General features: G+C 43.1%; 3 protein-coding genes across 4 annotated transcripts in view; all 3 read right to left on the bottom strand.

Moving 5' to 3' along the window:
- Positions 1–11510, bottom strand: part of AP1S3 (adaptor related protein complex 1 subunit sigma 3) — a 16711-nt gene extending 5201 nt beyond the window's left edge. The window contains exon 1 of the mRNA XM_041414429.1: positions 11453–11510. Within this exon, the coding sequence (XP_041270363.1) occupies positions 11453–11455 (3 nt within the window). The 5' untranslated portion in view covers positions 11456–11510. The remainder of the gene's footprint in view (positions 1–11452) is intronic.
- A 9476-nt stretch (positions 11511–20986) lies between these two features.
- WDFY1 (WD repeat and FYVE domain containing 1) lies at positions 20987–42287 on the bottom strand. Its single transcript, XM_041414333.1, has 12 exons — positions 42073–42287; positions 35777–35844; positions 34972–35045; positions 33730–33784; positions 32256–32406; positions 29507–29619; positions 27034–27160; positions 25369–25474; positions 23967–24068; positions 23179–23309; positions 22099–22207; positions 20987–21400 (listed from the first exon to the last, which is right to left on the bottom strand). Exons 1-12 carry the CDS (start codon positions 42207–42209, stop codon positions 21341–21343), a joined length of 1233 nt encoding a protein of 410 aa, XP_041270267.1. The 5' UTR covers positions 42210–42287; the 3' UTR covers positions 20987–21340.
- A 7061-nt stretch (positions 42288–49348) lies between these two features.
- Positions 49349–59565, bottom strand: SERPINE2 (serpin family E member 2). 2 transcript variants are annotated; one of them, XM_041414477.1, is made up of 9 exons: positions 59293–59563; positions 57977–58096; positions 56596–56823; positions 55334–55531; positions 52732–52930; positions 52505–52605; positions 51421–51507; positions 50803–50886; positions 49349–50015 (listed from the first exon to the last, which is right to left on the bottom strand). In XM_041414477.1, exons 1-9 carry the CDS (start codon positions 59546–59548, stop codon positions 49978–49980), a joined length of 1311 nt encoding a protein of 436 aa, XP_041270411.1. In that variant the 5' UTR covers positions 59549–59563; the 3' UTR covers positions 49349–49977. The 2 variants fall into 2 exon arrangements, with proteins under 2 accessions (XP_041270411.1, XP_041270414.1); XM_041414480.1 differs by lacking the exon at positions 57977–58096 and having other exon boundaries at positions 59293–59565.
- Between the last annotated feature and the right edge of the window lie 12354 nt (positions 59566–71919).

The following is a 71919-nucleotide window of genomic DNA, read 5'->3' as shown; positions in this document are numbered from 1 at the left end:
AGTTCTGATTTTACTGAGAAAGACTTCAAATGTGGGATCATTTTAGGGAAAGGAGGAAGTTTTAGTCATGTGTGTCTTTGGCAGGATTTACTGCTGGATATAAGGCTCTTGCCATTGTTAGTCTAATATGCTTGATAAAATTACAAGGATTTTGTAGCTGCATTCTGTTGAGTCCTATAATACTCTCCAGACAAGCTTGCTAAATAAAAACAAGTATGCTGCTGGCAGGACACATGGTCTGATTACAGTGAAGAAGAGCAAAGCACCATGGTTCTGCCTTTCTCTGTTCATATTACCAGCTGGGTTTTAACATGGGAATCTTCCAGCTGCCAGGGTTACCCCTTCCCAGGTGATGCAGGGACAGCACTCACTGTCCACACACTTGCCACTGAGAGGAGCTGGCTGAATGAAAGGCTATTTTGCCTGCTGCACAGCACATTAACTCCAAAGCCCTTGTAAAGATGAGGGTGTTTTGAAAACAGAGCATAAGTTCCACAGATAAGAACAGCAGGTCAGCAGAAGTCCATCTATAAGCCATTGGGTAGAGGTAGCAGCTATCTGATAAACAAATTCCTATATGGTGAATCATCAGATAGGAGAGGATGATCAGATTTGACTGAAAATGCAGGGAATGAGTCAATGAATCTCTATCAAAAGCTGACAGCATGTTCAGCATAAGACTGTGAGCTTTGTGGCATCCTTTGCCTGAAGTGTTTCAATAGGAAAAGAAAATTAAAAGGTATTCTGGTTTAGGGTCAGCTGTTGGACCCAAGAGACCTTAAACTGGAGTGCCTGCATGTAATACACACATATATCTGCAGAACTGCAACCTTATGCCTCTAAAAGGTTAAATACCAACAAACCAGGGAATCACTGTGACTATTACCACCACTTTCTGCCAATTAGTTAACTGCAGGATGTTATGCTTCACCCATGGGAAAGTGAGCTGCTCTCCAATTAAAACTGCTTTGAGAACTCCACTGTTTCTTCTACACATGCAGGTGATGTCTCACCACCACTTTTAAGAGCTGAGGCAATGTTCTTTGCAATCAGAAAATATCCATTAATGCTCTTAAAATGCATAAATGTTCATATACAAGCTCCAAAAATCTCACTGTTTGGGTCTCCTGTTTTATATGCAGACTATAACTGTGTACCTCACATGGCAATTTTATTATTACAGTAATATATGCAGCTAGAAAATAGAGCCTTTACTGTAGCACAATTCTAAATTTTATAGTCTGCAGCAAAATAGTGCACCCTCAAGCCTAGGTACATATCACTGGCCACCTAAGAGTTACTGTAACAAAACAACTTATTAGAAAGCTGCAGGTACTTAGAAGCAAAAATATAGTGTGTGGGGTTTCTTCTCTTTTGGTTCTTCTTCCTTTTCCTAATTTCTGACACCACTTCAATTTGGGGAACTCTGTAGGAAGTAAATAATACAGTCTTAAAAGGTTAAATGGCTTTCAGCACTTTCAATTTCAATGTCCAGTGCTGTTCCATTCAGTTCAGCTTTGCTCTGCCCAACCCCACTGCTGTGTCATGTTGCCACGACACAACACATTCCTCACTCTCATTGCTCAGTTCATTACATCCCACTGGAAAGACTCTGATGCATCAATAAACCTAATAATATTGAAGTACTGCACAAACACAAATCTAGCAGCTCATCTGTTCCTTGCTCCTTGACTGTGAAAACATATTTGCTTTCCTGTAGTGCTGATGACAAGACAGATATTGATTAAGAAATTTTTCGTTTGTTTTCAGCAGCCAAACTGCAAAGAGGAGTAGATGATCCTGCAATGCTTTACTCATCTTTAAAAGTTCTAATTCCAGTGGAAAACAAAGGTAAATGACTTGCTAGAAGCAGAACACCTTAGAAAGCAGGGTGCTTGGTTCCCTTTCTTACCATCCCAGGGCATGCTGGCTGTGACTAACAATCACCAGACCCAGGGCTGATGCCAGAGGGAATTTTTAGGTCCAAGACTGAGTGGGTTGTTATAAAGAGTACAGTTCCTAAGAGAGCACTGGCTTCCTTCACATGTGGAGTCTGTGGAGACAAGCTTTGGTCTGGGAGCTGAGACTAATTTCATTAGCTTATTTTACTGAATCAGACCCAACCACCCACAGCACTGTGCAAAATGATCTCCATAAACGTCAGCAAGTAATCCAAATGACTGCATTTTTTATTTCTAGGCTATTGGAAAAATAGTTTATTGGGGTATTTTTTTTATATCAAACATTTAAACCATGGAACTCTACCCCCTTCTCATCTATGAATAAATTGCAGCAGTAAGTCACTTAACAGACTGGAAAGTTATGGCCCTCTGTTCTATCAAGACTTACACAACTGTACTAGGATAAAAACCAACACCCTTAGTTTCAAGGCTACAAAAAGTAAATCAAATGCTAGACTTTGACATTAAATAATTTACCAATAAACAGAATAGACATCCAAATAGCAAAATACAGAAAGTTTGCATATTCATGAACAACAAATACAAGAGAGACAAATGAAACTAACACACACTGTGATTTCTTTCAACCTTCCTTGGGAGACCTTTCCCTCCTTTAACTAATGGGCTATGATAATCTGATAAGCAGCTCACCCAAGCTTGTCTTCTGGACTGCTCCCTGCCAGGACTGCAGGTCCCTTCTGGAGCAGCCTTTCCCACTGTTAGGCCATTACACACTTCAGACTTATCAAACACATTACAACTGGCTCAGTAGGCTCAAACTTGGATCATTTTTGCCTTTACAGAGGGTTTAAAATTTAACCTAATCTGAAATAATTAGTACAACTGTCTAAAGGGCTGCATTTCATAACATACACAGCAAACCACCAGCAGGGGTAGCAGACAAAACTGAATACATGGGAAAGGGGCTCTCCTAGCTTTCCTTTCCTACAGTAATTTCTCCAGTTCACTGTTTAATAGCACAGACATGTAAAAGATGCCCCATTTCTTCCTGCAACGTGATCTCCATGGGGTGTGCAAGAGGCTCTAATTCATCACACTGTGAGAAAGAAGAATGTGCACTAGAACTGCTTCTCCTCTTCCTGTAATTCAACCTGCCCAACACTTGCTGACTGGTTCCAAACCTGTTCTGTGGCATCTGGCTTCTCCATGTCCCTGGGGGAGGAGAGGAGGATAGACATGGGAACTCATCAAGCAGCCTCAGGGGAGGGGAGGCAGAAGAAGAAGACTGCAAAAAAAGGACAAGAATCCTCTTTCCTGTCTGGGTGTCTGGTTGGGCAAGGATTTGCTTGGTGAGGCAGCTCTGTCACTTCAAAAGCTCTGGGCTTCCACTCTGCTTCAGCTGTAAGCTTTTCAAATTCGATTAAGAGGCCTCCAAAATCAAAGCCACCTTTATGAAACAGACACCTGAAATTCACATGTAAGTGAAATCTGCAAATTAGGAATTGCTATCCTTAAACAGAGACCTTGGAAAAGTGAGGAAACTTTCAGCTTTCCTTAAAAACTTTCTGTACGGCAACAGACCATACAAGACATGCTAATCAATGAAAACTCCCAGACCACATAAATGGGAAGTGGGATGAAAACCCAGAATTTAGCTGCCAGCAGAAGCCCAGGGAAAACCAGCCTGACTGGCTGTACCTGGTGGAGAGGAAGTGACTTGCGATGTGAAAGTTCTTTTTTAACTTATTCTGATTCCCCTGAAGTCTGCTTGAGCTACTGCCACTGTTCTAGTCTAACAGAGCTCATATTCTGCTTCTCTTTTACTATTTTTCATTCTTTCATCTGATATGAAAGAACCTATTTCCCAACACAGACAACTGTCCAGATGTTTTTATCAGTATTTACTTTTACATCACAACTGAAAATGAACAAAACTTATTTTCATTAAATTTTCTCTTTTAAAAAAATGTGAACATTCACAAGTCATTAACTTTTTTTCTTTTTTTTAATCTCCAAAACATTTCAAGAATAAAATATTCCTTTTAGTTTCTGCTTTGTTTAGTGATGGTTTTTTTGTTTTGTTTTGGAGGGGGGGAAGTAAATACTGAAATTTAAAAAAAAAAAAAAGTGAACATACAGTTGGTTTGGAATGCCAGGTGTTTAGGGTGGAATGAGAAACACACACTGAACTGACTTACTGACCTATTAACAATCTACCCACATCAGGACAAGACAGAATACCAACACACTGGAGTACAGGTATTTTGGTATTCTGCTGTAATATGAAATCCCATCTGGCTACTGACCTTTAATACACACTCTGGGGTTTCAGACACTTCTAAAACAAATATGTAAAATTCAAAACAGACTGCTTTATTAAAAATATTAATTTCCTTACTTGTTTGCTCTGTCACTAAAACATTCACAGCAGCACGCAGAGGAGCTGACAGAGGTTTGTTAAATACTGTTGGATCACAGCTTTAAAATTTCAAACACAGACTTAGTCTGCATGATGTAAGCAAATAAGAAAAAAGAAAATATGCACAAATCCAGCAACACAGAAATCCTGAAGCAGTGTATTGCTGCCTACCTGGCACAGGATTCTTCCTCACTTAATCTCCATTAGGAACATTTCTGAGCAATTTCCCCTGAACAATACATCCAAAGTCCATGCAATAAAAGCTGTGCCAGATCATTACAAGCACACGTGACCATAGTTACACATTGATTTTATGCTTTTCATGATGCAGCAGTCACCCTTATCTTATTACTGAAGACTTTAAATGGACCAGCACACCAGCATTTTAAGGATATTTATAACATATGGTATCGATCCAGACAGCAACAATCTTCTTGATAGCCTCACTTGAGTTAAATAAAACTATAATCAAAACAGTATAGCTGAGCTCAAGCTGCTCCCTCCTGATCCCTAACGAAGGACCAGAAAACGAAGCTCAAGGAGCTTTCTAAGTGCCCAAGCTCCCTCTAGCTCTGCTCCAGCTTATCTCTACATCCAGCAGGCAGAGTCCTCCCCACCTTGGCTCATCCCTCATCAACTGGTGGCATTCCTTCACGAGTGTCCTCCTACAGCACAGGCATGGACTGGTGGCATTCCTGCCCAGTGTCCTCCTACAGCACAGGCATGCCTGTGCCTCCTCCTCACAGGCTGGGCTGTGCCACCAACAGCACGGATTTCCTGCACTGCTCTGGAGAGCAGAGGCAGGACAGCTTTCCAAAACAGCTCCAAAAGGGTGGATGCAGGCAACAGCATCTAGTTTTTATAGAGGATAATTACTCTCAATTTTCTTAAATGTTTATTCCTGCAAGTGGAATTACTCCAGTTTTCAGGTAATAAGCAAGCAGAGACCCAGACCGGAGTTTGCCTCAGGGTCTGGCACAGGAGAGCAGGCCAGGGAATCAGCCACACCACTGTCCCATCAGTGCCACCACTCTGAAGACACCGCAGGGATGAAGCTGGCCGAGCCCACAGAAAGCAGCAGTGTGAAGAGATTTGAAACAATTATTAACTAGGTAATCACATCCCTTCTGCCTCCTAGGCTGGGCTCTTAGAGGTGTTTTTATTTGCTTACATGTTTTTGGGAGGCAGAGGACCCCTTCATTAGGCTACTACAAGGAGGAAGGGACCAGGGGAGAGGCTGAACAAGCTGCCGAGAGCCACCTCTAATTCACTACAACCCCAGTGCAATTTATAGGCACAAGAAGCTATTTTTCCAACCTGTTCCTTGAACTCCAAGTGAAGAAACAGAGCTAAAATTTCACCCAGTGGATTCCAGCAAAAGGTGCAGCCCTTTTAGTTTCATTTCCACTTTGCCTTATCAGTTATTTGCAAAGCCCTGCTACATGAAGGCACTGCAGTGCCCTTCCCTTGCCTCTGACCTCTCTAGAAGCAAAGTTAAAAACCTTTGCTCTGGGACAGGGCAGGCACACCCAGATGGTGACAGCTAACCTGGCTCCTCAGGCAGCTGACAGACACTGCTCCAGCCTGGTGATTCCCAGGTGTGGTGGAGCAGGAACAGTGCAGACTGGCAGCAGCCTCACACCCGTTCCTCCAGCTCCCAACAAAGATGCTCACAGAAAACCTGAGCTCCAAAAGGACTAAAGATACATTTGAGTTCAGATCATGTTTATAACTCTGAAAGAGCACAGAATAATCTTTTGGAAACACTGAAGCACTTAACTTAGGCATTTTCAATTGAGAAATTCTCAATTTTCCCTTTTAAAATGGCATTTGTTTCATTAAGGTAAAGAACCAACATGGATTTAACCTAAGCATAAACATAAAAGAAGCAACCACTGTTCACAGAAGGAAAGGCCAGAGCAGAGAATCCTCCAAAATGCTTTACATGTTGGCCCAATATTTAGCCGTAGAATGAGAAATGATCACAAATTCCAAGTTCTGTCATGAGACTTCAAAGAAAGGGAATGCCTGAGGTACTACTGCCTCTCCCATCCCATCCCCTGAGCCCAGAGGCTGTTGTGTTTCATGCAGCACTTCCCAGCTTCTCTAGAGCTCACAGCACACAGGCACTCACCCAACACTTCACCTGCCCTCCTTCCAGCCTTGCACGACAAAGGCACAACATGGTACATTTCTGCATTTTACTCAAACAACAGTGAGTCTGTTTCTCATCCCTTTGTAGTCTGTGCCCATCACTTACCCCAGGGGGCTAAGCAGAGGGTGGTGACCACAGAGCTCCTGTGCTGGTTAACAAGCCACTGAGAACTGCTTGAGTGTCTGCGCAAAACTATCCCCAAGCTCCAAAGGCAAGCAGCAAGGCAACAACAGGCATTTCCTGGTTAATGAAGAGGGACTTTAACGCCCCCCATAACAGAGGAGAGCAGATGGACATCCTACACAAACTCAGCAAGCTAGAGAAGAAAAAAAGACTGGTGAATGGAGTACCTGGGGTTATGTCTGTAATACTGAGAAACACACATCAGGACATTCCAGGCCAGACAGGCACGTCTGGCCAGAAAGGCACGCCAAGCTTGCCTTCAAACACACAAATGTAAATTGCACCTTCCCATCCTACCCCAATGCCTCTGCATGGGGGTAGGATGTATTCCTGCTCCCAAATGAAGTGCCATGCTTGCAGGACTGGATCTTGCAACTCCCTCTCTACATTGCAACATCTGCAGAAATGCAGAGGCCCAGGGGTGGCCACTCAAGAAAGCACAGAGCCAATGCAGCCAAGAAAATGCAGATGACAGCCTGCAGGAATAGGACAGCAGGAAATGAAAGGGCAGGGATGGAAATCAGTATCTGGGCACATGTGCTACAGACAGAATCCTTTTCACATGAGCAGTATTAATTTAAGCATCACTAGCAAGACCATGACTGCCTCACAGAAATGCCTGATGTGGATGCCAAAGCATAAATCTTGCAGGTACTTGAAGGAGGGGCAGCTTTGTCTGCCCTCCCTGACTCACCAGTTTCCTCAGTACTTTCATCACATTGTCCTTTTGCAGCTCTTACAGGTAACTGATGGCTTCAGAAGGTCCATGGGATCATTTATAAGCATGGGATTTTGAAGTAACTAACATGGAAAAGCAGCAAAACCTGTCATTTTCTTGCCTTATGACAGACCCAGCTGCCCATTATCCCTCCAGCCTTCTTCCTGCATTTGCCCACCCTAAATGCCATGGCTTTCTCTAAAGCCCTCTAGGCATTCCACATCCTAATAACTCCTGGCTCTGACATGCCTGCAGTTTCCTTATTTCTGCGCAAAAAATATATATATTTTCAAAACCAAAAGTTATTACATTGCTGATTATTAAGAAAATAATCAGCAGATGAGCTACCATGACATTTATTTTGCTTTCTAGGAATAAACTTAATATCCAGGGACAGTAAAGCATGAATGGGAATTCCTGCATGGCCTGAGTGGGCTCCAGTATTAAACAGTGACAGTCTGTAATGGTCATGGGCACTTGGAGAAGGAACATCCAAAATTGGCAAGTCAGAGATTACACACTTCCAAAGAACTGTAAAAATATTTTTCCTCACAAATCCCACAAAATGCTATTCTAAAGTCCAACTGAACGACAGGGTATAACAGAATGCCAGATTACAGATCAGTCCCTGAGCTTTACTCTGACCTAAGCAGCTTCCAGAAGGGCACAAGCATAAGGAACAGGGCATGTGTAAAATCATCTGGTAGTCCCTAGACCAGGAATCACAGGTTTAAGAATTATGGGACAGAAACTGCATGCCAACAACCCACGTGTGGCCCCACCCTCTATGAACTGCCTAACTACTGGGACATCCACAGCACACTCAGCAGTGGATTGAAAACAGTCATCTACACTGTGTGAAAAAGTATTCCCATTTATTTTTTATACATTTAGTGCCTAAAAATTGCACAGGATGTACCCTGATTATTTGTATAGCAACCAATATTTCTAGTATTCATAATTTCATGTGTTTCTATCACTTCCTCTGCAGTCACCTCTTTGCAAGGAGAAAGTCTACAAACCCAGGATCTTCTAAACAGGATGCCATTCCATTGCCATTAGGTACTACCACAGTAAAATTTCACTACAAGACAAATTAACAAAGAAATACCACATGAACTTTTTTTTGGTCATCCAGCATAAGAACTGCTGCCTTCAACAACACACTAATTTATTTGTCATTTTCTCTCATCTGTTCTAATCTGTTGCCCTCCTTGTCTTTCAGAGGTAAATGCCTAGAGGCAAAGTTCTTTGTCCTCGTGAGGCCAATACACAGGTGTATCATGAGTGGAAAATAAGCAGTCATTCTTAGAACTGTAAATAGTAAGTTCTGTGCAGCACTGAAAACGTCTTTTGCAGATCTACATCCATTTTCACAATTAAGGGCATTGAGAGTGTTGATGAGATCGATATTCAGAAGAGCTGAGAGTTCATTGCCAAACACTAGGGAGGTGTCAGCAGCTGCAGTCACAGCAACTGATATTTCCACCCCAGCTTCTAGATCAGTGACTGGTTATCAAATGTCTTGCTAAGTGGAAACAGTGCTTGCCAACTCCTTTTCTATTCAGGCCAAGTACATTTTTAGAGCAACTGTGCTCAATGGGATTCTTTTGATCTTTCTCCAGGGTTTCAGATCATGCCCACAAGTACTGATTTGTCCCTGTAGTAGCACAGGTAGGAGGGAATCAGACCCTTTACTATACAGGCACCAATTCTGCATGCAGAGCTACGCAAGCAGAGCCCTGTATTTATTCACAAAAGTAATCCTGATAACACTGAGGCAGCAGCAGGATCGAGCTGTTGCAACACTTACAGGCACAAGAGACTAACAGCAACACATGTCCTTGGGGAGATTTATCTTTTTCTCCTCCGTGCCCTCTCCCCACTCTCTGACTTTGTTGAGACAGCAATCCTTCATGACATGTATCTCTGCTGCACCCACATATGAGAGGAAGCAGAATTTAGTCTTCCTAAAAAGTAATTTAAAAAAAAAAAAACATGTCACAAAGCATGAGCAGGGCATAAAAGCTGTGTTTCTCAGCTGGATATGAAGTCAGCTTTGCTAAACAGACTCTTCCCTGAAACTTACACGGAAATCTGCAAGAGAGCAAACAATTGGCACAACACTCTTGCTAAGACATGGTACCGTCTGCACAAGCACCTTTAATTCCACCTCAAAACACAGTTGTGGCAAGCACAACTCATTCCAAAATTTCAAAACGGAGGAACCAGTCTACGGAAAGTTCATCACTCGTGTGGAAAGTTCATCACTCGCGAGCCTGGATAAGGCTTACTCTTGGTTTGTAACCCAGCAAACCCTTTCTTCTTGACTTATAACTGAGTGTCAACCACCCCTTTCCAGAGACTAGATGACAGAGAAATTTAAAGCTGACAAACAGGGCAAGGCTGACAGCACTAATATAATGCAGGAACACCAGCAAGTGTTTGCACTATGGTCTCAAAAAAAGGAAAAATAAAATTACTTGTAAGAATGCACACTCACCTTGTAAAATTCTAACCATCAGTACAGCAGCCAGACTCCAGATCGTCAAGAGCAGCACTACTGTAAAAGCAGTGCTCCCCTGGGACTACTGTGAGTGCTTTGAAAACTGGCATTTGTGAAGTACCCGCACCAAGGAGAGTTCTGAGATCAGATTCCCTGAAATCAGCTCCCATATTTACTGACCTTCAAGGGCAAAATAGGAACTCCAGTTGTTTACATAAGCTTTACCAGAGGGAACTGGGTATGTAGGGCTGTCTTGGGGTGTAACCAGAAAAGTTACATCTCTACTGGGACTTAAGGCGTGGAGACTGCACTGCCGTCTGTAAACTCATTACAGTGCATATCCTATTTGCAAATATAATGACAGGTACACCTTTCTAAATACAGGAGACTAACACATATTTAGCATTCTGGCTAAACCACTGAAGAGAAACAACATAGCGCTGCCTTTGAGGATAGAGACAAACAACAGCACTTGGCCTCCACTGAAGGAGCTGAGAGGCTTCTGTTCAGCTGCACTGCCAGTAACTGGTATTACAGGTGCACACAATGGGCAAATTGTGCAAGCAGCTCGGGGCATGCCCGTAGAACCTGCCTCAAGCCTGAGTTATCAAGCAGTGAGATGGTTTCTCTATTAAGAGGCATCACTGACCATCTCACTACTAGGGAGCCTGCAGAACCCCCTGGGGAAAATCCAGCTATTGTTGTCTGGATGCTGGCCATCATTCTTTACAAAAGAGAGCATCCAGAGCGATCTTTTCGTATCTCAGCACAAGCAAGCACAGCACTGGAGAGGCGAAGGGTCTCCCTTCCCGGATCCTGCCCGTCAGCCCTTTAACCCGAAGGGCTGCTGCCCCTTCCAAGCTCAAACACGCCCCTGCCAGCCCTGGAGCCGGCTCGCACAGTGACACTGGTGACCGACAGAAGGTTCAGAACCAGACCCTTACGCTCCAGCTGATGGAAAGGTGCAGCCAAATCCCACCAAGCCCCATCAGACGTGGCAGTGGTGCAGGCACCCGGGCTGGAGGTAATACTGCAGTGCGAGCCCTCCACTTACCTGACAACAGGGAATACACCTGGGGAAAAGCTCTTCCCAATGATCCCGTCACAAGAAAACCCACCGCCCAACACTGAGCCGCTGTGCCCCCGGTCACCTAAAGAGAGACAGATCCATACGAAACCTCACTCGATCCGTCTCCAGGCATTGGAGCCGACCTGCACCTCAGCTCCTCGAGTTACAGGAAGACTTTATAAAGCCTCTCTGCAACAGCCCTGTTTTCTTCATTGTCTGAGAAAGGCTCTCGGTGTGACCCGAGGGTCGGAAAACAAAGTGAAAAAGAAGAGAACTTTCGTTTCTCCCGAACAGGTGCAAACTTCGCTCGAGCCCGCCTGGGAATGTGGCTTTCAGCGTGCCGGTGCCGAGGGGCAGCCCCGCTCCGCCCGGCCTCGCTCCGCGCCCTGACAACGCGCCCGTCGAGGGGCTCGGCGGCTCCGGCGGGGCCCGGGCGGCTGCTCCTGCCCGGCCCGGCCCCGCTCGGCCCCGCTCACTCACCATGGTGCGGCGGCTGGCTGGGAGCCGGCCCAGCCCGGCCCGGCCGCCTCCGTCCCGCCCGCCCCGCTCAGGTGAGGCCGGGCCGCATCGCCTTCCCACAATGCCCCGAAAGGGAACTCCCGGCGCTCCTCCCGCCGCTCCGGGCAGCGCCGCGGGGCACGGCCGGGCTCCAGGGACCGCACCGCCGGGCTGGGCCGGGACAGGGACAGGGGCAGGGGCAGGGCTCCACCGAGCGACAGCCCGGCAGCGAAGGTGCTGGCAGGCCGCGTGTGCCGGGCCCCCGCCCGCACGGGGTGACCGCACCTGCTGCCCTGTGCGAGCGTGAGCCGCTCAAAGGGCGCCTTGGTCACCTCGGCATTCCCGACATCAGTAAAACACAGTTCATGCCATCCACTGGCTCGAGCTACTCCCCCGTCAAGCATTCATGCCCTAAAGACACGGTAGATCTACAGGCATGATTGCTCTGCTGCCCATCTCCATCAAAATGGAACTGTGATAGTTTAAATGCCTGCAGTTCCTGGGCTTGGCTCAGCGGTGCTTTGTGATGCTGCTGGATGAGAGGCCAAGACATCAGCAAATCCCGGTAACCTGTGGCAGGGATTTGCTGATAAGCAGCTGCTGCCAAAAGAATGTGTAACATCCACAGACTCAGCACTTGAATCAAAAGATCTAAATCCAGGCCTAAGGCTTCTCAAATTTGTACCAGGAGTCTGATCCAGATGCAAACTACCACAGGAGCATAAAGTGAGAAGACTTAGCATGCTTAAGTCCCATGTCTGTAGTCTAAAGGAGAGGCATCTCCCAGAGCACAGCATGCACAAGTTCAGGATATGGATCCCAGCTGGTCAGGCAGGGAAGAACTGCCCTGCTCCTGGGTGCAGTGGTGCATGTGAGCCATCAGTGAGAAAGGGAAAGAAATCCAAAGGGACTTGGGGACTTCAGGGGTCCCTGTGGTGTCAATGACAACCCCTCTGCAGCCTCTGGCTTCAGAGAAGGGAGACAGATCCCTGGCCATAAGGAATTGTTGCACGTACAAGCAAGAGGGCAGTTGGGTTGAAATCTGCTCCCAGCTGGAAATGCAAATTTGCAAGAGCAGAGTGCAAATGTAGGTGTATGCTTCTTCTGCTCATTCAACAACGTGGAGGTAAATTCCACATTTCCCTAACTGTGCATGACCCTCCTCCCCTCAGCCCTCCCTGAGTTTTGGGTTGGTCAATACAGACACACTGCTCCTGCTTGCTGAGCTCTGGATCACTGTGCCATGATGCTGCCAGCTGCCCAGTGCTCTGCTTTCACTTCTGGAGTGCAGCACACACAAAGTACAAGGCCCAGCTGCCCCACAGATCTCAGAGATTCTTCATTGCTCACTTGCCCCTGGCCCCTGCCCTTCCTGAGCACACATCCCGGGCCCATAAAGCAGCACTATCTCCAGAGGGCAGGCACATCTCACCCTTCATGCTGTGGGGTGCAGCACACACCGTGCTGTGATGCCAGACAGCACTGGCCTCACTGGTTTCACTGGGGCACCACCTTGCCCTCAGTGAGCCTGGCAAATACATACTTAGTACAATCAGAATATGTTAAAGCAGACCAAAACCTTTTACCACATTCTCTGAAAGACTCACACAAAGTGCCACAGCACCCCCACTGCCTCTCCCAGGAGATAAAGGTCTGCCTTCCTCACAACCATGTTCATGGCCCTTGCACCCCCCAGCTGTACCTGCTGTGGCCTGTGCAGAACAACAGAGGGCTGACTCTGCCCATAAACCCCAAACACTCCCTTGCTGAATGGGGAGTGTTCACAGATAGCACTGCAGCTCTGGAGAGCCAGGACTCAGAGAACACACAAAACTGGATTTGCCTAACGCACAAGAATGTGGACACCACAGTGCAGCTGTACTACAGATGTGAGGCATCAATACTTTCATCTCCAAAAGGAATTTAAAATTAAGGGATGAACATACCCCTCACTGCCTACCTGTCTAATTTACTCAGGTGATGGACAATAATATTTTTTTGCTTAACAACTTTCCCCAGTAATTTTACTTTTCTATGCAAAGACCTTACCTAATTAGGTCATAAACTCAAGAGAACTAGCCTGCTGCTTGTGTGTTTTTGCAAGTAATCAGAAAAAAGTGGTGCAGCAGCAAACACAACACGCATAGAGTGAACATGAAGAGCAGTGGCCAAAGTCAGCCTATTATGGCCAATCTTGGAAGCTGGCAAAGAGAAGCCCTACAGAAACAAGCCTGCAGATATAGGATCATGCCTAAATTAGATGCTTTCCAGCTCAGAAAACCAGGCTGCACTTAATGACTGCCTAACTAACCATGGTAAGGACTTGGAATTCTCCCTGCCCCTCTGCCACTAGCACTGTGTAGCTGCATAATTTTCTGCTAAAGAAGATAACCATCAGTAGTTCCTAGCTGGGAAGTTTGAGCTATTAGTGTCACTCAGCAGGGGGAGGCAGCTGGGGCACACAGTTGTGCCAGGTGAACCAATGGGGTGAACTTATATCAGTTAAATGCCACAACATGAACTCCTTCCACTGCTTCCCTTAGGCTCAGTTAGTTAACTTGAACATTAATGTTTGTAAAGTAATGCATATTTATTTCTCTAACTCAAAACTGCTGCAAAAAGCAGTTTTGAGACCCTTCTTTTTTGGCTTCCATTTCTGCATGGAAGGAGTAGAAACATTTTCTTTCTTAAGGGTTCTTTGAAACAGGCTTTCAAGAGAGGCAAGGAGCTTTTTATTACTGTGGCATATTTTATCCTCTTTGCTTATATTCCACTGTCTTAGCAGCCTGTCATATTCAGAAGTAGAAAACATTCACACCAGGTGTTGCAGGGGATTCAGTTAGCCTTGAGTTCCTACACCTGATGAAAAAACTTCCCTGGCTCATAAGTAGCAGTTTTGGTGGGTCTGAGCATTATTTATGTGGAAAGAAGTCATTGCTAAAATGTCAGATGCCTAAATCTGCAACAGGCTTTGTCTTGTCCTCCTAATCTCTGCAAACTTTGTGCACTTCAGAAGCTAATCCTGAACCATATAAGTAAAGCTATATATTCAGCAACGATTTACAATTAATTGGGAAGTTATTTTCCTGTGCATTTTAAGAGAAACAAATCCTGTCAGCTTCAATTAAGATACACAAACTACTGTCTAAAGAACAGTAGGGAATGAAAAAAATCTAACATTCTCACTTCCTTCTAAACAAAATTGCACAAGCTTTCCTTCTGAAAAAAAAACCCCAAACCATCCTTTTATTGCAGGAAGAAGCCTTTTCACTGACACTGAGTACCACAACAAATGAGACAGAGCACTGAACACTTCTGATTCTAGCCAGCAGATGCTTTGGTGTTTTTCAGTCCCTGAACTGAGCTCACAGACTCTTTAAGGTAAGTTGCCCTGTGCAAACCAAGGAGTTGAGGCTGATGAACACTCCACTTGGTGATTTTATAGACCTGCTGTGCAGGTTTTTAACCACTTGATACTAAGTCTGTGGGGGAAAAGAAAAAAAAAAACTTTAAAAGCCCAATTTAAATTCAGCTGCAGGAGGTAGCTTTTAATTGCACTTCGGATCAATAGAGAAGCAACCTAACACTTGCACTTGGTTGCTAGGCAGGGCTTGTACTTTTCCAGACTGCTTTTCCTGTGTTCCATTTCCCTTATTTGCTCACAAAATCTGGATTCTCCACAACTTAAGTGCAGAACAAAGCATTCATATCACTAGAGCACATACCAAATCATGTACCTGTGCCACAGATGTTGGTACCTTATCAGCAGCAACATGTTCAGTAAGTAGTCCCAACATTTATAAAGTATTAGAAAAGTGTTAAAAATAGAAATCCAAATAATTATAGTCTGTACTGAAGTGATAGGTGTACACAAGCACTTAAAGGGTGTCAAGTAGCATTCTATTTCATTTCCTAATTGTATAAAATTAAAAGCAGGCCAAAAGGTAAACAGGCATTACCAAAGCTCCATCAAGAAACTTTTTCAATCCAGAGAAAACTTGTTCCTGTAGCCCTCTTGTGTTCAGCTGGATTAACAGCTATTACAGCCACAGCACCCTTCCTTATCTCCCCAGAATCACAGCTCTGCATGCCTTAACCACACTGCCAGTCAGTTCTTTGTCCTGTACACCTTCATTTCTTTCATGGTTTTCCTCTTTCCATCCTGGTTTTAAAATCAAAACCCATTCAGGCTCCTATGCTCCTGAAACAGCAGAGTGCTCAGCTGGTATATTCATACCATAAAACAGGGAACCACTGCTTTGGAGTAGGAGGACCAAAACACCCCCTCATTGCCTGTGAGCATGTTGATATTCCCAGCATTTCTTCTCCATAAAAGGAGAACACAATTTACAGCCATGTTTCTCTCTTTCAGTTAATACCTGTGAGTTCAAATTTAAAATTGAGTGTCCCACAAACACCATTTAGACATGTGCAATACTCTACCCTTGCAGAAATCACCCTGACATTCTCCAAACTCTATTGACAGTTCTGTTTATTCCACACCTTCCCTACCAGTCACCAAGTTATGGCTGCACTGCTATGGGTGCCTAATGGGATGGAGCCTTGTAACTGCAGATGAGGAAGTGTGTTGTTTCCTAAACCACACTCACCTTCCATGTCTGCTGCCTCAGCCATCACTTCATCTCGCTGCAGGAGAGATCAGGAGGCTCAGGTGAGCAGGGCAGTTGTGCTTCAAGAGCTGCTATTGCCTGTCTCAGGGAGCCAAACTCCAACAAGGATGTGCTGCTGTGGAGGAAACCTGGAGAAGGAGCCGTATACTATGGAAGAAAGAAAGAAATGAGTAAGAACAGAGAAAAGACCAAGGACAGCACTAGAACTGACAGCCAGCCATGGCTTAGCAGCAATGCCAGCAAGGAGTACAGGCAAACAGTGCCCACTCTTGATCAGCTGCACAGGGGTACCTGAGCTCATGAAAACTTAAAGTTTTGACAGATATACAAATATAGATTTTGAGAGCAGCTGAAAACAGGCTTCAGAAAGAAGACTCAGTATAGGTAGTGCAAGGCATAGTATCTTGTTTACTTGAAAGACAGCTAAGAGTAGCAAAGCCAGGAGCAATTTAAACTCTAACGTGTATTTCTCTATAAACAAGGTAAAGAGGAGAAAAACATGTACCTCCACAACCCATAATATCTTTGTGATACAAAGCAATTTAGGAATGAATGTACCAAACTTTCTACAGACAAACCAGTCAATCCCACCAAAATTAATATAATTCATCAAGAGTAAGTCAAAGAATATGCTTCTACTTTTTTGTGTGATGAGATTATAAACTAAACCTTGTCAGAGACCCTGGGTACAAACATGAGTCAGACAGCAGGTAGTTACAGCAACTCAGAGCTGCTGATATGTTAGGGGGAAAAGAGTCATGCATAGAAGCAGAAAGCAAAATTTCTGATGACCCCATATATTTCACTTTATTAATTTTTTGAAAAAAATGGTATAGATTACTGATATTATTTTGATACTTCCATTGCCAGAGTAATAAAACAAGTAATGCTGTCTTTGAATCTGTTCAACAATTAGCTTTTGCATATTAAAAGTTGAGCAGACTACACAGCTGCCTAGAGCCCATGCCCTTACATCTTCCAAAGGGACAAGAAGCTTTATGGGATCACTTGATAGCAGTAACTTAAGAGATCCTTGATCCTTGCCTTTTGTGAATGAGAGGCCACATTGAAACTCTCTGTAGGATGGTTAGTTGTTGACAAAATCAGTTTTTAAACGTTAGGCTGGCAGAAATTCATCATTTTCTGTGGCATTTGATTACGGCATTTCACAGTTAATCAGGTTATTCATCACTGAGGACTTGGTCAACAGAGATAAAAAACCTTAGAGAGCTTTCCTTCTGAACTGTAGTAGTGAATCTGATCAACATCAAAATCTGTGCCTTTCCTGCATCTAATGTATTCTAAATCTCCTCAATGAGTGAAGTCAACACTACAGGTACTAAGACCTGGCACAGCTATCTGAAACTTAAACGAAATTTTCAGTATCAGGAACTTGAGAAGTGATCAACTGTGCATTCTCAGTTAGAAAACCAATACATCTATTTTTGTGCTTTCACTACAAGTACACCATTTGCAATTTTCCAGCATCAACTTTAACTAGAGTTCATATGCCTTATTCAAAACATAAGATGGTCTACACAGACATCTAAACAGGCTTTTCTGACTATAGATCAACAACAGCTTCATTTTTCCAGTTAGTTTTCACTGGAATTTGCCTTGCAAAATGTGAGAAGTTTAAGCAGTTCAAAATGGGACATATAATGTTAAAAAAAACCCCTACAAAAATTATTATATACCACACAGGCTCTTCAGCCCTCATTCAAAGGTGTCAAGTTTGTCGAACTCTTCCAGATTGCCTCTCTGGCTCCCAGATACCCCAAGGAAGCAGTGAGCCACACAACCTACTGATCAACCAACATTCAGACATTCCAAGTGTTACAAAACCAGCCAGTGCTGTATTTGAGCCTGTGAAGGCTGTGAGCAACTGTGAGGGATAAGGATGCTTTCCAGTTTATCTCCATCCTTTCCCTGTGAAAAAGTACCATGAAACAAGTGCAACCACCTTGTGTGGCTGCAGTTTGTGTCCTCTGTGTATATTATATTGTAGGCTGTGCTCACCCCATGCAGCAAAATTAGCATTTCTTTGGCACCTCAGCCAGGTCCAAGGCATCTCAAGAAAGGATCCTGTGGTACTCTGTAGATGAGAACCTTTGCAGAGCTCTGAAGGGCAGCCAGATGAACCAGAGGAAATGTCTGTATGAGCTGGCAGGCAGAACACAGGATAGGGTCACACATCCCTACCTGGGATCACACAGCAGTTGCTCATGTCTCAGCTCACTGGTTCTTTGTGGGCCTTTGACCTGCTGCAGCTCATTCAGTTCCAATACCACACACCCAACAAGCTCTCCCAGAACCTACAATTTGTACATGGGGCACGCAAAGGAAGAGCCAGAGCACAACATGCAGATTGTGCTTTCACAGGATGGAAAAAAAGATGGATCATCCAAATAGACTAAGTGAATATCAAGAAATATTTTATTGTACATGTAATCAAAATTTAAAAAACAGACAAGGGGGAGCAAAGAACAGATTTATCTAGATTCTCTTAACTATGTAGGGTACAGAAATACAACTAGGAAAGAATTAACATATATTAGTACCCTTTGCTCCCCTTCCCTGCCCCAGTGGAAGAGGTTACACAAGCGAGATCTGTAATGCTTCAAATCAAGGCTTCTCAGTAATTGCACACTTAAGCTGACATAGCTAAGTATGTTCAGTTTGATGAGAGAATGAGTGTCTTCCAAATAGTTGTTTATAAACTAAACTACTCTCTCTTTAGTGGTTTGTGAGCATTACTCATTCAACACCAAGAGTATACTTAAAAGACTAAGATTTAGTGGCCATAACTGTCATTATATCTGAACTGACACAATCTTTAAGTATATCAATTATAGAAAATAGATTCCTTAGGCAGTAGAGAATATATTATCTAGTGGCAAAAACATAATGTAAAGAAGCACAGGAAGTATTCACAGGGAGGGGAGGGGGGAGCTGTGTGCTAAGCAGGGGCACATGGAGTAATCAGAACTAAAAAAGTTGAGTTCTGGAGTGCTAACTGAAAAGGGGTCACACCTCAGTATCGTGGGTATAGGTTTCAGAATGTCTACGTTTAAAAATATGGTACTCATTGCACACCTACATCAATCTCCCACCTTAACTCACACCCTAGATCCTCCTAACCTATTACAGTGGGACATGAAACAATTCTAGCACTGTAATTCGTGTTCTGCCTTACATGCTGTGAGGAAGAAGGCATCTGTTCTCTTCCAGAACCAGACAGGAGGAAGTCTGAAAGTGAATGCAGAGACTTCCCAGAGCTTACTCACCCCACAAACTAGGAAGGAAACTTTCCTTCCTAGTTTAGAAGGGTGAGGGCCTTCAGAGCATAAAGCTGCAACTGTTCTTCCAGTGTAAACTGATTTTCTCAACATCTTGGAAACAAACCTTCCCAAAAAAACCTAAGCTATACAGCATGTAGGCAGAGTTGCATCAAATGGGTGTGACAAGTGCTAAATCCTGGATTGAAGGCAAGACAAGTTTTGGGATCCCCACAAAAGATGGTTTTGTTTATTCTTCTGTTTATTCTTCAGTGGCCCAATAAGGCCAGCAAATAAAAACTCTTCACAAAACTTCCAGAGAAGGCCCATGGAAAAGCAGACAAAGTAACAGTAACTATCATATTCTGGATTCTAATGCCCTTTGGAGACTATGAGATTTTTGGCTTAAAATGCAAGTGAATCACGATGTATTAATGATCTTAATCTATTTCAGCCTACAGCATGGTCCAATGCAGATTATTAGTGTCAAGTTACACAGCTAGGACTTGAATTCACCAACACTCATAGCACCACTTGATTGTTGCTGTAAGTAAAGACAGTCTAACCCTTAACTCTTCTGCCAGACAGAGCGTATTACCTTTCATAACTGTGTAACACCACCTATTCCAGGCCAGCTGACCTACCTTTTTTTGTCCTTGTACATATTGCATTTATTTTCAGATAAATCTTAACAGCTCCAAGCTTAAACTCTGTGACATATCACCTCAGCTTACAAAATAAATTCTTCTTTACAGTATTTAAATGTAGATTTACTCAACTGACAAACCAGTTTACTGATAGTATCTCTCACTAGTTATTTCCCTTATGTGCCAACTGCACAGTCATAAAAGCCTCACAGCTCTTCTTCATACTTCTCAGCTTTGAAACAGGAAAGGATCAATATAGATATCTCAGGATAACACTCCTAGGAGCAGGGGAAAAAGCAGCTGTTCTGTACCTCAATAATTATTGCTTAGTATTTATCTGTTTTAAGCAACATCAAGACAGTATTTGAATTTATGCTGTACTTTAGCAGAGACAGGTTCCCTGACATTAAAGAACATCAGCCTCTCCACAGAAAAAAATCTCTAAAATTTAGCTGGCCATTTCTTCTTAAACATTCCTTGTAACAAGACAGATTTGTTTAGGTTTCCATTCTAACAACATTACAGTTGTCAGAGTACATGGCTCATACCTGTGACCAATCTTTAGAGTAGGTGGGCTGCACGTTTTCATAACTACAGAAGTTTATCAGCTATGCTAAAACACTACATAAAAAGCCCAGGATTGTTTGCAGACTCACCAGCTACCTACATAGCTATACAGCTGTTCCACAAAAGTGATTTCACTAACAATTGAACTTGAAGACAAACACTACAAGAAAGCCAATAAAAGATCTTGTGTGATCAAAGGTTCTCTTACTATCTCATCTGAAAGAAGTTACCTTCCACTTTAAACTATCTCCTCCTTCTATAGGAATAACCAACATACCTTTTGGAGGCAATTTAGACAATGACTGCTCAAAAACATTTCAACAGAACTGCTTTTTGGATGAGAAAATAAGTTTTTTTACTATTTGCACAAATTGAATTTACTACATTTGTTTAACTCTGGTAATGTTTTAGCTACAAGGTATCTGTACAAGATATATCAGCAGAGATAGCACATTGTTAACACTACATATGTAAACTGAGAGACAACAGGTCCTTCCAGCCAGGTGTCATATTGCAGATAAACTGTTTATGTCAGTCCGAGAGGCTGCGGAACCGCACTTCAGCACCACGGAGATTCCCGGGGAGCCCAACACAAAAGCTGTGCTCTACAAGGGTGACTGTCCATCCTGGAACAGCAGCAAGAGGAGAATCAAGCAACCAGTGTTTGCAGTAATGTTCTTGAGGAGGGTTCCATTCATTGGGTGCGTATTGCTGTACATAAGGTGCATAAACCTGCCACAGAGGAGATCAGCGGGAAGAGAATCCAGTGGCAAGGCTGCAACCAACTACTGGTGTCATGTCCCAGATCTGGAGGAGAATTGTGGAGAATTACACAGCATTAGTGTCAGGCTCACAGGTCTTTCTGCAAGAGGCATAGAAGCAAACAAAGATATCCCACACAAGGTAGCAACTCCTTTTTAACTATGCTTGAGGAAAATCTCATAAAGAGTTACAGCAGCATTACAAACCAAAAGTCAAATTTGGGGCTCCAGAGTCTTGAACTTCTGTGTAGGTCTGTTTTAAGAAGTGCTATGCAGTGTGTCACAAACTGCAAATGCTTAGAGCCAAACAAGAACAGGATGGCACAGTCTCAGTTCTGACACGCATGGTGAACGTAGAGCCCAGGCACAGCAAGATTTTGTCTCAGTCTGAGCTCCATGTCACTGCCTCGTAACAAGGGCTTTCAGTGGCCATGCTGCAAGCCATGGAGCTCAGAGCAAAGGAACCTGCACATTTCCTCAGGTCTGTGTCTTTAAGACTGCTGGCAGATTCTCCTGCTGCCCATGCCTCTATGTTTCTTCAGAGACACAACAGCTGCACTCCATACAGTGGAGTTACAAGTCATTTCCTCATTCAGCTGCAGAAGAACAGGTTAGCAAATACAATCCCTTCCTCACACAACAGACAGCTTGTAGCAATAGCTGTCAGAAAGAAAGGAAGAACATACAGAAATGAACTCTCTATTAAATATCTCTTAGAAATGCAGGAAAGAGATGCAGCAATACCTTCACAATCCGGTCGCTCCCACAAGTCACCATGAGCCCTCTGGAGATGTCCATGGACATGTGTGAAATGTTGTGCTTGCCTTCATGAAAGGTTGCCAGGGAAGTACGGCTGCACAAAAACAATGGAAATGAAAGCCAGCCATCAGATGAAGCTTCATGGCATCATTATAGCAGTGCAAAATAAACTTAAAAGAAAATTGGGTTGCTCAAGTACTAATAAATCTATTCCACGAGCTGCAGTGCCATATTAAAGGGGACAGAATTAAATTAGCAAGTCATGCTAAGGCACTGCTTGTGGAGTTGTACAGGTGTGACATTTCCTGGCTTCTGTAGCCTGACTGTTAATAATACTAGAGCAGAAGTGGGACACTGAATTAGCAAATATTTCTACTCCTGGTTAACAGTCAAGTTCAAGTATATTTTTCTCCTGCTGGATAAATAAGCCAACTAGGGCACAGCATCCTACTTTTCAAAAAAACCCAACCCCAAGCAAACAAAAAGTCCCAACAATGAAAAACCCAATAACAAAACAAAAAATCCCAAACACTCCCAAAATTTTCATATCTGATTACTCTGTTCATACCAAGAGAAAAGGGGTTCCTTCACTTCTAAGACAAGTTTAATGAGACAGCAAATGATGTTTAACCTGATTTGCTTGCATAGGGAAAATAATGTTGAGCTCTGAAGAATATTCCCAAAGTTTTAAAAAGTGTACATGAACTAATGCATATACATCCTGGCAGCTGTAATGCATTGTCTGGCACCCACTTAGCAATGTTAAGTGCAATCAATAGCTTTTAACTAAACTGAAACGCTGAGACAAATGTATCTCAAGTCTGGATCTGGGCTCCTGGAAAAGAAGAACTAAAAAAGGATAAAAATTTTGTAATTCCATATCTGATCCAAATGCATTGCAGAGGCAGATGGGGGATCTCTGCCATCATAGTGCTTTCAGTCCCCAAGGCCTAATAGCAGAGAGCCAGCTCAGTGTGTTCTGTAGCACTGTATGGATGTGGAGCAAGCCCAAGGGTTTCTGCACAGCAGCAGTGTTACTACAGTTTGTTACTCCCTAATACTCACTCTTCATCCTTGATCGACTCAAAACAGGAATCACAGACACGGACCTGGAACTCAAATCCCATGATTGGGTAGCTCGACCGTTTGGTGCTGCACTTGCCACACACTGCTTGCCCACATTTTCTGCAATGATGCTTCAAGGAGGAAGAAGAAAATAAAAAGTCACTATACTATGACACCATACAAGTGTCCACTGCACAACAAAAACAACAACGCTTCTGTTTTGCAGCCTGTTAGAAAGCAACCTGCTAGGAAACACCCTGTTTCTTCAACCAAAGACCAATGTCTCAGGAGTTCTGAACAGTGGTTTGGGTCATTAATGGATTTATCACCACATTCTGTGTATATCCTCTTCTCTGGCAAGCTCCTTCTGGGAGAAGGGGAAAAAGAGGCTTGAACAAGCAACCCAGTTAAAAACATTCCGGTGCAGTAAGAACGGGGCCATTAGTGCTTCACTAGATGCTCACTGGAGTGAGCACCTACATTCTCTGCTATGGAGCACCATTTACCATTTTACACAACACTTGAGGATTAACTGTCCATAGTCGAAAGCATGGGAACATTCAGAGAAATCCAACAGAGCACAGCCTGCTTTGACCTGTGACAGAAGTTTGATGCAACACTTTCACAGAATTTGGAAATATCTTAGCAGCGCCTAGACGCTGTAACTTCTCAATATACCTCACTTCAAAGCAGGAAAAAACCAAGAGATTAAAAGATCTACCAGCCTTAGTAGTCTTCTTTTTACATTTTGCTGAAGTACAGCTAAGCACTGAAACCAGCCATCTCACCTGTCTCAACCCTATTGTCTTTGTGTCCCACATTTGCTTTATATTCCAGAAGAAAGGTTGCTCACACTTCTGACAGGAATCACTTTCTAGCCATTGAGGAGCCTACAAAAGAACAGGAAGTGTAAGCAATCAGAATTGTTTTCCCTCACACAACAGTCAAGGAAGCTTAAGAACCCAAAGTAAAGTCTTACTTGGAAAGATGCCCTGCTTCAACAATAAATTGCCTAGAGCATAGTACAAAGAAAGTTTAGCACAAAAACCTAAAACCCAAGCATACAGTTATTGGTTACCTACACACCTCCTACACTTTTTAAGCCTACAGGAATATGTTATATTACTGCCTTAATAAGAAAACTCATTCAAACACCTACATTACTAAGCCCGCTGCAGGCGTTCATAGACTGCTGCTCTGGTTGTCTGGATGGCTTTTAAGGACCAGTGTAGTCCAAACTGCAGAAGCTATGAGGCAGTAATTCCCTTTAAGAAAGGGGGTGTCCAGAAGTAAATTCTGTGAGTAATTATCTTTTCTACTTTCATGGGATTGCAGTTTGGAATAATTAGGCATTCATCTGCATTTTCCATCCTGCCCCCATCTTCGTTAAGCATCCTTTCTCCCACCCACACACTTTTCCTGCCATAAATGGACTGGGCCACATGAAAATAGAGCTTTTACACATTTCAGCTCTCTCAGATAGTTTAACTGAGCATCCCTGTAAGAGATAGAGAGGCACAGTATTTTTAGTACATGGACTTGAATTTGAACATTCTATACATATATATATATCTCATGAGGGAGTCTGCCTGAAACTTGACAGGAGGAAAGCTGGAACAACAAAGCATTTTTTTTTCAATTCACTTACATTGCTGACAATAAGAAAACAAGAGCATTCTCACTTGTACCACCATGGATATGAACTGATGCAGAAAGAAAGTGTATGGCTGGGTCAACTGCTGTGTACTAAGATCTTTAAAAAAAAAGTTGCCTGGGGACTGAATCTCTGCCTTCTGAACTGCATCTCAAAATCTGCCTCTCACTTCTTTACCTGCTTTGACACAAGCTGAGACTATTGAAGCACAGTCCTTTGGTTTCTTTACTGCAAGAGTTTGACTGCTTTAGATTGTTCCAGAAGCAAAGGCCACAGCCATTCCAGTGAACCTGTTGTCTCTTTGAGATAAAACTCTAAGCAGTCCCAAGCATCTCCTGCACTCTTCCTGTCCTGGGAACCCATTTACTACAGTGCAGCACGGACAGCCATTAGAACAGAACAAGCTTCAATAATATCATTCAGCTTTAAAGTGTCAGAAAACATGAGGAAAGCAGCCTGCAGAACTGACTAAGGAAAGTCACATTAGTCTCTGAAAAGGGAAAAAAAAAAATCTTTGACCTATGCCATGAAGTTACCTCTTCTCGGCTGATATCCATGTTCCAAACAGCAATTCCCCCATCAGCTGAACAAGACACCAGCTGCCGTGTCAGCTGGAGGTAGCAGATAGCCTGCACCTTGTCACTGCAGACAAAGCACACACTAGTTACCCACAAGTACTCAAACAAAGCTTTCTCAGCAAACCCTGATTTACACTTGTAAATAAAGCTACTGAGGAAGCCCCAAACTGATTTTCAGTTTGCTAAGTCCACTGAGTAGAGAGATGAGTGAACAGATGCTGTTGCTGCCACCTGAGCACTACCCTAGCATCAGGATGTTACTGAGAGAGTTCTTACAGGCCTGACCAGAATACCAGAAGTACAGTTCCATGTTAACATTTGCTGGCAGTAAGCCCTGATGGTGAACTGAGCGTCAACTGACTCAGAGTGCGTGTGCAAATACTCTTCTGTGTTGGCAAGGAGAGCCACTTGTCAAAACAGAAACAACTGGGTAAATAAAGAGAAGTATTTGTTTCAAGATGCAACTAAGCAGCAGACAGAGGTTCCACTTTTGCTAACAAATCACAGTAAGGCAGGCAGTAGCTGCAAAGCAAAGTGTGCCTTCCCCTATAAGACAATTTAATCCTAAAGAAAGTCATGTCAAAACAAAAGTCTGCCTCAAGAATTTAAACAAAGAATCTGACTAGTATCAAACTGCTTTGCAGCATCTAAATTGAATTAAAAAGTCATTCTGCTTCTCAGAAGAACTTACTTTCCCATTCAGTACAAAAAGAACCCAACTGTTACAAGTCTTCACCAGGACACATGAGGCAGCAGTAACAGCACTATAAAGTCCTCCAGCCACTGACTTCATTTACTTTTTTTTACCAAGGCTCTATTTTTAATTCTTTAGCTGTAAGACTAAACTCTCAAGATTTAACAGGAGTTCTAGAGCTAAGGCTATCTGTCTTGATCAAAGGTAGATGGAAGCATCTATGGAACTAGACAAGACGGGAACACATTATACAAATATCTTTAAATATAAACAAAATCTCTACTACCAGTGCATTTCTAAGTAGAATATATCTTCAGTGGTGAACTGCCTGTCAGATTGAATTAGAGCCCTACATTTAAAAATGACAGCTAGTGTTGCGTCTCTAAAAATTAAGAGTTGATTGTTACAACTGCCTCAACTTCAGAAGAGGGGAAACATGACACTTTCTGAAGTTGAGAGACTACCCCTGTAATTTAGCCAATCAGTTATCACTGATAGAAAGACAGAGAGAACAGGAACATATTGAAGCTTATTTTATATGCATACATGAACATGCTTATACATAAAGGTTCTAGCCCTCCTCTCACAGGTAACTCAGTGCAGTATTTACAATACAGACACATGCAATTTTTACATAAAGGCCAAACCAGATTATTTAGGATTTTTACCCACCTCTTTCTATAAACTACTTCTGTGTTACTTCTAAGCCATGGTAATACTAACTAAACATGAAAAAGAAAAAAGCTTTTATCAGTAAGGTCTTCCTAGTACTGTTTATCCTTCTTTCCCTTCAAAGTACCCAGGGTTCTGCAAAGAGTAATTTTCTCCATTATTCACAATGACTCAAATATCTTGCCATGCTATTTAGACTTCCTGGGACTGTGTGTTCATTACAGGATGTCTATGAAAAATAGGACTTCATTACATACTGATGTCCCTGGAGCAGCAGCGTTCGCCCCTTCCTTCCACCAATATCCCACATGATAATGCTGTGGTCAGAGGCACCTGAGAAGAGCAGTCGTTGGACAGGATCCCACCACAGGGAAGTAATACTCCCTAGGAAAGAACATTCTGCAGTTAGATGTAAGGGACTGGCTTCCCAACACAGTGATGCCCTCCTGGAGCATTAAAGTGAAACCTGAGGTACTGCCTTACTCCACTAACATATTGAAAGCCTTAAGGCAAAGGAAGCATCCAACAGCACAGTGCAGTCCTGACAGAGAGGCAAGGAGTACTGGACAACAGAACAGATGTCCCTAAGACAGATATAGCATAAGCCAGAAAGTCTGAGTTCTGCCCCTTGTATTTAGGTAGGTGATTTTAAGATTGCCAGGCTGCTACGTGAACTTTGGAAGACGGAAGAACCAACACTTGCCAAGCAGAAACCAGTATCTCCAACACAGTGAGGTGCTTGCTCAGTGGCTGCAGCACAGCTCGCAGTGTTCTCAGCTAAAGCAACTCCCTCACGTAACCATTTACAACCTTAAAATAGCTGGACTAAGAAACAACGTGAGAACTTCACTGCTGTTAGCAAATCTGCCACTACTCACTAAATTACAAAACTAGATTTCAGAAGGCTCAGGGCAACTGTGAATTAGGGATAGAAAGAAATGAGTCATCTGACAGTAGCAGTCTTACACTAAACCCACACCCAGGGTAACATAACCAGTACGCTGCTAAAGGAGTAATTTTGTTACTCATGCCACCTATAGTTGAAGTTGGCACATTTTATTTCCTTGCAGAAATCCTTCCCTTTAGACAATCCTTCCATTGCTCAGTTGTCATCAAAAGCCTTGTTAGTCCGAAACCAAGATGATGAATGGTAATTAGAGCCCAAATCAGTTCTTTCCAATGCTCTGAAGCAAGACTTTTTTTTTTTTTTTTGCCTCCTTTAGGGCTATGCTCTTTTCAGACTGACCCATCTGGATATAGCATGTGCACCAAAAAGGCATTAACTTTGAGTATTATCTCAGCATTACACAGAGCAGGCTGTTATACATGGTGAATTCTGGAAGCTGAGAACAAACACTGAAACCATTTAAACTGCAAAGCAACTGCTTTCTTCAAAGTGTGACTTATGAAGTCACACTTTGCAAGAGCTAGAAAGCAAACAAGATGAAATCAGACTTTTAAAGTCTGTCAAACACAACTGCACTCAAAGGAGAATTGGTGCCATTTAAGTTTCGAGTTACTAGATCTTGAGAATATTGCACAAATATGGTGGAGAACAAAAGTCACACATAATATGATTTGCTTTTAAAAAAAAACAAATAAAGGAAGGAAGTTGAAATAACTAGTACAATACCAGTTGAAGAAAAATCTGTTTCTGCCCCTGAAATAATTTTTTATGGTAGCTCAATTCTTGTTTTAAGAATCACAGTCCCCATACGGAAATATATGAGCCAAAGATGGCTGCTGTGTGAACAGCACTGCTGAAGTTGGTGCTTGGAAGCCCATCACAACTCAAGAGAAAGAACACACACAACAAGAAAGTGCAAGGACATACTGCTTTCAGACTAACTGTAAATTCTACCAAGAAGTTGCATTTGAACACAGACCAAAAGTATAGAGAAACAAAGGAGTCTCTAGGGCCAAGAGAATTATTTTATTCTAAACTGAAACAATCTGAAATTCTCCTTGAAAGCAGAAGAGAAATTTATCACTTGAAAATCTCAACTTGCCTCCTGCATTCAAAACCAGCTGTATCATTTTACAATCATCTGTAGATCAGGAGTCTACCCAGCTTTAACAAAGCCTACTCTATACTTCCAGCTGTTAAACAAGACAGCCTGTTCCAGTGGGTCAGAGACTCATGACCTAGCAGTTCATCCCTACCCACATGCAAACTGTCAGCTGATTTGAAAGTTGCAAGTACCACATGGGACAAGGCATTCTCTTGTTTATTTTTCTCAGCATATTATTAAGTTACATATTTTTTGTGATTTGCATTCTTGCCTTACTCATTGCAACAGACAGTGGCTCTGTATCATGTTAGGGACCACCTGATTCTTCATCTGATATAAGGACTTCAGCTGTATTGTAGAGGATGAGACATTTGCCTTAGACTAGGCAGTTTCTCCAATGTTGAGACTAAAGCTTTTAAAGGTGGCCATCTAGTGGATAGCTTGTGTTTAACTCAATGCATATGTTTACTTTTTTATTATAGATGAAAAATAAATACCTGTAAGTATTTATAAGGCTAAGATTTCCCTTCAGCAAGAATGTGTTTGTTCTTTATCAGGAAGTACAGCTTTCAACAGCTTATGATAACCACTACCTTGGACTGGTTTTTCATTCAGTATCTACCCCTAAGAGGCAGATATGCAACTAAACATCTCACCCCAACTTACAAAGAGATACCATGTCTGGGACAAGTGGCTTTAAGACAAAGAGTCCCTTTACCTTCATGCCCTTTAAGGGTTGTGATAACTGAGCAGGTATTCTGCTCCAGCTTCAGAAGAGTGATCTGTCCAGAATAATCACCAACAAATGCATGCTGAGTTTCATGATCATATCTGAACACCAGTCAAGGAGAAGCTTCATTTGTTCAAAGAGTATTTTACATGACTGAAACAATCAGCTATAGAGAGAGAAAAAAAAAAAAAAAACCAAAAAAAACCCACAACATTTTAATATGCCAGATAAATTTACATTAATTACTTTTAAAGTGGTTGGAGACTGTAATAAACCTTTTTGATTCCTTCCTTCTCATCACACTTCCCTACACATGCAAGTAAAACTGTATAGGAAATAAGAGAAGAGTTTTAGAAAGCCACTGGAGAAAGCCATGCCCTAGTTTAATGCAAGCCAAGTAGCTTCAGGCCATTTCTAGCAGCTATTTACAGAACACACTCATGGGTGTCTACAAGATGCCAAAACTCATCAGGCTACTTGTTGTAGTGCAGAGCTCTCTGCAACCATTAGGAACACCTCACTGGACACTGGGCTGCATTCAGTCTTACCCAGTATCTTCTCCAATAAACCCTTAGTCTTCTAGCATGTTTGTAGTTAATACCCCCAGGAGAGGGAAACCAAGATACAAGGATGCTGACCCTCCACAGCAAGTTCACCTTACAGTGGAAGTACACCCACAACATTCTAGCTACTGCCAAGGTGAGACTGTCTCATTTCCTGTCCTGTTCTCTGGACTTCCCAGTTTACCAATGCAGGTCCTTGAGTGTGGTGTTGAAACGTGACCTAATTTCAGAAAGGATTCTGTCAGTTAACTGAGATAAAAGCCACACCACATCCTAACATGGGATCCATTAACAAGGTGGCACATTGGGCAAAAGCATTACACCTCATAACAGTTCTGACACTCTTGTTGTTGCCACGATGCAACTATGAACGCCAGAAACCAAAGCATGGCAAGCCAATGGAACCAGAGAATTTGCTGCTTTTAGAAGATTTTGTTATTCACAATATAAGCAAGAGCTATGAAAGACCCACGCAGCTGACACCACATAACCCAAGAGCTGTGTATAAACTTACTTAGGTGTCCTCCTTGAACCACACAAAAGCACAAACAGCATCTAGAAAAGTAACCTCTGGTATCCAACAGAGGCTAACTTTAAGACAGTCTACCAAAAAGCCCACCACCCTAAGTGAAAATACAGAGGCTCTGCCATCTGATGACATTCCAAAATCTCTTAAGCCTTCAGGATCATGAGATAAACAATTTGCTTTCAACAAATCCTCTAACTCCCTGAACATGTGATCCTTTCTTCATCTTGAAGTTCAGGCTTGCCTTATCCCCACTAATCCAGTAAAGAATAGGCACTCTGCTGTGTTTTTCAGAAGCTTACACAAAGGGTCATTAACAAACAATGTTCTAAGGAACCTCCTGATAGGGAGGCCAAGCACCTAGTACACACACCAGCAAGCTGGCTCTTCCACACACAAATCCAAAGGCAGATAAATTAAAATGGATTTTCAAATGTCAAGTTCTTCAGTGGAAATTTATTTTTATATTGATACAAAAGGTCATATTCTTTTCTCCATTTTAATAATAAACTCTGCCATTATTTGCAATAGCATTAGCTATTGCAAATAGAAGCCACTGAATTCACTGAGGCTCAGACTGTTCACCAGTCTGCAATACACACACCGGCTTTAACCTATTCTGTGCTGCATTCAGCTGAGGTGAGCTGCACATGGAATGTTTTGTGGGACACAACTCCCCTGGACTCTAAAAAAGAGCAGCAGTACAACAGTACAAACCTGACAGTTCTTCAGTCAGTAAGGCAGGGTCTGCAGAGATGGGACACCTCAGAAGGAGAGACATCAGCTGGCAACTGAGTTTTCCTCCCAGCTTCTTACCAGGACCCAGGTAAACAGCCACTCTAGAGAGGGCTTCATGTTTTCAAGAGATGATGTTGACCTGTTTAATTTTTCAATCTTGCTACTTCTAAAATATTATTGCCATCAAACCTCATACAGCAACCAATACCTTCAATTACTGTCCGGCCACATCTAAACTGCTACCATTAACAAGTGCTAAAAAAATAGGTTTGGTTTAGTTTGCTTTCAAAAACTTTGATATGTGAACTGCCTTTCAAGCTACTGGGTTTGCAAGTCTTTTACATAGGGCAAAGAATGCCCTGAAGTACTTACAGCTGAATAGACAGAGTATCTAAGCTGCAAATGCTGCAGTTAAACACAGTTTACAGAAAACAAATTGTACACAGACAAATTACTACTGGTGAATAAAGTTTCAGTATACCCAGTAGCTTAAAGATAGAAAAGATTAACTTGAGCAAAGACAGAAAAATTAAAGCAGTCCAAAGGGGATTCATGATGTTTTATGCTCTGTAAGGACTCAAAGGCACACTGGCATCTGTTGAACAAAGTGACTTGCCCAGGAAGTCTATGGGCCAGGCTATAGATACTGTCACTGCCACAAGATGCTACAGACAGACACCTCAAAATTAGGAAGTAGTACAGACTGGGATTTCTGCAGCTCAAGGTGTCTTCTGCTATCTAATAACCACTAACAGAAATAAAGGTATTAAACTTCTAATGAGAATAAGGGTTAGCAGACTTGCAAGAGACATCACTCTAGTTTTCATACATGAAAAGTTGGGAATAAATTGAGGTAAAGGAACAAAGTACATTTCCATTTCCAGGGTAGCCATCATTTTTTAAAGGATACTGTAGACATGAGGCCCAAGAGGTGAAGTAATGTCTCCCCAGCATGCTCCCACTCCTGGTGCACATCCAGCTGATACACTTGTCATGACCTGTGCTGATAAGCCACTCTGATGCCAGGCAGAAAGTAATAGCAGACACTCGATTCTGGTGAGCTGTGAGAAGACAAAGATTCTGGCTATTTTCCCCCAAAAATCAAAGTGCTGAGTACTTCCTTTCTAATAACCAGACAGAGGTTGAAGATGATATCTAGGCAATGCCCCAGGGAGATCTTTCACCATTATATTATACTTGCATCTCAGCTGAATGAAAAGATTCCCATACTTCTGTTTAGGATTTGCTTTCTGAATAGCTCAAGTGAACCAAACCTATCGCTCAGCTGATGTAAGCCTTTCCCCAGAGAGAGAGAAGCTGAGTTCAGCCCAGATACCCAAGGTTAAGGAGCAGGAAAACCCTCAGCTTCCTCTAGCTCAGGACTTCTGGGGAGTAATGCAACACATCTAAAAACGTGAATGGCTTTTTTCCTAACCCCAGAGATCTATGCTCACATTCATAATTCTAAGCACCTGAAAGGATATCTAGTCCATGGCATTTGAACTGCTTCCTGTGACAGCAACCAAATCCCACCCAACTTTGCTGAGAATGCTGCAACTACGCAAAAAGTTACACATGCTTTAAAAAGAAGCCTCCCCTGCCCCCCAAGGTACAAGTACTTCCCTTGACTGAATTGTCAAATCATCTCCCTTAGGATAAAGGGAGGTTTTGTTGCTTTAAGAACAAGGTCTTTTTCTCCCAAGCAAGAACACTGCTTCTGTCGGTGTCAGGGAGTCACAAGACAAACTGCACTTTGTTTTGCTACATAATCTGCAGTCTTTAAGAGCTTCCTTCAGGCCTTTCACATTAATATTCCAACTTTAACTAACAACTGAGTTATGTATTTCTCTAAAGGATGTGTGTAGAAAAATGCTGAAATTAGTATCTCTATAAATATTAGAACAATCCCACAAACCCTGTTTCCCACATACTGGAAAAAATAGCTCTTTTTCATCCCTGTTGCTTTCCTAGGATGACACAGAAGGTATGGACTCTTACCCTGAGCTAGGAGTAATCAAGCACATTGATTACAAGAAGTAAGGACAGAAACTGCAAATACCAAAATCACCTTTAGGAAGTTCTTACACTAACACTCATGTAGTGCAACTACCCCAGCTGAAGAGCAAAATCCAAGCTCACTAGTTCTGGCTCATTACATTGCACGCTAATGATGGTGAACTTAATTATAATGACTACAACTTGGACTCAGCTGACAGAACATTTTTCTTATGGCAGTTATCCCCCAGCTAAGTGACAACTGTAAGGTCAGTCAGAATAAAAGCATATTTGGATTTGATTAATCTGTGATTGTGTCCAGTTTCCCAAGCATTGTAGGTACCTTCCCTTTACACAAATGTTAGTGTAGATGGTGGTTAACTGTTTACCTGGATAGGTCTTCACAAAGTTCATCTTATTAAAGTCCTCAGAAATATGAAATTCCTAAAAGCAAAGAGAAATTGTTAGAAGATACCACAGTGGCTTAAGCAACATTGATACCCAAAAAGAAGCAGCAACCTCAAAGACTAAAATTTGCATAGCAGCAGCATATCCCACAAAAAAACAGGCAGCTTCTCAAGCTGGAGAAAAGCACACTGAAATACCAACTGTGAATTAAGGTTTTAAGTGAACTGAATTTTCAACAGGGAACATCCTTTCAGAACTGAGTTTACTGAAGGGAGATTATATGAAGACATAAGATCTCATTCGTCCCAAGCAGGAGCAAACAAAACTATCTTGTAGTACTTAAGATTTGCATGTTTGTGACTTCACAATGGACAGGTTTAAGTGACAGTGTTCTGTATTTGATCCACCAGACTTAATGAAATTTTAGAAGTCTCAACTGGAAATTTCCAGTAGCTATCACTAGAATTCTATGCAGTTCTTTGTAGGCTATTCATAGCAGTTATCTGTAGAATCACTCTTTATGACACTCATGCAGTACCCTGGCTCCTTATGGGGCAGTTATTATTTTGACCTTATTTTCACAGAGAAAGGAAACCATTAAAGCATCTGAGAGTCACAAGATTTCCCTCCTTTACCAAGGGGGCAAGAATAAAACCCAGTTTCTGTTCTGCCAAGTGTATGCTCTCCAAGACAGAGACAGCAACTACAGCAAGAATATACAAAGAGAGAAGAAAGAATTCCCAGCAAGTAAAGAGATGAACCCAGCCTCTTATAATTTTAGAGCTAGTGTTGGAATTTCTACATCATCAAAAGATCTACAGCAAGCAAATCCAGAGATGTGTGCATGGCAGGATAGAGACAAATCCATACTCCTGGCCAGGGGCAAACCAACTGCAGGTTCACAACCCCTGTCAGAGCACCACCATGCCCAGCTTACTGTACTGCCCTCAAAACACCTCCTTGGCCAAGTGTAATTGTTGGGTGCACTGCTGCACTAATGGCTCCAGGGCTTCTTGAGGCTGCCTGGCTCACATCTAGCCAGAAGAACCTTTGCTTTGCAGTCCTCCCACATATATCTCAGCTGAACTGCCAAGAGCTCAGCCATTTAGCAGTAGCTGCATTCCAAAACAAATGGAAAGAAAACAGACTATCAGCTGCCAGCAACACATGGACAATCTGAGCAATTCTAACCTACATTCAGAAGAAAAGTCACAACAACTTACCATGATAGCTCCATTATCCTGGCCAACAAATATCCGTCTGCTGTCATGATGATAAGCCATGGCAGAACATGGTGCTGTCAAAAAAAAGCAAGTACATTACAGTATTTAAATAGAGGTATTAGGATACACACAACTTTAATAAAAGTAAATTCTTTCACTCAGGACAAAAGCTGTTTAAGTAGTTGGATAGAAACTGGACTGCCTAGTTAACATCCCTTGGAATGACAGTTCAATTCCCACGTGTGAAGCTGAGGACAGCAACATGACTACTGTAACTCGGATATACCAACAGGAACCATATGCAAACATGACTTCCTGCCACAAGGTGCAACTCAGCAAGAGGAATTTTACACAAGCTGAAAGCTGAGATAACAGCAACAGCTGGTTACACTTCAGAACTTGAGCTCACTAAAATTATCTCAAATGCAGCCCTGAAAGAGAAAAATGCACACCTTGGAAAGCTGAGAGTATTCTTACATCTCAACTTTCAGCTAGTGGTTAGAAAAGCTCACTTAACTGGCAGACAAGTTACCTGCCATCATCTGAGGCACCTCCAGCTGCAGATCCACAATCATTTACCTGGTGAAGGATGTGGTTCTGACACAACACTGCCACAGATCCCATCCACCATGCAGCTAGTTTCAAATCAAAGTCTGAGCTAGATTTGCTGCAAAGCTCCCAAAAATCAAGATCATTGAGGGAATCCAGCCTTGGGGAAATGAGAAGGAGGTACTCCTACACACACCACAGGTACAAAACCCATACCATGCCTGGCCACCACTTACCACATCCATATTGTACTTACATGCCATGGTGTGATAGATGCTGGGCCAGTACTGCCCACTGTCTCTCTTCAGCCATACTCGGATTGTCCTGTGTCATGGGGAGAGCAGGGAGACGCCAGCTGTAAGTGCATCATTCCCTACATCTGAATCACTTCATTACTTATGGATCAGCTCCACTGCCCTTAGCTTTTGTGCTACTCAAATACAATAGAGGAACGACATAACAGAAATAACAGCACTCAAATACTGCTCTAACATAACAAGAATACTGGCACTAAGAATAGGCACCCTTGGATTTGGAAAAGTTTTCTTTAAAACTATTTATACATGAAGTTTCAGTAGTATGAAATGGAAATACTATTTCAACTCACCTCAGAAATTGCTAAAAATTGCATCCCTTTATTCCCTTCTTGGCTCTGGCTGATATAAAGTCAAATTGCAGAAACTTTCTGTCTTTGGCAGAGCCAAACCACAGTTTGTTTATATCAGATTAAGTGTCTGGTACATAAAAAAATGCAAATCATTTCTTAGGGAAGTCCAAACTTTTACATTTTTACAGCATCTCTGTGTAACTCACCCTTCAGCAAGCCAGATACTGAATATTAATAACAGAAGCCCTTCATTTTCTAGACCAGCACATTACTGACATCTCCATCCCCAAATATGAAGAATCCATAGAGGACAGCATATCTAACTCAGTATTATTTCCTCTAAGCCATGCCTCTAATCCCTCATGTAGGAATGCAAAGGACAAGCAACATTAGTTGCTGTTGGTTTGCACTGCTTCTCTGCCCTAAATATGATCAGGATTGATGAGCCAGTCAAATGTTAACTGAAAAGCTGACAAGATTACTTGGACAGCATGCTAAGATTCTTTATAAAATTGGCTTTAGTTTGCAATCTTCCAGAATCATCTCTTGGAAGGAAAGGATAAGTGGTCTTGTGAACATTTAGCGTTATACTACTCTGATGACTGTCAAATCCTGGGAGGAGGGATGTAAGAGTATCAACAAGGAAGTGGAAAGTTATTGTCAACAGAATTTCTATGACAGACACACTGAAGAGATTACATCAGGAAGTTAAGAGCACACATGTAGACAGTGTTAAGGTTAAGTCCTCTTGAAATTTCATCTCCAAATCATTGTTTGCCTTTTTGTTACTGTTTAAATCCAACTTCCTCATTCCTAAATGATCTGTAAATACATGTACCTGGAAACACTGTCAAGAGGCTTCACTGAGAGGTGCTGTTCTATTTACTGTTAGCTAATAAAAGTTCTGGTATTTAGAATTCTCTAGAAAAATACTAGGGGACTGATTAGTCAGACATCATGTAGGATCAACAGTAAAATGTTTAACAAAAAGAGCACAGAAACAGACCAGTGTCTTGCACCACAAACAGAATTTCTCAGAAGTTTTACTGCTCAAAATACAACAGTAGCATTCTAATTTTGCAATCCATTTAAAGGCTTTTCTTTAAAAGACCATTCAAATATAAAGCAGACAATACCCACCCTTAATGTACTACTTTTTGAAAACTTGAAAGCAATACAGGTGAGCATACACTGCCCCAAAACAATGATTTTCAGCTTTTAAATCAAGTTATTTTTTTACCAGTTTAAGGCACTAATATTTTGCATTAAGACTCTCTCTCAAAAGCTATCACTTCCTCCTTACAATAATCAACAGCCTACCTTATCTCAGTGAGTCACCACTCCAGAGGAGCAGCTGCTATTTCTTGGTAACAGAGAATATGGGAAAAACAATGTTTTCAAGTCATTCTAATGATGCCAACCTAATAGCACAGGTTAGCACCTATGCACCTTTATCAGCTTTTAAACTTGCTTTTTAAAGCAGCTCCATCATACTCAAACTGTTCTGAACATCTCAGATGGTGGTTTCCACTCTTACTAATTCAACTCTTCACTTCTAGGCAAAGTTATGTAACTATCTTTTATTTTGAAGAATTACATGATAAGTTATCATGGTGATCAAAATCATGCATTGCTGATTTTTCAAAAGCAGACTTAGCTTCCTCTCAGTATTGTGGTTAATTGTACTGAACTAGAATAAAGGAAGCAAAGATTTGTTTTTTCTAAGAAATTATTTAATGGGAGCATAACTTCTGTGTTGATCATCAATGGTACAGCCCCTCAGTGAAGTTGAGAGCCTAAGCAAATAGCTGCAAGAGTTAGCAAAATTAACTTCTGAAAGCTTCTTATTTTGGTTTAAGTAAGATTTAGACTCTGCTCACCTCATGCTTGCAAAGATAAGCTGTCAGACAGCTTTATATCTAATTATATAAAGTTCTGACTGAGCAAAATTTGAAGAGATCATTTCACAGGAATCAGCAAGTAACCTCTGCCAAAATGCCACTTCTCCCTGATTCTCCCTCCTACAGACCTGTTTTTGAGATGCATCTCCTTATGTTGGGACAAATAATTTGTAAAATACTAGTTCTTAAAGCACTAGAGAAGTCCTCTGGTAATGCTGCTCCCACAAACTCCTTCAACCACTCAACGGCTTTGTTATGACAACTGCCTTAGAGTCTTTAGCACTTTCCTCAAAACTTTGTCTTTATTTAATGAAGAATCCTAGGCTCAGTACCTGAGCAGAGCTGGCTACCACTCACTTCTCCTTAAGCATTCCCTACTAAGAGCCTAGAAAGACACAGGTTTGTTTGACAGCAGTCTCAGTAAGGATATAAAAATGCTGGAATTCATTAAGAAGCACCCAGAGATAGATACAGACTTTAAAAATTCTAGGCTCATATCTCTGCACAAGGCAATGAGGTTCCTCATGTCCACATGAACCTCAGCAGGAGGTTCCTCATGTCCTCCTGTCCCTGTATCCCCCTGTTCCATGTCCTACTTCCCCATGTTTCCTTCTCCCATTGTCCCCATATCCCCCCATCCCACTGTCCCCGCCCCCCTCTTCTCCTTCCCCATATCTTCCTCTGCATCCCCATCTCCCCTGTACCCCTTTCCCCACATCCTCATGTCCCTATATCCCACTGTCCCTACATCACCTGAGATGCAGCAGGAGGAAGCAAAACATTTAAAAAAAATATTAGAAATTACCTCCAAACTTCCCCAACATTCAGTACTGAACCAGAAGCTGCTTTCAGCTGGGCAGCATACACATTTACAGAAGACAATTCAAAGGGATTTTGACGTAGGATTTTTTAATGTAATTTAAAAAAAGACACTCAAAAGCCATCTTCAAGCATCTTCAAGACTGTGGCCTTACCAATTTCTAAGAGTTTTTATTGTTCTCAGTCACTGTTTCATTTACAGAGTGAGTGAGCACCCAACAGTGTTGGAGAAAAACAACAAACCTGGGGTTTGAGAGCAGACACAATGCTGTGCTCCCACAGTGCTTGTGCTCCTGCTACACCAGCTGCCCTCTGAAAGCCAACAGGAGCCACAGAGGGTGAAGTGATGGAAGACCTGCAGCCAAACCCAAACCTGTCACAATGCCAGCACTGCTGCAGGTTACTACACAGCTGCACCAGTCCTGTTCCCAGCACTGCATCTCCTAACTCCTTCAAACCACCACCAACTGCTTTCCTACCCAAAATCAACCAGTGGCAGTTGTTTTCCTAACAAGAACAGAATACTGCCTCTTTCTGGTAGCTTATATCAAAAATATTTATACTGTTATCAACCTTGTTCCCAAAACAGCATTAGGAATCTGGTTTAATCAGAGTGCAATGGAAGCTCAAAGACACAGCTGATATTTTTTATCAAATTTCTGCTAAAACCAAACCATGTTTTTGACCAATATATGAGTTTCATAAGCAAAAAAACCAACAAAAGCTAATACTGTACTTTTAGCAGCTACTGATGGTCACCAAACAGCAACACTGAAACGTGCCAGTGACTCCAGACTCCTGTAGTAAATACAGGACTCTCATCTTGCATTAGGGTCTTGTACACAGCTGATCATCCCTCAGCATTCCCAGCTGCAGCTGGGAAACACTCCTCTTCCCTTAGCTTTTTCTGCTGAGGGACACACTGCAACAATTCCCAACATTGTCTTGCAGCCAGGGTCAGACAAGATGCCAACAGGGACACAGAGTTAATCATCCTTTCTAGATAAGTTCTGAGAAAGCTTCACAGATGGCAAGTGTCCTGCTGAAAAATCCAACTGGGAAAATTAACTCTTGGTCTCCTGCAGGTATTCTTGTTTCTTTTTTCCTCTTTAAAAGTTAAAAAAAATCATAGAATTTTGTTGGCGTTCACAGATCTACTATGAAATTTTTTGTATCCTCTGAAAAAATAAAACCATTACTTTTCATTCTAGGAAATATAATTTAAAATAGGAAGAACTACAATGAGTAGCTCTAATGAGAGAATAATCTACAACATTCCCAGGGAGTGTTTGTGCACCAATGTTTTCCTCACTACCCAACTTGTAAACACATTCCTCTGGCGGGTTATTATGAAATACTTGACAGCCTTAGCTGCATTAAGATGCAATAAAAAATACTTGAGCCCTGCTCTTAGTACACACAGCAGCTCTTGTGCTCCTTGTACTCTGCACTTTGCTGCCAGGAGCACAAGCAGTTATGCAGTATTAACACCTACACCCCACTTGCAGCGAGCAAACAGGGGAGCACTGTTTGACAACATGCTGAACTGTAGTGAAAGCTCTGATGTACTGTAGGAGGAATCCCAGATTAGAGGCAATACAGGTTTCTGAAAGTTTGAAGATTTCACTTCTCACAGTAAGGTGGGTGACACAAATTCAGCCACAAGTCCACTGACTCACTTGGTAATTACACACACCAAAGGTGGGTGGTGGCCTCTCTCTCCTTGCACAGGTCTGTATCTGACACCAAAACTTGCCCAGATAAAGATGCAGCTCCAGCCTTGGCTCTTATCAGCAGTCTAAGCATGCAGACTGCTTAACCTTCAGCATTAAGACCTTGAGTTTAAACACTGGCACTGTCTGCCCACAGGCAAGGCTCTGCAAGCCTGTATCATGAAACTCTGTGAATGCTGAACCCTGATATGGAGTCTTAAAAATCATTATTTCCTCTTCTCTCCTTCAGGAAGTCCATCAAACTAAACACGAACAATCACACCTAAGTGACTGGAATGAAAGGAAGCTGCCCATTCCCATCCAAAAGCTGTCATCCAACATGTACTGCACAAAGCCATCTCTATAGGAAGGGATGACACAAACCAACTAGACACCTGATCTCTCTGCACTTTTTGACCTAAAAATAAATGCCAGAAAACCCAGTTCAGATAACACCGTTGCTCCGCTGATTTTCAGCACTCAGATTCTCCTATTTCTCACAAGGTCAAGCTTTTCAAACAAAAATTCATGCAAATATTAATGCAAATTTAGTTTTACAAGTTTTATAGTACAACACTAAAATTACCCCCACACCAAGCTACACCTCTAAGAATGCACTTTTGTACTTTTAAAAGCACACCGTTGCTTCAAATTGAGCCACAGTTTCTTAAGAAGCATCTCCCATCCCTCCTCGCCTTTAGGCGTCACTTTCTACATGGCACAGGTGAAATTCCATCTCCCGCTACACATTGCAGATCCCTCACCACTCTCCTGGCCACAACCCTCTGTACTACCTGCTTCCTCATTCCCACTTTCCTTTCATCCGAGTAACTGTTTAGCGACATTACCAGCTCCTGTGGCAGACGAGCCAGTGCCTAGAAGCAGGGTCAGACTCTGAAGACACTCTCTTCCAAGCACCAAGCGCCGTGCACAGCAGCTCATCACCCCCTCTCCCCTCAGATCTGCCAACTCACTCCCTGAGCGGCTTCGGCCAGAGGGAAGCAGGTTTGGGACCTGCACACCAAGCCATCAGAATGGGCTCGTTCCACCGGCGCAGCTCGGGAAGCTCCAACTATCCCGACGGGCAGGGGAAGCAGTGACACACTGCAAGCGCTTCAGCCAGCACAGCGGAAGGCCGAGGGAAACATACTCCCTGACTCCTGGTTCTGCTCATAAGCCCTGCAGGACCCATTCACACACAGGACGAGCTGTGCTCCTCCCGGGGCTCCGCAGGGGCAGGACAGCGCGCACGGAGCACAGCAGCTTCCCCCCGCCGGTGGGAAAGCGTCAGCCCCGCACGGGCCGAGCCAATCCTCCCTCACAGCTGACGGCATCTTCCTCCCCGGGAGCGCGGCTCCGCGGATCTCCTGACGGCCGCAGGCACGGAGTCCCTGCGCGCCTCCCGGCAAAGGCACAGCGCACAGCCGGATTTCCCTCAGCAGCCGCGCTGCCCCGGCTCCCGCCCCAGCCCCGCGGCCCGGCCCTGCCCGCCGGGGAGCGGGCCCCGGGTCACCTGTCCTCGCCGGCCGTGATGACGCCGTCCTCCTTGGGGATGAGGAGCGCGGCGCTCACGGCGTCCTGGTGCCCCTCGACCTTGCTGAGCAGGACGGGCCGGCGGCTCTGCGGCCGCGAGTGGATCTCGGCGGCCATGGCCCGTAAGGCTGCGTGTAGGGGCGCCGCCCCGCCGGGCCGAGGTGTCCCGAGTAGCGGCGCAGCCCCACCGCGCGCCGATGCCGTCACGGGCGGGGGCGGGCCGCCGCCAGCCGTATTCCCTGGAATAGAAGGGCCGCGGGCCGTATTTCATAGAAGAGCGGGGAAAATCAATCTGGCGGTGCGGGCTCCGGCCGCCTGGCCAGAGCTGGACGTGTCCCCTCCGGTGTCCCCGGGCTCAGCACGGGTTTCTGTGGCCTGGGCCGCGGGGGTGGCTGTGCTCTCCCGTGGGCTCTGTCCACGAAAAGTCGTTGTCGTGACCCCGGCTGAAGGAGCCCAGTCGCTGCCCGTCCCCGCTGGCATGGGGCCACAGCAAGGCAGCAAAGGAAAGGCTGTTCCCCCTGGAGTAATTAACGGAGGGATATGGGCTGAGGCAGGATGTGTAGTCACAGGAAATACATTAGCTCCTTTCTGTCTGTTAAAGCAGCTGTAATCCTTCATCCTATAAGTTCTCAAGCAGCTGGATTGTGCTGTTATTTTCTCTGTGTTCACTGCACGGGAATGTTGGCCACATAGCTGGGTAACCAGCAGCAGAATTCCTCCCCTCGGTGCTTGGTTTTTGGTCTTATATTTGAATACCAGCTTTTGGATGTAGCAAACGTACACCGGGCTTAACTGAACACGCTCAGACAGAGCTGAGCCCAAAGAGACGAGCTCCAAGGTGAGGTGCAGACAAACCTCCTGGAGCAGGGTGCTGGGGATTGTATCATTTGATAAGCTGTGACAGCCCATACCACACACCTGCAGTCAGGGAGGGTGAATGAGGCTTCCCCAGGATCCTGGGGGAGGGCAGCAGACAGCAATTATCTTTCCCCCGCCCTGTCCCAAGAGAGGAATTTTGTAGCTGAGAAAAAGGGAGATTGGCTATACAGCAAAGGAAACAGACACAGGAAGAATGGGTCCAGCTTGAAGCTTCAGATACATGTGGTTAAATACACTTTGTTTTGCTTCAGTTTTTCCCTGCTTCCTTATTTTTCCTCTGTATTTCCAGAGTGACTTGGTCACTGAGGACAAGGGTATTACTCCAGGTCTGGCCTAACAAGTCATCCCAGTCAAAACAACAGGCAATGACCACTTAAGCAAAATACCTGGATCTAAAATCCTTCAACACAATATTTCAGGCCTTGGCTATGTTTTCTGTGCAAGGTTTCCCTGTTCTGTAGTCAGAACGATAATTTGTGATCCAAGCAGACACCAAAAGGCACCTTGTAGCCCAATGCTCTGGTTATTATTCAGTGTTGTACACACCTATTCCTGTGCTTTTTAAGCCTGACCTGCTTAGCTGCTGCCAGTTGTCTCTGCCTGAAGAGGGGAAGACAGCATTCTCCACACACGGAGGCTTCACGGCAGGGATTCTGAATGAACGTGCAGCTCTAGGATGGCGTATTCACAGGGAAATGTTTTCAAGAACTGCTATCCAAACACTTTTTTTGATGACTAATGGTTATGAGTTGTTTTCAACCTTCCTTTCTTACCACATGAGACATTCTCTCTGGCCCCATCACCTGCTACTCATCGCCCTGCTGACCTTGGCTAGGGACGCGTGGTGGTGTTTCGGCTTGGAGGTACATCCGTCTACCGGCTCCTCCGTCTCCTGGGTGGGGACCCCCGTCCCGCAGGAGCGGGGGATGTGCTGATCCCCGGTGTTTTCGTGCTCCCGCACCAGGGACCGGCTGAGGCACCGGCTGAGGCACCGGCTGAGGGACCGGCTGAGGGACCGGCAGCGGGCTGCGCCGTGCGCGCAGGGCCGCCAGGGGGCGCTGCGGCCGCGCCGCGCCCGCGCCTGAGGGACGGATCCGCCGGAACATGGGCAGAGGGGGATAGGGGGATGTAGGGACAGCGGGATATAGGGATACAGGGATAGGGCAGCCGGGGATATAGGGATAGAGGGACATGAGGACAGGAGGATGTGGGGAAAGGGGTACAGGGGAAATAGGGATGCAGACAGGAAGATATGGGAAAGGGGGAGAGAGGGACAAGTAGGTACAGGGAGATGGGGACAGGGAAGAGGGTGACAAGGACAGTGGGATGTGGGGAGACGGGGGATATGAGGACGGGGGGCAGCGGGATATGGGGACAAGGTCAGGAAGATAAGGGGCAGGGAGAGCGGGACAAGAAGATACAGGGTGATGGGGACAGGGGTACGGGTATGGGGACAGCAGGATATGGTGACAGGGGATCTGGGGAGAGGGGGACAGGGAGGCAGGAGGATATGGGGACAGCAGGAGAAGGGAACACGGGGAAGTAGGACATGGAACAGGGGGATACGGGGACAGGAGGACATGAGGAACCTCCTGCTGAGGTTCACGAGGAACCTCATTGCCTTGTGCAGAGGCCAGCCAGGCAGGGAAGTCTCCTGTTCAGCCCCTCTGCTTGGCCCTGCTGCTTAGAGGACACTGTTAAGAACTACCAACAGGAAAAAAAAAACATCCCAAAACCAGAAGAAAACTGTTCAAATGCAATAATTTAGCCTCAGAATGGATTTAGAGGGGTTTGGGGGCTTTTCTTTGGTTGATGGTTTTGTTGTTGTTGTTTTGGTTTGGGGGCTTTTTTAAGCCCAAAGTGGAGCATTAAGGGTGGCACTGCTTCTCTGAGGGACTGACAGTGCCCTGTGCCCCCAGAGCCCCATTGCTACTGGGGACAGCCAGCAGCCAGCCCGGTCCAGGGGCAAGAAGGGACAAAGGTGACACAGGGCTGTGCTTCCCATGGGCACACAGCTGCCAGCAGAGCCCTGAACAAGCCAGCTGCAGTGTCCTCACTGCAATAATTTCAGGAAGGGAGAATAGCCCAGGATGGTCAGATACAGAAAAAGATACATCCCTGCCTTCCCCCTTCACCACCTGTTCTGATCCCAAACCAGCCGGCACGCATTAGTCTGGAAGTGAAACAAATGCTGCCTGTGATCCAAGGAGACAAACCCAGCCCTTCTGTCTAGGACAGGGTGGCTCACAGCCAGTGTAATTAATTGATGGCCACAGGCTCCAGGTGCTCAGTGCCCCAAAGAAAAATCATCTGATTCACTCCCTCTATTGCACAAACACCCTTCAGGAGCTTATACACTTAATTACAGGGAACATGGTGCATTAGGAGCCCAGATCCAACATTCAGGGGAGATGCCATGGACTCAGCAATCCAAAAAGGCTTGGGGAAGATAATCCTCAGATCAGGGTTGATTGTGCATTGGCAGCATGTTGGAATGGAAATGACGCTGTGTTCATGTACAATGCATGGCACATGTATCCCAGACAGGGCCCAATATTTCTTCCAGTCTGTATGCATTATCTTCACCATGATCTTGAAAGCAAAAATTAGCATCCTTTGAGCATGATCTGAAGAAAAGAGAGGACAGCACAGCACTGAGCTGGGCGTCCTGCTGTGAGCTGGCAATACACACCCATCACTACTGCAGCAGCAGCACAGCACAGTGTCATCTAGTACGTGAACAGTGCCCACCTGGCCATAGCAGCAAGCTAGAAACAAGAGCAAGGAGAATGCACTCTGGCACCAGCACCACCCTCTTGGAGAGGAGGGCAACTGCAGCTTCTACCTTTAGGCTCTCCTACAGCCTTTGACAGGAGCTGGTCTCCTCCTGGGTGTCACATCCAATACAAGAATATCACAGCCTCCTGGCAACACAGTAATGATGGAAATTATTAGTGTTAGAGAAGTTTCAACCACTGCAGGTATTGGTATTATTATTACTAATAAATGCACACAGTTTAAACTGGTGGGGCTAAGCTCTTTAGCTTTTAGTTTCTTTGAAGTATGAGGGAGAGTTTTTAAAATGTTGCTTACAAAAGAGATATTTCAACTTCTTGCTCTTTTTCATCTTTATTATGCCATGTTGCTGCTGGGAGGCAATGCAGCCATGTTTTTAAGGGAGAGGTTGCTGTCAGAAGAAGGCTTCCAGCAGGGAATGTGCTGTGATGCCAAAGGGTGAACAGCAGCTGTCCCTCTACACATGCTGAGGAACTGGCCCTTCCCTACACTCTCCACTCTGTCCAGCAAACAGGATTTGAAATCAACAATGTTAATGAAATGTGGAAGTTGTAAAAGAAAACCAGTCTTTTTAGAGCTCTCTGAAGTTAGAAAAACAAAGTTAAGACATGGTTTGCCAGATTAATAACCTGCTATTTTACCTGTTAATTACTTCATGACTAACTACTTTCTTAATTATGTACCTGGCTCAGGAAATGTATGGCAAGGTTTTCCAAACTCTTTCTCACTACTTATTCTCTAGGCTAAAGCAACTGTAATCACAAGCATTTTCTACAGTCATTCCCCGCCCAGGGTTTCAGTCTCAGTCTGAAGAGCAATCAGTCTCTCAGGGCTTTCCACCTCAGAAAAGTTTACAAAGGATGTGTTATCTGTGCTTTTAAAGACTGAGAAACTGAGGTGTCTGTAGAGAGAAGCCAGGAACAGCAGACAATGAGACCATCTGAGCAGCAATTCTGCAACTCCTGCTTGAAGTTACCCACCCATTACTACAATAAGTTAAGCTTCTCACATTCATGGTCTCTGTTCTTCCTTGAGGATGGTCCCTTCCCAGCCCTCCTACCCTCAAACATGGAAGGGCTCAGGGGCCCAAAACCATCTCAGCTTTGCCAGGATGACAAAGTCCAAGTGTGAAGCACTTGGGAGTAAAGGAGGAATAGGCTGAACCGAGCAGTGTGAGCATTCACCTTAGACCTGACAGTCCTAGAGACAAAGATAACTTTGAAAAAAATTAACACGCCACCTCTACTGACTGCAATCAGATTCCCCAAAGCCTTCCAAGAGCAGCTAACAGACTGCTACACTAAGGGTTAATGGACTACACTAAACACTGCCTTAATGCAAAAACATCACACTGAACTCATTACTCTGTCAAGTAGGACTGGAAATTTGATATTTATCAGCTCCCAGGATGGAAGAGCACAGTGCTTTTACAGCACTACTGAAGAGGAAGTTTTTAGCAGCTAACCTGACCTCCACCTTCCAAAGCTTTTTCATTTCCCTTCACCCCAAGCTCCTCTACCCAGTTTATGGGCAAATACCACTAGCATCTTTGTTCAAACCTTTTAACTTTTCCAGCATTGAAAAAAGGAAAAAAGTGCTGCCTAGGAGTGGCAGAGCTGAGCTCCCCTTTTTCTGAGTGGTGACATATTTCACCCTTGCACTGCAGAAGATTGAAGCTCACCAGGAGGAGCTGTGACCTGTAGCACTCCCCCTCAGTTTGCTCAGAGCTCAGCTTGTGCAAGTAGTCCTGGCTCCAGCAGGCTAAATAATCCCGTTCACCTTTGCCAAGTCACCCTCTTCACTGTTCACTTTTGGGAAAAAAAAACCAAAAAAAACCAACAAACCCAGTTACTCACTGTTGATGTTCTAAAGCAATCATCTTATTTTACAAGTTATTTATTTCAGGACTAACAGAAGGGACTGACAGTTGTTTACACAGAAACTGTGCTAAGGCAAACCTGAAAGCTTATGTCACTGCATTTTTTTTCTTGCCCAAACCTAATCCCAAACCTGCTTGCTGCCCAGAGCAGACACTGCTGCTGTGTGCAACTCCTGTGGGAGCTCAGTTTCAATGCCAACCCTGAAATATTTGAATTCTTAACAAACATTAAATGGAAGCAACTGGAAAATTAATTCTCATATTGCAATTTTTTATATTAAAACAGCAGCTGTTACTCTGAAATACAATCCCACACCACTCCAGAACCCAAAGATGACGTCTTGCACCCCAGCAGTCAAAAAAACACAGTGTGTGTGAATTAAGTCCACCTCAGTTCCTGGCTCTGTAGTTTCTGTGAGGCAACTTTTCTGTACTCTTGCAGAACAAACCATATCCAAGACAGATGCAAGACAAACCAATGCACATGTCACTGTAATTGTTTACAGCCCAGTAACTATACTGTTATTACTTGTGCTCCTTACCTCCATGAGATGCAAGGAACCGAAGGCAGGTGTGGTTGAGTTATAGCCAGGAGAGGTCTCCTGCTCAGCACTGGAATCTTCAGTAAAATGATCCCCATACTTACTCTCAAAAGCAACAACCAGAAAATAAGTATCTCGTTTTCATTCCCCACCTGCAGGGTTCACTTTCAACAAGACAGGAAGACAACAAGGCCATACTAGCTTCTCCATTCACCTATTGCAGACCTAGCCCTCAGCAGCAAGAGCATCCCCTTCCCCAGCTTACTTGGATTGGGTGCTAGGCAGCTAATACACCCCATGAATCACCTACAGATTTATTCTTCTTGACGAGTGCAATGTCCAACTCAAGCAGGAAAACAGAGGCTAGCAGATTGGCTCAAAATCTAGCAGCATATTATCAGCCTGGGGTTGGACTGGGTTAAGACTGGCCATGCACAACACATTCAGGTATTTTCAGCTGGAAGCATTTTCTCTTCATCTTTTCTTAGCTGACCAAGAGGCTCAACACTCCACTTTACAGACACACACTACAGTCACCTACTTCCACCAGGGCTGAGTCTGCAGGAATTTCTCCCAAGACCAGAAGCCTCTTCTCCCTGAGTGTGCCCTTCAGAGCTGCCAAAAATTTCCTTCACCCACCCCAATCCCTCAGTTGCCACAGAAGCAGTACAACAAAGAACCATCTGTGACAAGCCAACGGGATTTACTGCTTATTTCTGGGAAAGAGTTTTGCACTCAGGAGAGTCCTGCAAGGGGCATGAAGAGATGCCCATGTGCATATAAACTGCACCACAGGGAAGAGGAGGAAAGGCCTCAAAGGTGCACTGAGACCTCCTCATGGGGCAGTTTTCAGCAGTAACTTGGGCATACCAGAATAGAGTTTTCTTCAGATGCCAAACCTATGGATAATTCATCCACAGCAGAACAACTTCAAAAAAGGTCATCAGAAGGAGGGACTAAAACAACCAAGCAAAAATCCAAACAAGCAAAAAATCCAAACAAGCAAGCAAACCTCACCACAAAAAAACCAACCAACACCCCCCTACACACAACAAAAAGGTCTCACAAAAGATCTCCCTCCTTTCACTCTTCTTAAATCTCAAACAAGTACACAGGGCTCTGGACCCCAATATTCTTCAGCACATCCATGATCATAACACTGACTGTTCATAATGCAGTTTTATTTTTTCCTTTGTACAAAAACAAATATAAAATTTAAATCCAATAGAAAGTGTATACTAGCAATGACAAGTTTACATTACAATGAGACAGGACAATGCGATGTGTACTGAACACCACATTAGTTTTAAAACTCTCAGTGATACATGCACTATATAAAAACTGCTAGAACTTTTATTCTATTTCTACCAAGAATATCCAGGTACCAAGACACTCAGGAACCAAAAGTAATCTTGATAGGTGGTATCTACAAAATTAGACCTTTTCCACACACAAGAAGAAACCAACATTAATAGAAACATTTATCATTCTTTGTTAAAATCCTCTCACAAAAAGCCATACATAAATTCTTAGTAGATACAGAAAAAGCTCAGAAGCTGCTAGCATAGGTAACCATTCAGTAGTTTAGAGAATCTTTTAGACATTTTGAAGAGATACTGTAGTTTTCAATCTGTATTTTCCCCACAAAGCCAGAACTACGTCGACTCCTGTTTCAAAACCTAGTCAGTGGTTAAAACTAGTTCTTGAGTGAAGTCAAAGAGTAATGTACAAAATATTTAACAGAACAGGGGTGTGCCTGTTTACTTCTTGAAGAAAGTCTTTTCCACATTCAAGGTTTGTTTATTTGTCCCATAAACAAGATTGTACCTGAGGGATGAAACAAAAACAAGGGTTTCCATCATCTGTAAATAGAGTTAAATTTTTCCATGAAAGCATTAAGTCCACAGAGCACAGCCAAGCCACCTCGCCAGTCTTGTCCAGCCTCCCTGAGGTCTGTGAGCCCAGGGAAGTGCATGTTTGGATAGGTGGCCAGCTCCTGTTTCCAGAGACACACAGCCCTGTTGATGCTCTGTGGAGCCTGGGGATGGGGCCTGCTGCCAGCAGCCTGCTCTTCCCCCAGTGCTGGCAGCAGCACCTTGTTCCCCGCTAAATGACATATTGATCCTGCAGGTCACTGCAGAAGTGCAATTCTGCTCTGGGAGAGGCAGCCCATACTGCAAAGAAGCTTTGAGCATTATATTGGAACACTCAATTATGTTCAGGACAGGCTGGAGCAGCACCCTGGACCCCCAACCCCCTATTCAGCCTTGGCCCTCACTGTCTGACTGTCCAGAAAGCTGGGTACTGGTCAGCAGTTCACTACCAGTAAAGAGCTGTTTCCTCTGCACTCAGGGGAACTATGACTATTAAAGAAAGACTCTTCTTTTACACCCACAAACCTGCCGTGCTTGTTTCTGTTACCTTGACAGCCAAAATGTATTTTTTCCCCGTTCCAAGTTGTATTCACAATAAAATAATATAAAATTAAGGGCAAAAAAAACTCCTGCAAGTGCATGTTTATAATAGTTATTTGGTAGCTCCAGACTTCTTTTGTTACTATTACATAGCTGATACTCAGCTTCTAAGCCAAAAAGTATTTACAGATGCTGCTTACCTGTAGGATTGTGCCGGATGAAAAATACAAATGGTCTGTCTACTATGAACCAAGGAGGGGATGACCTGGCTATTAAAATTGCAGCTTGCAAAAAAAAAAAAAGTTTAGAGTGAGACAAATCAAGCACCATAATGCATTATATACTCCATTGAAGTAAAGTTTTCTTGTAGATATAAATATATAGACTTGAATAGGTGCAGACAAATGCCTAAAACCTACTAACTTGGACATTTAAAGCCACACAGGCCACATGATATTCTTACAGGAAGCATTTGAAAAGATATAAGACCCACAGAGAGCTGAAAGCCTTAGGTTGTCACCCAAAGGCTGTAGGAGCTTACTCCTCTTTGTAACTTGGATAGTCAGAATGTGCCATCAGTGGTCTGATATAAAGCCTAAGCTATGGGAAGACACTTCTCTAGAAGTAAATCTGTCAATATTTCTTACAGTGATCAACACTGGCAAGTTGAGACTTGACTGAGAAATGACAAAGCCCATCAACTGATCTGAGTCTGAGCATACTGCTGCAGTGATCTCCAAGTGGGCTATCTTTGCCTAGTGCCAAAGCCTTCTAATGGAGTTTCCCCAGGTCTGGCAGTTATCAGTGCAATTGCTTACTTGTTGCTGCAGAAGCTTTGGTTCCATCTTCACTAACTTCAATTTTTGTCTTTTGCAGAACATTAGATACATGAAGACCTTCTGCTCCTGAAAGACCCAAGGAGAACAGCACCTTCAGTAAAACTCACTGAGAGAGTCCTGAAGTACTGTGTAGCTAAGCAGCTCTGTCAACATGGCTCAGAATACTAAAAACTGCTAAAATCCTGCTGAAATCCCAAAGCTGCAGAGCAGAACAATACCTTTGAACACAGTCACTAAGTGAGGTTATTCTCTATTTTTGTAATTACTATCTTACTCCTCATTCCTCCCAATGTCTTAAGTTTGCTTATTGTTTGTTTAAGTTAGAAGTGCTCACATGCATTTTTAGTTTTAATGATAAAAAACCTGAAAAAAATTTGCTATCAGAATTTAAGTTACACTCCCATGTGTCTCAATGTCAGGGGGAAAAAAGCACTTAGCAACATACCTTGCTTTCAGTAAAACACAGGCATTTGTTTTCAAATTAAGCCAGCACAAGGTAAGCTTTGTTAGACAGTTCTATAGAAGCTAATCAGGATTTTAATGAAAGCAGAGAAGAGAAATAAGTTATTTTACAGCCGTGAGTTAAAAAGTGTTTACACCCCATTTTCAGACACTAATATTTACAGCTCTGAGTTGGTTCAGTCCCTTAAAAGTGTGAATGTTTTTCATACATGCTTTCTTATAGCTCAAGTCACTAAACAGATACTTCAGGGAAAGTTACACACTGTAGTTGCAGTATTTGCTACAGACTAAGATATGGTATTGTTTAAGTCCTGCCAAAGATTTCAGACAATGCTTGAGACCCTCAGGTTGCAATATCAAATCTTAAGAAGCTGACCAGCATGATTTACTGCTGTAATGTAAGATGAGGGAGGAAAAAAGCCACGGCAATGTTGAACAGAAGCAAGCAGTCATGCCTGGCTGACTACAACATAAAACCAGCTCCAATGTCATGGCAACACTTAGCCAAGAGAAAGCAGACAACTGCTTTGGTAAAGCAGCACTTGATTCAGAGCTAGGAACTATGAAGGGCCACTGTGAATTAAAACAAAAAGACCCTTACTTGTTATTTTTGCAAAGTTTGCCTTTGACTGGTCAAACATATCTGTAATACCAAGTGCTTGCAGAGGCTCCTTTAAGTCTGTTTCTGCTTCTGCTGTAAATCTGGTTGGAACAAAAAAAGAATGCATCAGTATTATGCAGCAAAGTCACCTGAAGTATCAGGTGAGATATATATAAATAACCCCCCAAACACTCCCTGAAGAAGGAATGGATTGTATAGGTACTTACTTTGGTAAAATAACCTGTACTCTTTTTGCTACCATGGTTGTCATCCAGCTTCCTATTGTTTTTGTGCTGATGTGGGGGATGATAGCAGAGAGTGGCGTCGTGCTTTCGGTGGGCAGTGCAATCAACATGCTGATCATTTCCCCGTGGTATGGCAGCTCAATGATGTTGTACCACAGCTCATTTGGGGTACTCGTAGTGCCTAAAATAATAGAAACAAACTAGTGAGCCATAGCCATTACAGCCTTAAACCTCTACCTTAACACAACTAGTGCTAGAAGAGTCTGTCAGGAAAGCTTTGCCCACATCTCAAAACCAACTCTGAAAGTCCCACACTTCCTGATGGGCCTTCAAAAGGCAAGGGCTCTGTATGGATGCTAGTATGACAGAAAACACAGGATGACACCATGGAGCATATACCCACTTAGCATACATACTGCTTCCCAGACAAATCTCACCAGCCCAGAGCAGCAAGCCAGCTATGCTAAAAGTGACCAGGTCTGTGAATTAACTGGATTTCTGCTCCAGATCTCAGCTGTACCAGAACTAGCTGTGAACTGAGAATAAAAACAAAGCAAGGAATAGCAGCAGACTATCTTTCCAAACTGAAGAGATTTTGCAGACAAGCTTCTTCTTCCAAGAGTTATTGCAAGACCTCCTGGTTCCTGTCTGAAGTAGTCTGTTGCATTTGCTTGATTTTCTTGCTTAATAAGGATCTGATTAGGAAGCAATCTGAAGTCTCTCAAGATAGTGGAACACAGCCACTTTGAGGCAGTGCAAGAGGCCAATTAGATGAGATGGAGGGAGATAGCAACACATCCAAGTTACAGCAAGACTGTCTTTGAGCAGCCCTCTCCTCCTCCAAGCTCCCTTTGCTTACTGTGGGATTTCTGGCATGTGGCTGGGAAGCAAATGCTTTTTATAGTAGTTTCAAGTTAAAATTTGTCAGTTTAACTACAGATAGTATTTCAGGCAAGGTTTTAGGATAGCAACAAGATCTTATTGTCTTTCCCCTTTCCTCATCTAAATCTGTACTTGACAGTCCAAGCTGAAAATCAAAAACTTCATTACAAATTTAATCTTGTTGCCAGCACCATGAAAGCTGCTCTAAACTCATACTGCTACAAAACTGGCAGTATTGCACCTCTGTTTTGCAAGAATCATGTCAAAGCTGGCAGTTTCACTATTCCTTTTATTATGGCAGTGGTTCTCAGGCTGTATCCTACACATCTAACACTGGTTGCAGAAGTCAGTTCCAGGACAGTCACACAAGGCAAACTGTCCAACAGGTAAGTGCAGCTCTCCTGATTTGCCATGTGCTGCTATCATTACTGAGGGAAACTGAACAGGAGGGGAGCTCAGCATCAGTCAGCTGATGGGACTGAAGATACATAAGATATTTAAACTTTTAAAGATCCTGTTGCAAGCATGGATAAAATAGAAGCCCTGTGTTAGGATATCCAGAGATAAAGCCTCATTTGAGTCCTCAGGAAATCAGGAACTCAGCAATATTTCTTTTGTTCCTTTTTAGCCTTAATAGTTTCTCTACCTTAAACATAGGCCAACATTATGGATATTACAACCAGCATCAGAGGTCAAAAGCCTTCAAGATAATAGTCTTGCTAAACCCCACCTTAAGTTATGAACTCATTTGAAACTCCAAAATTAGTATATACTGCAGTATATACTCACATTTTCAGCAGTTAAAGTATTACAACACATCTGCTCTAATATACAGGATATTAGGACAGTAACAGCTGTTTACTTAACATAAAGTCTACTAATACTGGTTGAGCACTACTGACAGTACAAGCAGGCATTTAAAAGCACAGTGTCTTGCTTTTAGATTTATAGCAAGCTGTATTCTCAGGCCTACTTCTCAGAGTGTATTTAACACACATGGAAGTAAGTTCCAGGCAGCACTTCTTAGAAGGATGCAACACAAGTTTTTAATCAGAGCATCCATCTTACTTTGACTACTAAAATCCCCAAAAGGCTGCAAACTGGAGCTCTGAAGTACATTGTCAGTCACATCAAACTGCTGGTGTCAGCTTTGAGAGTCTCTGATTGAAGTCTGGCAGAACCTGCTCAACTTCTTTTCACTTGTGACTCAATCTGAAGAGCAGTTTCACACCTCAGGAGAGAGAGCCAACATTCTAACCCAGCTCCTCTGGCTCCCATAGGATTGGAGACTGTGCAAGTCCTGTTTTTCTATCTGCAGTAAAATATAAACTGAACTCCAATCTTTCTCTCATATGCAGCTCACCACCAGGTAAACCTCTACCATTCTGCCTGTTGGCAGCTTTCCTTTATTCTCAGCCCTTATAAACATGTACTTAGCTTAACCAACACGCAAACTTCTCAATTTGGATACTTCAGACTTTCCCTTTTGAAGGCAAAGGATGAGGCAATACTTAAGAGTATCCAACCTTAAGGCAACTGTTAAGTACCTTGCCCATGCTTCAGCAGCAGGAGACACTTCTGTAACAATCCATCTATATCAGCTACAAGAAGCAACACCATTAAACACCACATGCACAGCAAGCTCCTGGAATGAGCAAACTCTGCACCCTTTGTTGGTGGTAGTGGGAGTCACTGAGCTTACCACAGCGAAAGATGGACAACTGGGACAGCATAGGAACTTGGTAGGTCTTCCCATCAGCTCCATAAAATGGGCGTTTCTTGGTATTTTCAGGTCGAAATCGTGATTTCCATAAGCCCTTGAAATACACAGCATTCACTAGAACCAGTCTGGTCAAACTGCCTTCAATATCATCTGGAGCTACAACCTGATCAATCATACCTAGAAGAAATAAAGGAATTCTTGAGTATTTGCTGTTGTAACACTGGCCAACTGTTTTTGAAGAACCTGACACACATTACTTTAAACCGCTTGATCTGTGAGTGTGCCAGCTCCTCATGGGACAATATATTTTAAAGTCAAAGTCAATGGTATTCTTTGTCAAAAAGTAAACTTCTGGGATAACTAGAAATAAACATATCTTGCTAACTGATAGCCTGATGTTTTAACAACTAACAAGGCTCTATCCTTTCCAGCACATAAGCAGATCTAAGACTACACGGAATAGTTTCAGCTGAAACACCTCCCCATTCACACACTGCTTGCAACATTGCTATGCAAAACTGGTGATGTGGTCGAGAAAGAATTTGACAGCCTCATTTGCCAAATACCACAACCAACATCATTAACACACTCCTCACATCCAGGAGAGACTTGTTTTAGCTCCAGAAGGTACCAAACACATAATTGCTCTAGACTGGGGACACGCTGCAAAACATGATCTCTGGCTTTAGTGTATGTAAGCTTCACAACTGGTTCAAGAGGCTTGAAGCATGAGGAGTTCTGGCAAGGCAGATGTGAGCCACCAAATGCGAGTCCTAAGAATAGGGTCATGTCTTAGGACAGTTTAGAGCAGTCAGAGCAAAAGCTGAACTGCCCTTCAGCTTCCTGTGAGTCTGATTTACTGAGTAAAACATCTGAGTTTCCTGAAAGCATCTATGTTTGAGAGAAAGCACAGACCCAAGATAACTGTGCTTGGATTTCTCACCAGGTACATGAATGCGAAGAAGAGTAAAAGCTGCTCTGATCCCATGGATGGATGGGATGGACACACACCCCAAACACATCCCTCCAGACTACCACACAGGCACATCCACTGGAACAACAAGACTGCTGCTTCCTGACCCACCAGCCCTAAAGCATCACACTAATGCCAGCTAAAAGACAGTTTTGAGCTGCAGAACAGAGCTTTCTTTACCTCCCTATATCTTTCTCCAATATTTCCATCTAAATTGGTGGTCTCAGACACCATCCAGCTACGGATAAAGGCATTGCCCAATACTCACCCCTTGTTTCATTTTTCACCCATTGGTTGATGGAATCACATGCTGCATTTGGGTCCTCAAAGTCCACACTCTTGACACTGCACTGAAACACCTCTTTGTTCCTTGTAACAAAAGGCACTTCCATTTTAAAGCCATTCTTTGCAAACACTGCATTAGCAATTGTTACAATGTCTTTATTCTTTTTTGAGACTATCAGCCTGTTTATCTTCTTTAAGGCTTTACCCACTCCTAGTTGGAAAAAAACAGCAAGTTTAATTTAGAATAACATGATAAACCAACAGTTACTCTATATGCAACTATTAATGACATGAAAAGTCAGACAGTGTTGGACTAGAAAAGGAAGACCAAGCAAGCATTCTGAAGGGACTTCCAAAATACCCATTTCTGATGTCTCATCTGCATAACACTACTGATTCCCAGCAAAAACATGAACCTCCACTATGGTGCCTGCTGCACCTCCAGCTGTCTGCTCAGAGTGTTACAGACAGTGCTTGGGATTACACTGAGGTTTAAATATTAGTGTAGAGCTAGAAATCATGCTCTTCCACAGAAGAAACTGTTCCAAAAATATTTCATATCACATAAGCCAGGTCAATTGTCAGTTCTGTGACAATGACAAAGCAAGTCAAAGGGTCAGCCTACTCAGAGTTCTGCAGGATTTGCATAACAAATGGTCTTGAGCCTCAGAATGAAAAGCAAAAATTGTTTTCTTTACTTCCTTTCCATTTGCTGGAGAATAAAGGAAGCTGTCAAGAGTTTTATAATAAACTTCCAAGTTGAGTCTTAGTTTCCTTAAAGACTAAGTTCCGGCCTAAATCACTTACAAGCAAGAGTTAATCTCTTAACACATGAGCTTGCCTCTAAAAAAAGGAAAAGGGAAAATAGTAGGTTCCAGTGCTTAGTCAAGATCCTTAGGACCTGAAAGCAGATTGTACAAAGTGCTTGCTAGCTCCTTCACTCACTGTGTGTGAGGGAAAGCATATGGCAGCACAGAAGAACTGCTATGTTCACCAGACCCAGTTCTCCTGCGCTACGCCTCATCAATGAGTGCCTGTCTACACAGGGAAGCTACTGCCAGGCAGGCAACTTCATGTTCAACCACTGCACCAAACAGCATCTTTGGGTGGCTGTTATGAAAGGATTCCCTCTGTTTCCCAATACAATTTAGGTAGAAACATCTCCTGACTACTTTCTTATGTAGACAAAGAAGAGATATGACAGGAATAAATTAGTTCAGAGTTATTCTCTTAGCTGCATGTAAGAAAAAACCTCAGATGGCTTTGCTGTTTCATGTGTCATGAATGCTTTAACAGCACCACTGGTATGAATTTCTGCATGTTCACTCTCCAATATTATGGGCAAATTCTTTTGGAGAACATACCATAACAGAGGTTCTCAAACTGTATTCTGTGGACCACTGGTGGCCCACGGAGCACTTGCTGGTGGTCCGGGGAGAGCTGGCTGGTCTCATGATGCTGGCTCTCCTCTTTGCTTCCAGCTGCTAAATTGCATTAAAAGACAGCTAAAGACAAATTAAATACTTTTCAACTAATACCTTTCCAAAGAAGCAGTTGCTACAGTTGCCAAAGGACTTTAAGGTAGTCACGAACAAGAGCAGGGGAAACCTGTGCAAGGACAGAGGCAGCATCCCATAACAAGGCTCTAACCAGGCAGTGGCTACCTTCTAAGGTGTTTGAGAACCTCTGTGTCTCACAGTTAGGATTAGGAAGTCTGAAGGCCAAATAAAACCAGTTGATATAATACCTCAACATTTTTGCAAGTGTTTAGATTTTAAGCATTCAAATATTCCTAGAGGTGATTATCCCATGAAGAGATTTCAATCGACATCATTTAGATGTTAAGGTGTCAAATTTATTGTACTTCAAATCCAGGACCAAAACAGCAAAGCAAATGAAGACAGGACAACATGTTATATGACAATATGTTATATGACAATACTGCTCAAGATTTAAATGTGCACTTACCTCCTGGAGGGTTTTCTATTCTTGGAAGTAAGGCAGAATGCTGGCACTAAGATGTTAAATCTTGCTGGCAAACACTCACAAAAATAGCATGCAAATTAAAGCAGTAAGAATCTTCAGCCTACTCCCTCTGGAGGGGCAGACATTGGCAGAGGAATATGAACACAGATGCATGCAGTGTCAGGCACAGGCAAGCAGAAATGGCTGTTTCAAGAAGAGGGCACTACAAGAACTACACATACAGGGATTCTGACAGCAGAAACACATGAACAAAACTGCAGAGCAACACGAAAGTATCACTTGTATGGTTAGTTTGCACTGCTTTCAGTGAGGTGCCAAGAAATATCCTCCTGCCCTGTTATCTAAGGAGTGGCACATTAAAGGTCCTTCAGTACAGCCTGAAATGGAGTACTGCCACCTTCCTGCTCCAAGCTAGCACTGGACCACCATCCACCCTGTTCTGGAATACCAATTTGTCAAGGACAAAGGCAGGTCTAGCCAGGGCCCTGAAGGCATTAACCAAGCTGCTCATAAGCCAGTTTGGGTATATGTACATGCCCATGCTCAAATTGCCAATTAACCTCAAGCATGTCCATTCTGCGCTTTGGTAAACAGAGTTAATTGGTGCATGATGCAATCTACCACACTTTGAAAGCCTTCTCACACATCATGAAGAGTGACAAAACACACCCAAAACCACCTTAGGATCACTGACCATTTACACTGTATCTCATCATAGTTGTCAGCTGCTTCTTTGTCTTGCCATCAGCTCCCAGCTGCAACACCCCCAGGACAGACGCAATCCCATGAGGAGAAACAACAACATTGTCCTGAGGCTTAGCTTTCACTATTTGATTGAAGACCTGGATTCCAACATCAGAGCTAAGCTCCTCCAGAGGATAAAAACTGAACTGGGAACATACAGACATTAAAGTCCCAAGAACAAAGAGGAGGGAAAAGTGCCAGTTCATGATTCCTGGTTGGAGATATCTGTAAGAAAACAAGAGGGGAAAGTTAAGTCAGCTTTCACAAGTACAGCATTTTTTAACATAAATTCTTATTCACCTAAAGAGCAGGGAAGTCTTGCACACGTGCCACACACCATTCACAGAACTCTAGCAATGGGACTCACACAACTCACTGTTTTACTTACCACTACCAGGATTTTAGGCATAGGGGTTTCCAGATGCACTGGAATAATCATGACATAGCTAGATATCAGTGTCTATATAAAGGACAAAAGCCACCAAGTTAGGAGACCACATCCCACAACCCCCTAGTTCAGATAGCTTTGTGTTTCAGGTAAACGAGGCTTGGCATTCTATTTAGACTGCACTTTATGGTAAATGAGTGCTGAGAAGTGTGGTATGGTCCTCACCCACTAGTATGTGATGCACAGTACACCTCATAGATCATTTTCTGCAGTGAACAGAAGCATATCTACATATGCAAACGGACCTTCTGGTATGGGAATTTACACCTGCCTAGAACAATAAGAGTTAGCTGCACAATTGGCATTCTCAATAACAAGAATGTAGAAGAAAATTTTAGATTTTAAAATGCAAACGTTGAACTTGGATTTCAACCTGTACTTTTGCAATTAAGAAAATAGAGCACCTAATGTATACAACATTAAGTTAATATTCAAAACGGGCGTATCTTCACCTGCAGGTCTAACACCTGACAGAACTCGGTATTATTATCCATGAGCTCCAAAGAACTGAAGCACAAGCAGCATCAACATTTTGTTGAGGACCTATCAGCAACTGATTACAGAGAGCCAAGCCCAAATGTCAAACACTGAGCACTGTAACTACTATGCTGTATTTCCTCCTCACAAAACCGAATTCAACCCTTTTTGTTAGGGCAAAGAGATACTTACAGAAACATGCAATAACCGCCAATTTCCTTAAATTATGTTCCCCATTCACAACATTTTTAAGACATTTCATTTACATAGTTCACAGCCCTGACTTCCATTTCCAGGCCAGCCAGGAGCCAGTTCCCCCACTGACTTCAGAAGAAGGGCTGCAGAAGGTGTCCAACTGAATGAAGCGTTATTTGCATAAAAAATGCAAAAGCAGGTCTCTGCTGCCCTGGAGCCTCCTGTGCAGCAAGCTGGCACACTTGCTCTTGTAGGTGCAGCACCCCAGGGTGCTGGGGCCCAGCAGAGGCACAGCCTTGTCATTCCCAGCCTCCTCCCACACACCCCAAGGAGCTGTGCCACCGCCAGCCTACCTACGCTGCGACTTCAAACCATGCTGGAGCACTTGACTACCAGAAAACCAGCTGGTGTTTGTACAGATTTGTTTAATCATCTTTTAATAGCATGTACTTTAACTGTGCTGAAACACTTGAAAGCGACAAATACAGCATTTCCACTTTCTTCTACACCATTTGAGGGGATGAAGTTGGCTTTGTCGCAGTTTGTCATTGCAGAATGCAATGCCAAATGCTGAAAATGCAAAAATGCAAGAGTTTAGACATCTTTCTCCCTCAAATCCAACTTTAGCATACTTCTGACCAGAAGAACTTGCTGATTTAAGTTATGCAAGAAAAAGTGAAAACACTGTCCTACAAAGTGGGATAAAAGCCCACCCAATAATTAAGTCTTCTCCATAAACCTACTAATCCCCCAAGCAGCTCTGAGGTCACTTAAGCACAATTCCTTCCAAAGGAGCTTCATATCAGCCATCCACTGCAACTACTCAAGCTCAGCCCAAAATTTAGACTGGACTGGGCTAGCTGCAGCTGAGACCAGCAGAACAAAACCCAAGCAGCAGGGATTGGGCTTGCAGCCCCCTGAGGCAGATTACATGAGTCACTCCCACATTTGTCTTGCACCCCTCATCACCAGCTACAGCAAGAAAATGTCATGGGGGAGAGCCAACAGCTTGACAGCAAAAGTAAACTTGCACTTTTCAAAATAAATTAAAATTGTTAAGGAACATTCTTCTGTGTTCTTTGATACTAACACAAATAACCTGAAACCTCTAGTTTTGCTCTTAAAGGCAAGGATTCCTTCTCTCACAGGCAGCAGCTCCACACCACTGGTGCTGCTGCCTTGCAGGAGGCACTCCAAGAAAAGCTACTTTTAGGGCTAGCTTTTAGGGTTTTCTTTGGTGGTTTGGTGGCCATCTCTTCTGCCAAGCCTGGAAACCCAAGGGGTAGTTTAAATAAATTCTTAATCCCAATATTAAGCAGACTTATAACTCTACCTAGTATCTTGGCAGAAAGAAACTTCAAGGCCCTAAAACTATTACAAAGTCTTACTGGATGCACTTTGAAGCAAGGGATGGTGCATGTTGGTGCCAGACAGCCTGTCCCACATTGTTATCTGGTACTGTCCCTGTCCATCACTATCACAGAGCACAGTTTGAGCTGCAGTCTGAAAACCAGGCTTTTGACCAAGCGAGCTCCACCTGATCCTGACAGCAAACCACAGGAAATTGGGCAATTTTGAGGGCAATCTACCCTTGATACATTATATGGCAAGAAGCATACTATGAGGGCAGAGACAGGAGTGACACTTTGAAATCAAATAAAACAACGTTTCATTGTCATTTAGGTACTTCATCCGCACAAGCCTAACTGAAGGCAGACACTTCTCTTCTTGCCTTTCCTAGAATATATTGCAAGTCTCCAAGTTTTCTACTTCACTGGTGACAGTCCCTGACAGACTCAGGGTGACAAGCCTTGTATTTTCCACATAACATGTGAAGCCTTGTCAAAAAAAAGCCAACTCTGCTCCCAAGGCCACTGCTGCAGAATTTTGGGTTTTTTCCGTTTTAATCGATTACCTCCCACATCTGGTTTCCCCAGAATTCTCCATATTTGCCTAACCTCTCCCTCCTCACACACCATCCAGATAGGTTGGTCTCTGTTTTGGAGCACAATCTCTAGCAAATAGCTATTCAATACGTGAAAAGAAGCTGTGAAGTGCTCTGAGCATGGAAAAAGAGTAAAACCACTTTTGATCAAAAGTTACAGAGCAGTCGCTTCTTGGCCTGGCCCTGCTCTGGCCACTGTGTAACTTCACCAGGTAACTGGGGAGACAATTGGATCTTTGAGAAGTGGCATCCCTGCAACTGAAGTTTCCATCTGATTTCAGTAAAATCAGCTTCTATGCAGTCCAGCATCAAGAAGTGCATTTGCATATCCTGCAAGAAACAGCTTAAGCACAGTGCTGGGAGAAAAAATCCAAAAGGATGTACGATGTGTAGGATGGAAAACAGCTGACCTGCTATACAGAATATCAACAAGCTTTCAACAAGCTTTCATAACACTGAAGCAAAAAAAACTTGGTGATAGTTAAATCTGAATCTAATGCTTCAGAAAACCAAACAAAAATACAGGCTAGGCATTTCTTTGCCTGTGACCTTTATATTTTTTACAAAGTTAAACTGAGAAGGAGGAAAGTGTATAGGCAAATTCATTTACATAAATGTGGGCTTTTTGAAAGATTCTGGATCAAAAAAAAAGTCCCTCTGTAGGGTAGGCTGCCCACTTCTTAGACTGAGCACTTACAGGAAGGACAACATCCACAATTTAAGCTTCTCAACACACAATGGAAATACTGTCACTAACCCAAAGAAACATAGCCAGTGTTATAATACATTGCAATTTGTTATGCAAATCCAGTTCTTAACCCTAATGCTAGAGTTTCTGAGCAAAACAGATCAGTGTCACACATCCATCTCTATGAGATGCCATCTCCACAGCAAGCACACCAAGAACTTAACTCCCCCTGCCTCACAGAGCAGCACCACCCCAAGTCCTGTACATCACACTGAAGTACCAGTTACAACTCTAACTGCATTTTTAGACAACTATTCCAGTCAGGCACAGAGCTCTGGGGAAGGCAGAGGAGGAAAACAGCAGTATGTCCTATGTACACTGATGGTTCTGCGTTGTTTCATGACTGATGATGGAAAGTCTTCAGGCTCCCAGTCTTGGGATGAGCTCAGCTTCATGCTGGTGTTGCAAACACTGACTCTCAGATGTACTGGGCAGGATACTCTACTCTCACTAGGCTCAACTATTCAGATCACCAACAAAGTACCTAGTTTAAATTTTTTGGATGAAATTATTATGGAAGTAGTTATATCAACAAAGAGGACGTGATGCTTTCATACTGCATTTACAGAATGCTTGTTACAAAAGCAAAGGTGTATTAATACAGGCTGTTTAATCTGTGTCTAGAAAAGCATTTGGTGGAGGAGGGAAAAGTTACATCTTCAGCCCCAGGCACAAAATACTGCTAAACAACGAAGATTCCTCCTACAGCAGAAAACTAGCTTAGGAAGGACTTCATTTTCAGAGAGCCAAACCAAGCTGCTGCAATCTTCCCAAGAGGAAGAACAGAAATTAGTTTGGTTCAAGATCGGAGGCAAAAACATGATCTGAAAAAATGCCAATATTTAATATCTAGTTGGAGAAAAGGCCTGTCCCAGAGAGGCTGAAGAACACTTTGCAGTGGATTGAGGATGAAATAATCAACTGTACATAGATTTTTAGATATCTGTAATGACTGCACTATGAGACACCTCCAAGTGTTTATTTTGAAGCCTGACTTCAATATAATCCAAAAGGCTCATTCTTGCAGTTGCAAGATTGATTCTGTAATTTCTTTCAAGATATATCAAGCACAAGGAAGTTTAGACATCAGACTGCACTTCTGTGAACAGCTGCAATGAAACAGCAGCAAGCACAGCTAAAGGCACAAACTGAAGAGCAGTTTCACAGCATTGCTGGTCTCACTGAATTAAGCCCAAAAACCTCAGATCCCCTGAGCCCACGTGGCAGGCACTGGGCAGCCTCTGTGACCAGAGAAAGCCAGCCTGGAACAAACATTCAGGGACCTCTCCAAGTCTGAGATGTTGATGTTTTCATGCCACTGTCATCTGGGCTACTAATTTAAAAGTCTTATTTCAATTGACATATGAGCTGAAAGCAGCTTCACTTCAGGCATTTAACCAACTCTCTTCAGCAGGACTGAATAAACACTCAACCAAACTTGTTAATAGTCATTAAAGGAGCTGGCTGAACACACAGCAATTGTTTCTCCCAAGCAAGGAGACCACTCTGGTCGCAGTAGGAAGGTCATGTGCTGGGTCTTGTTTTCCAGCTGATGCCCACAGCAGCATGGTAAAACACTCCAGCCTCTTGGTTCTTGTGCTTTCCCTGCACCCCACAGGTGTTCCTGACTCCCCTTCTGCCTAAGCCTCTTACGTAGCAAAGCCTTCAGCTTCAATATCCTCTCCTCATCCTCAACCTGAGTTCAGCCTGCTGAAGTTCTGGCTTCTTCCACGTGACAGATCCGGGAAATGTTTCACCTTCCTTCCCCTTTTCTGGTATGTCTTGAATGTTGGCTCTCCCTTTTCATCTAACAACTCCTTATATTATTACTCAATACCTGGGAAGTTCAGTATAAGCAGAGCATTTCCAATAAAGGATGATTGCTAGGTTTTAAACAGCTCAGTACTCATATTGCTCTGAAGAGGAGTAAGTTACTGTCAACAAGATATAAACATAAGTTGTACACAGAGATAAGCTGAAAGTGATGGGTTTTTTTAAGAAATAATTTTATATTTTACGACGTTGGTCTGAATTCAGGCACAACAGCCAGCACTGCACATGAATACAAAAAGCATGGTATTGGTTCTGAAGACTTCCTCTCCCAACCTTTATCCTTTCTTTGCTATTCCCATCTCTCTCAGGTTTTTAGTGCATTCTGGAAAGCTTGTTCAGCTGTGTCCAACCAGCCTCCCCTGCCAAGTGGGAATTTCCCTGCAGAGCACCAGCTTGTAAAACCAGCTGGTCCCACACAGGAACCATCTCTTTGTCCAAGCACTGCTCCCACATGAGCAGGAAGCTGGAGTTCAGCGCCTCTTCATAAAGAGTCCTGACCATCACCGTTTTCTGGGGGTTTCTGTTAAGCAAGAAGTGCAGAGAGACCAGTTCCATTTCAAACTGTATGTAGCCTCATGACCAGGGTTTCCAGTTCACAAGCCAGACTAGTTTTTCTCACCAGTATCTATCTATTCTATCTTGTACAGCACTTGGTGGTGGTTCATGGTAGTCAATTACAAAGATCAATTTCACATCATGCAAAGCTGACCAGAGGTTTTTACTTCACTGAGTTGTGACTGTACAACAACTACAGAGGCACTATTCAGAGTTTCAAGAACATAGATAGGCTTTTATGTATCATTTGCTTTTACTTCCATCCCTCATTTATACATGATTAAAAAAGCCAAATTTAGCTCTGCTTCATGAAGCAAGTACAGTTGACAGGGCAGGGGGCTTATAGAAACTTCTATGGCACTGCACAATTCTATCAACATTCTCAAATTTTGTGGGTTCTCTTGTTACTGTAGGCTCAATTACAGTTGCTAAAGTTTCTAGCTATTATTTATTCCTGTATTTAAAGTAGTTTCTACAGAATTCTCCAAGATCTAGTATCAAGTCTTACACTATCAGAAAGATTAAAGAGAATTATGTTTTTCATTTACTGGTGTCCCTTTATTAAAGAAGAGGTTTGGTTGATCCTAAGTTCTTTATGCATTGTGGGTATTTTAACATGATGAAGAAACAAGCATGGGACAGTCAGCTCATCAAGACCAACGCTGCAGAACCAGTTTTCCCAAAAGAGGGAGCAGAGGAGTGTTCCACAGCACAGTGGGGAGGCTGTACCCTATTCTCTGGGCTCACCCCAGTAGAGGGAATGGGGTTTGGCAATCATAGGTTTTGCCTAAACTCAAGCCCCCACTTTTAGTTTTTTAGTGCAAGAAAGGCCTCATGGAACCACAGTTGCCACATTTATTGTACATGAACAATGCTCACTATGCAACCACAGGCTCCTTAGGAGCCAAAGGCAAGCCTACAGCACTGCAAGCTCCCATTAATGAGGTGCAGGGTATTAATTCTCTGGAAATGGGCTGTGTAAATACAGATTTATGAAGGAAATAGTCCACAAGGTGCTGGACTAACAATGGCTGGTGTCTTATCAGGTACCTCACACCACCTTCACCCTTAAGTCCCACCTCTGCCTTAGGATTTTACCATCTTTTCTTCCTTAAAAAAAATATTAAAGGGAAATCCAGTGCCCTTATTAATTTTCACTTGGTGCAGGTATCTTGGTGTCATCCAAAAGCAAGACTCACACCACTACATCCCTGCAGAGCAAACAAATCTGGTTCTCCTTTCCTCAAGTAAATTTTCCCCTGCTGGCCATTGACACATGCCCTCTCCCTGCCTCTTGCACCTGCCAGGCTGGGAGAGTAGAAACAGCCTTATGGAGATGGCTCCATGGCCACCTGGGAACTGTGCTTGGAGAAGACTGAGTGCCAAGACCTTGCAGGATACATCCTTCTTCAAAAGGGTTAAGACACGCCAATTTCTCTAACACTTGGGCTTAAAGAACTGTCAAGCAAAGGACAAAAAAAACCTGTTTAAGAAATAAAGAAAACTAAAGGTACAGAATTGAGTCCTCAAGCCAATGGTTAGTATTTCAGAGCTTTGAAAAGGCATGTGAGTTGCTGCAGAGTAGAAGAGAGATGACTGTTTGCCTTCAGATTCTACAGCTTTTAGGTTTAGGTTACTCCACAAAAGAGGTACTTACATTTCCTACTAAACAGTGCTACAAAGCCCCATTGCCATCACTCCACACTCTACGGTTCAGTCAGGGTTTACATCATAACTGAAAATTAGGCTTTCTATGCAGCCATATTATTATTCATTATTTACATTTTTATTACACCTGGGAAGCTAAGAGAGGTGGCAGGATCTATCAGCCATACAACATCTAACTAAAGCCAACTGGGTTTAGGATGCCCCACTGGTAACAGAAGATTAGAAGACAGTCTCCCAAGAGGACTTGAAGAAACCTCACTTAAAATAATGCAAATACTATTAAATTACTTGCATTAAGTTTTTACTTATCCCTCCTCCTTCAAGAGGAAAGACTATGGCAGTAACTCTAAAGGTACATACAGTCATTTCACTATAAAAATGGACTGGAACCCCAGTATTCTCTGTTCAGAACAATAAAATTCAAAAAACTTGCACTTACACAAGCTCATTGACAGCCAAAACTTGATACTTTAAGCATTTGTACATAGGGAATTCTACCAAATGACAAATTACTTGGCGATATCAAGAATGCTGTTCTAACCATTTACTGCACTTGTGGCTGGAGATCTGCAGAGTAATGGGTGACTAGTCTTTTATTTATTTATTAATCACACTGTACAACATTAGCAATCAACCACTTCCTATTTGCAAGCTAATTTAGAAACCTTATCTGAAAAATTACATAACAAACATAACCCTTAAAGTGTAATGTAGCCACGTTATTAACATTTAAGATGAAAAATGTATATTGATTTTCTGTATGCAGGACAGCATCACTGAAACAGACCTAAGCTCACAGGAACACAAGATACTAGTTTTTAGTGGCCTCTTCTCAGCCATTCCAGCCCTAGCCTGAAGGTTACCCAAAAAGGATAAGGACATTCACATTTCTCTTTACAGCACAGACATTTAGTTATACTCATCTTTTCCCCCCAGAAAGCTGCAGAAGCAGAACTAGCCAACCACAGGAAGCATCAGAAGTCCCAGATGCTGTAAGGATGCAGGAAAGCCTTGTGCTGGGAACCTCATCCATATCAGGCAGACACCTCCTCAGTCATCTGCAATATGACTTACACTAACCAGTTAATAAGAGAATTACCAGCTATTTAAAGACCTGCATTTAAGAAAACACGCTTTTTGTTAAACTGACCTCACTTCTGACTGATCCCACTGGCTTTACTACAGGTTTCTGGGAAGGCAAGACTTAAATTTCCATAGTAAAAAAAGGGACAACTGAGTATGAACTATGCACAAGAATTCTCCAAGAGCAGGTCGTGACCCAGTATATTAAACTGTCTGATTCAGTTCAGCCTGAGAGTTTGTAGGCTGAGTTGTGAGCTGTGTTGGCTGAGCCTCCAGGAGTCCATCACTATTTCTGTAAGGCAGATGACGAACCTCTGCAGAGGAAGTAGGCAATTAGCTGGGAAAGCAACCTCTTCAACCCAGCTGCCAGAGCAGCTGGAGCCTCAGCTTGTTTAACTGCTGAGAAAGCCACATGAACGACTCCTTCTGGAAGAGGAGGGTGTACAGCAAGATGGAGACACAGAGGTAACAGATAATGCACCAACTTCTACATGGCATTTCTTAGATTGCTTAGGGATGTAAAGTTATAGGATAACAGAACAGAAGAGGAAAAATTAGTCATGTTCAGGTCTCCTCTTGGTTTTGTACCTGTAAGCTGTCAGAGCCAATGGGAAACTGTCCCTCCCCTAGTCAAACAAAAAACCTCAAACCTCGTTCAGCTGTGGGTAAGCAGAAGCTTACAGTTCACACCAGATGACAGAACCATCTCAGAAGCAGTGAGAAACATCACTAAATACCTCAAACATGTCCTTCTGCAAGAACAGAGGCTTAAAGAGTGAGCTGTTCAATGATACAGAAAGCATTTAAGTAGAAAAACCAGGCTTGGTCAAAGCTACATAGCTGATGTATATAAATTCACATCCCCTGTACATCAGCCAAACTAAGGGAGGTAGAATGCACCAGCATTTCTCACTAGTGCTTCTGGAGACTCCAGGGGGATTTACTCCTGTAGCTTACAGTCTCTTGGTAACTCATATTTCTCACAAACCAACCTACCTGCATGCCAAGGCCACCACATAAACACAGCCTTGAACAGGCTTCTTCAGTTCAGCACTCACTGGCCATCAGTCTTGATCCCTTCCACAACTGCTTTCATGGTCCCATAGCACTGAAGAGAATTTCAGGCTGCTGTTTCCGAAGCCCAGGACGCCAACAGTAGACTGCCTGAAGCCCACACTTTGCACCACAGGGCTGAGCATTGTCAGCAAAACTGGCATTTTCTCCACGGGGAGATAATTCCACAAGATGAATATGCTTTCATACTTAAACTGCTTTGTGGCATAATTACTGGAGCCCAGCACAAGACACCTTCTGATTTCAGCATAAAAATAAGGGGAAAAACATCTTTCTGGCCATTACAGGTGAACACCAGACCACAGAGAAGACACAGCAGCTGCCAAAATGCATGTTTTTCCACAGGCACTGCTCAAGGAGAGGTGCTAATGGATTTAGAAAGCATTTCAGTTAGCGTTTAAGTGTATTTCAAGGCCATGATAAACAGCTCAAGAACTTATGACTTATACTACATTGCCACTAAAATTGCCCCATACTTTTCCATTCCCTGATTACTGGCTCTCACTTCAGCAGAGACCTCAGCTCTGCTTACAGAAGTCAAGTATGAACTAGAGTCTATCCCTAAAGAGACAGGAACAAGCAGAACACAGGACAGCTTTTTTTCCCCATAGCATGCCAGCCTAAACGGTTGTGTAGCTCCAGCTGCAGAATGTTACCACCTCTTACTGCTCTCCTCCCACCACTTTAACCATCACAGAGGAGACACCTGAACACATACACAATTGCACACATTCAGCTTTCTAGTTTTTACACAAAGAAGCTATCTACTTTAATACTAATAAAAATAAACTACTTATATTTTCATAGATCCCTAAAGTTACACTGAATCTTTACATTTACACTAAATCTTTAAATTCATACATAGGTGATTGACTATTCCATGCTTCTACTACCAAAAAGAGGCAATTCCTTATATCACTACACTTATTCAAAATATGTTTATGGCTAGTAGAGGTGCACTGAATTACATGGTTCTTACAGGCCAGCACTTTGCTGTAAAACTTGATTCATTAGCCATGTCACAGGTGACTGGGAAGATGCTCTGAGGCACGTAAAGATGACTCCATCTAGCAACACCTTGCAGATTAGTGATGATTATCCATCTTTTCCCTGTCTTCTCATGTATAAAACCTTGGACCCTAGAGAACTGCAGAATTCAGTTAACAAACCAAGTTGACTGGAAATGTTTTGATGATTAGAATTAATTTCCCCATAATTAGTATTACAAAAGCATGCTCCTTCATGCATGCTTGTGATTAAGCAATTCAAGCAGCCCAGACAACCCTAACCCCAGCTTCCAAGAAAGCCCTTCCACCGAGGCTCAGCTTTTTCAAGAATGAGCACAGTAGTTCTTATCAAGAATCAAAAGCCACCACCAGCTGCATGAGCCAGGTAGATGCTGTGCTCACCACCACAAATCTCTACCCAGAGCTCCCTCTGAACTGATCCCTTGCTGTGGATACATGCAATTTATATGCATCTCCATTGTAATTCCTGGCAGTAAGGTGAGGTGGTTATTTTTCAGTATTTATACAGACACATTCGCTTCAATCTATTCTAAAAATACCTGGTGCAACTTACCGGACTCCCTGCTTGACATTTTTCTGCCTAGCAGATGCTGGTAAGAAACTCTAGGTTGGGAACACGTTTCTGCCTGTGTGGTTTAGACACTCGGGCTAAAAGTCTCCACATGCCACCAAGACATGCTGTTCTCCTGGTTGTCAATGACAACACCAAACAGAAGCTTCAACACTTCTGTATACACCTTGAGACAAAATCCACTGCGGGTTTCTGTTTTCTTTTTTGTTCTGACATGAGTTTCTATTGCCTCCCACATGAGATACATAGAGCTATATATAGATATAAATGTATGTGTGACTATAGTGATGGCCATATCATCAATCAGAGCAAAGAGGAGTTCTTCCACCATCCTCATACCTGGGGAGGCCATAAAACAGCAGTGCCCAGAGACACTGTGCACTTGACACAATTTTCTTATAGGTTGCCTGACATACAACTTGTCTGTAATTGTAAAAAGCTGTGGACTAGCATTCATCACTCAAAGTTTGCTCCTGTGCCAAACAGCTGAGCTGCTATTCTCATGAGTCTAATCACATCCCACAAAATGCTAGATCTCCAACCTAGTACGTCTTACGTGCAGTTGAATCTACTTAATAATTCTGCCTTTTTATTTGCACTGGTCTTCCCCTCACACTCCAAAGGCTCATCTGAGCACTCAGCAGGCATGAAGCTGCTTTTCACTTTCCTCAAGGATGTCTGCAGTTTCTCCGAAGCTACACAGCAGCACAGCTGCTTACACCTACGTACATTTTGTGAATAGTCCCTACAAAATCAGGTTTCTAATGAATTCCTGTGGCAAGCTGGGGACAAGACATTACAAAATGCTCACACCCGAGAAAGTGAAGGAGCGAGAGGTCATTTTTCAGTGCAGTGAAAAAAAAAGTCATTCTACCAGGTTTCTCTTTCAGGAAGTTGCCCAAGAATGCGATTACAACCACAAAAGCCAGACCACGTTCAGAATCATATGCAG

Source organism: Onychostruthus taczanowskii, unplaced genomic scaffold, assembly GCF_017590055.1.
Source record: "Onychostruthus taczanowskii isolate IOZ18803 unplaced genomic scaffold, ASM1759005v1 scaffold45, whole genome shotgun sequence".
NCBI classification, from domain to species: Eukaryota; Metazoa; Chordata; class Aves; order Passeriformes; family Passeridae; genus Onychostruthus; species Onychostruthus taczanowskii.
This window is presented reverse-complemented; position numbering and strand designations above follow the sequence as displayed.

Coding starts and splice junctions, on each gene's coding strand:
- WDFY1 (XM_041414333.1), bottom strand. CDS start 42,209: ATGGCCGCCGAGATCCACTCGCGGCCGCAGAGCCGCCGGCCCGTCCTG. Junction 35,046..35,776: donor CATCTATCACACCATGGCAT/GTAAGTACAATA, acceptor TTTTTTTGACAG/CACCATGTTCTGCCATGGCT. Junction 22,208..23,178: donor GAGTCGATCAAGGATGAAGA/GTGAGTATTAGG, acceptor GTTTTTGTGCAG/CCGTACTTCCCTGGCAACCT.
- SERPINE2 (XM_041414477.1), bottom strand. CDS start 59,548: ATGAACTGGCACTTTTCCCTCCTCTTTGTTCTTGGGACTTTAATGTCT. Junction 56,824..57,976: donor GTTTGAGAACCTCTGTTATG/GTATGTTCTCCA, acceptor TTTTCCAACTAG/GAGTGGGTAAAGCCTTAAAG. Junction 52,931..55,333: donor GTTGTCCATCTTTCGCTGTG/GTAAGCTCAGTG, acceptor CTATTATTTTAG/GCACTACGAGTACCCCAAAT.